This window comes from Coturnix japonica, chromosome 5 (assembly GCF_001577835.2).
Source record: "Coturnix japonica isolate 7356 chromosome 5, Coturnix japonica 2.1, whole genome shotgun sequence".
NCBI lineage: Eukaryota > Metazoa > Chordata > Aves > Galliformes > Phasianidae > Coturnix > Coturnix japonica.
This window is the reverse complement of record NC_029520.1, coordinates 2169897-2234142: the sequence shown is the minus strand read 5'-3', so window position 1 is coordinate 2234142 and position 64246 is coordinate 2169897. Positions and strand designations below refer to the sequence as shown.

Below are 64246 nucleotides of genomic sequence, written 5' to 3'. Positions count from 1 at the left end.
AAGGGCTTCGTGCAGAACATGCCATCACGGTCTGTATGGGCATCTTTCCTTCGCTTGTTTCTTGTATCATGTTTTCCAAAAGGCTTTGTGAATTGATTGCTTTTTCACTAAAAGGATGGATGACTAATCACGCAGCCTGAAGGAAATAGGGAAAGGGGGGGGTAGGGGTAGGGGAGGGAGAGCAGGTTTCCCTTCGTATAATCCTGGGTGGAGTACAGGACAGGTCAGACAGTATAACAAAACTACTCAAGTTTCTCTACTGAAAGTCCCTCTCGAGGAATAGGATTCTAAATACAGTAGGAATTTCTCATGAGTTCCAGCCTTTTTATAAGAAATATCTACAATGATGCACATTCTGGAACTGTTTTCCCACACCACTGACAGGTTGTCAGCCTGAAAACAGACCAGAACTAGACCTTTCCTGGGGTGGTAAAAGCTGTTTCTATTTCACATATCTATCCCCCTTTTTTCCCCAAAAATTCTTAATGCCTCATCTTTGTCTCTAGTCCCTGTTTCCCTGTAGTAGGGTGATGGAAAAGATACAGATCCAGTGGTTCTTGTATATGCATAAGTGTTATCAGTAGAAGTGTGATGGACGGTGTATGGGATATCTGAATCAACCTCTTTCTCCAAGCTTTTTATCAGTCTCTTTTTCCCTCAAGGATTAGAGGGACACAAATAGAAAGAGATCATCTTCAAAACTAAAATAACTGCAAACAGTTGATCACGTTGCCAGACATTTAGGCCCAACTCCAATACACTTGATGCTTAAATATCATTTTTCTTGCTATTTGCTACTTCAAGATAAATTAGGCTCAGAAATTCATTGTTATTTATGTATCAGGAAAGAGGTCTGAGGAAAATGAACACATGCAACTCAAGTTCTGGAAACGACGACTCAGTCTGGCAGAACAAGGTGGGAGACTGAGGATGTCAAGAACCACAAAACTTCTCATCTTTGATGATAACAAAATATAATGAAAACTTGCATTCTTAGTATTTTAAACCTTTCCCCAAAGCGTATTTAATTGCCTATTTAGAAATCTCAGCTTTTATGTGCTGACAGTGTTAAAACTGAAAGACCTCTGTTTCATGAAAGTCCTATTTAATATTTCTTTTTAATTGAGTAACAAATCAGGATATGGTGTTGCCCCATCTCAGAAAACAGATGGGGTTTTGCTGCTGGCTTTTTGGCAGGGAAGGTTTCATCTCTAACACTGTGGGAGAATGGATTTATAGTGGATCATAGAATCATAGAATCACAAGGTTGGAAGGGACCTACAAGATCATCTAGTCCAACCATACTCCCTTTACCATACCTACAGATACATACATGTCTTCAGCTTCTGACTTCTCCAAATTGTGCTGTTACATAAAGAGGAAGCCAGTCTGAGAGCAACCTGTTCTCTAAAATCCCCCCAGACAAGGAGCAGAAGAAAGGATTGATGTTGGCATTTAGGCTGTGTGCTGCTATCCTCAAAACATCCACCCACTCAGATGGGTTTTCTGGCAGTGGATCTGTGCTCTCAAAAAGAAGCAAGTCATCCTGCACAAATGTTACAGGAAATAAAGGGAAGCAAAATTAATCAGGGTGGAGAATCCAAGCTTGGTGGGTTCATTCCTAAGAAAATGAGAGGACGGCTCCACTTATCCTGCTGCAGTTACACCCAGGGAGAGAGGGAGGACTAGTGAGCTGTAGCTGGAAATCAAGCAGATGGAACAAACAGTTTTGTTGTCTGGAGATGTCTGAACAACTGGCACACCTCTCAGTGGTTAGTTATTGCCCAGATGGAGAGGCAAGCTCTATGGACAGGAGTCCTATGAGCAGTGTCCAAAAGGGCATCTGCAGCTCCATTAAATCTGACTCCGTTTCCTGTCCAAATGCAGAAACACAAAGCACGATGTGCCCACTTTACCTGACAGCAGTCTGCTCTCCGCACTGCAGCTAACATGAACATCCTGCAGTTGATTGGGTTGCTATTGCCAGTTTTGAGAAGAGATTTTTGGTGTATTTTTTAGGTGTTTGAAATTTTACTTTCCAATCTACTGTCTATATAATTATAGGATACATATATCTTCCCTCTTTCTGCTTAAAAGCATTTCTCCTTGTCCCTCTATTATCTACCCTTTCAAAGAGTTGGCTCCCCTCCTTTTTATATATAGACTCCCTTTAAGTACTGGAAGGCTGCAATGAGGTCACCTCACAGCCTTCTCTACTTGAGAATGACAAGCCCTTGTGTATGGGAACTGTGGCCTGAACCACTGACCCATTCAGCCCTGGGAGCACAGGTGAAGGCAATTCAGCTGAGTGTGAGCAGAAGGGGTGGAGCCTGGCTGCACCTCTCTTAGACCCCATTCAAAGGCTGATTGCCACTGAGGAAGGATCTCTTCCTGGATGTCCCTCCCTTAGTAAGAGACTAAAGGCACAGTTCCTTAAATAGTTCCTATTCCTATTAACTACAATATTTTACAACCTTTGGACTGTATGCAATCAGATCAGAGCCTGATACTGGGGAAAGAAGGATCATTTTAAAAAGAATAGTTTAATATCGTTTTTTTTTACCACCTACAACGAATGGTTCTGATTAAGTTACACAGTATATTGGAAAGCCAGCTGAGTTTATCTCACTATTTTTATTCCTACTAAGGCTAGATAGATATGCAACATTTGACCACAGATTTGCTGGGGTTTCTATTCATTTCTGGCAGTAACTGTAGATCTACCAGGCAGTGTTGCTAAGTAATAGCTGCGGGCCTTCAGGCCACCAGACAAAAAGGCTCAGGCAGCCAGCACTTGGAACACAAAACGTGCTTCTGCCTGCTTAACAGCACTGTTTTGCTGAGGAGTTAAAGAGGGATTACAAGGAGTCAGACACGTACTAAATGTTTTAGATTGACTCATTTGTGACAGAAAGCACAGTCACTGGTTGTAAGGGAATGTGCATATGTGCCTTCCAAAAATCGACATGGAGGCTGAACTTCACATCCTACTCATCTCCCAGCACATTGCTCAGTACACATGCTTATGTAAAAAATACTTCCTGGGCTGCATCTGAATGATGTAAGTGTGGAGAAGAGAGAAATGATTATTTAAAACCAGAACAAGATTTAATGCAGCTATTCCCTCTCAAGGACTCTGCTGTGCTGCAAAGTGATGACCCTGGGCATGTGGGCAGACAGACAAGAAAAAGTAGCTGTGGCTCAGTGACATTACAAATTAATTACCAAATAATTTCTTGATTACTTGAAGCATCAATACAGTAATGCCCACATATCTTTTTCCTTTACTTTTTTCCATCTGTTAAGGGAAGGAAGCATTTCACATCTAACTAAACCCTCCGGTTGGGTTGCATTTGATGTCCCTTTATCCAGACTCTGCCAAACCACAGGTTGGTCCACACACACACACACACACACACACACATACATATACTCATTCTATCACAGTTGATGTGCATTGCTTAAAATACATGTAGAATTTAGCATGTTTCCCTTACTAAGCAGCTTCTTAAGGAAATGTAAGGCAACAAAATTACCCAGTATGGCCATCATTTCAGATGGTGACCAGATGTAGCTTTTCTTACCGAGTATCTCACTCAGATTACTGAAATTACTGCTGTAGGAAACCTGAATGCAGCACCCAAGTATCCCACACGTTGAACTGCAGAAATCTATACATATATTTTTCTCTGTGAGGCTCTCTGGGCATTTAACCTGAAGATTTCTCAGCATCTTCACAAACAAGTTGACAGCGTATTAAAAATAAACACTGCTTTATTTGCCAGGTTATTAAATGTATATATATATATATATATATAAGTTAGCCAAATGCAACGTTTAAAAAACATTAGTGTATCATATAGACCAGCAACATACATAGCAGACAGAAATGCCACTCTGATTACATGACAGTATGATTCAGGACAAGCAGTACACACACAACAGTACAGAAGTCCATGGATTTCCACTCTTTCCCATTGTCTCCAACTGATATTACATAAAAAAAAACCAACCAAAAAACAATAACATATTATAGAAAAAAAACAGCATAGTGTTTTATAGTAGCACTCATTTTGCAGTCATTTGCTCATCTCATCTCAATCTAATATATAAATACTAGATTTCATCTGGAAACACGATAATCCCTGATTGTATGACACTTGAAAAGCCAATTTGATTATTTTTTGCTAATTCTAATGAAGCAATCTGCTGTAGCTTTACCTGTTGCAGTTCCAATGTGGAAATAACTTCGCTTTGGTCAAAGGACACTTTTAGATGCCTGTTTTGAACATATCAAACCCCGGCCCATTAACAATAACTGCATCCTCTAACCCACCAGGCCATTTTTGCTGGTTTTATCACTTTTCAGGAGCACTTCAGGAAGCACGCTCTTGGATCATCATAATCCTTCTAAGTGTGCCAGTGATCTCTTGCTGTAATACTACTGAATGACAAGCAAAGGCAAACTCTTACACAAACAGGCACTGAATTTCTTTGTGACATTTGCTCTTAATGCAAGAATCATTCACAAAAGACAGTTATTTTGCTGACAACCTTTCAAGTACAGCAAATTAGGACACTTTATTTATTATAGGGCCTAAATAAAGTTCCATATGCAGGAATCTAAAGCTGAATCTTCCAATATTTTTTTTCAATTTCAATGCATGTTTTGCACTGAAGTATCACTTTGCACCTCATCGCTTCACTATTTGAAACAACAGTTTGCTTTGCTAACAGGAGAAAAAAGAACCATGAAATCTAAATTAAGCAGCTTAATTAACAGTACAGATGTACGAAGCAGCAAAGTGCTTGCAGTATATAAGTTCTGGTGTCACATACATAATTATGGTGGCTGATATTTTTCTTTGGCTTACACATTAAGCAGCAGAGCTAGCTTATTCACACACACGTTCCTGCAATAAATCCATTATTTCAAACCGATCCGAATAGATAAGAACACAGTCAGTTCATCATGAACATGAACTGCCAATATGCTCGATCTGCTAAGCAAACTGACAGAATAAGCTGAATAACTTACAGAAATGGAGAGAAATGTACACCTGCTTCAACTCCTTGACTGGCAGCCAAACCATGTTTGCTTGAGGTAGGCACTTCCGTGATAGAACTTTTGCTAGTAATTACAGTTCCACCCAAGACACTGATTTAGAACTCTGTTACAACATTAAGATTATTAGTCAAAAATTGGCTTCGTCTGTTGAAACAAAATCTGGAAAGCATTGGTTGTGGATCTTGTAAACAGTACATTATTGGCTGATATGGCATTGAAATACACTATTTTTATTTGTATATACTTGCAGGGAAGTATAACTTTCAAAGTGCAAATATGTTAAAATCTCTCATCTCTCCAGCCAGTGTACTTGTACATGAGAGAACTCAACAGCCTGGTGCCAGCTGATCCAAGCATTCTGGGTATGGACAGTTGGGCATGAATGGTTTGCATAGCACTAACAAAGACATGTGTGCCGAGGCAGGCATTGCGTGGCTAACACTACACTTACGTGTGCAGGTTCACAGTATCATGATGCCTGCAAGCACACTTTGGAAATGCTCGTTTCCACATAGCGATTGTTTTCACATCTTTTGCCAAACGCAGATAAACAAGGCACTAAGTGTGCAAGTGTCGGTATGTTTTAAATATACAGCAAAATCATTAAAAAAATGCATAACTGCTTAAAAATATAAAACAAGGGCACATCTGTAAACAGCTGGTAGCTACTTTACACAAGTAGTTACTTACCTACTTACACACTCTATAACCAGAAAGGCCCTGTGACAGAACAAAAGAAATACCTTCTTGAAGATTAAAAAGAAAACATGATAATAGAAAGGCTCCTATGTATAAGGACTGTAACAACGTAAACATGGAGTACTTGGCATTCCTAAAATCATCTGAATGTGAATCCTACTCTCTATACAAGCACATGGTTTGATCAATTAACGTGGCAGTCCAACTCCCAACCTGCTGTGCTCTGGAGTCACACTCCACAGCACACGGTATGAGCATGTGATTTTAAGGCCTCAGTTGGCAAAGATGGGAAGAATCCAACCAAAGGAGCAGCTTGGCCCAAAACTTACGTCAAGCACGTTCTTCCAATGGCAAGTTTTGCAATGGAGAAATAAATCAGCTGTATCTCTCCAAATCATATACAGCCTTTAGAAAATTAATTCAATGATTCCACAGTATCTGCATTTAAAGAGCAAACTCTATGGCAGGCATAACTTAATGAAAATAAATTACAGTGGGTATTTTTCCTTCATTAGTATGTATTAACTGAATTCTGTGCCTTAAAATAATTCCAAACGGAATTAAACTGGTATATCTTTAAAAACCTATTCCTTCTATAAAGAGTATAGACATTATAAGCCAGGAAGAAACATTTCAGAAGACACAGTAGATAGAAAAACACCCCAAACCCTAACCCAGCTCTTCTACCAGCAGTGCTTTCTGCTTTTAATGATTCACATTGTAAGGTAATGCTCAGCATTTCCACGGCAGAAGTCCTCTGGGATATCTTTCTCATTCAGCTGGGATACAGGGTAAGGGCTTGGTGATAATGACTGTATGATACCTTCTGAATCCTTGTACTGAGGATCCAAATTACAGGATTGCAAGATTACATTAATTATTTGAAGTGATGCATACATAGAGAATGGTGCCAAAGTCATGTCTTTAAATAGTTTCCACTAAACCTAAAATGCTCAGTATGACTCTCAAAGAGAAGTCTAAAATCTTTGGACCGAAAGCAAAGGGTTGAAGCCGTCCTACAGCCTTCAAGATGATGCATACTGAGCAACCAAAGAAGCTAAAATGAGCTGAATCCCACATAGTTGTTTCTTCAACTACATTGCTCTGGATAACTCCATCCTCCCTTCTGTGGCAATGAACTCCTTTTCCGTAGCTCGTTTATCACCATGGCATAGTCTCTCCTTCAGTTTTTCAAGTTCATACTCATGTAGGATTTTCTGTGTCAAGTATTTTTCACGTTTTATCTTGGCTTTAACATCTGCAGGGACATCAGGGATCATCCACGCTACGAAGAATTTGACGATGAATACAACATGCTGCAAAGTAAATAAATACATAAATAAGGAAGCCAGAGGAAATGATCTGAAGGTAGAAGTGTGACGTAAAATAAACCACTTCTCCTTTAAAACGTTTCCCACTATATAAAAGCCTTAATCCCAAACCATTTATGAACTACCTAGAAAATGTATCAGACGCTAACATCAGAGGGGAATAAACACAGGCAACATACCTCCATAATAATTATAAATGCCAGCTTTGCAGCAAGAATGTGCCAAAACTGCATTGTGTGTAAATATTTCCTCTCATGATCTGGAGGGTACCGATAGTCTCTGTACCTGTTGAATAGACAAATGTGAAGGTGAAATGTCACGTTCAGCCTGAGACAGGCTACAAGCTCAGTGACGCTTACAAGCACATACATCTGTCACTTAAGGAACCTTTTCATCTTGATTTAAACGCTCTGTTTCCTTTCCCAGGAAAAGGTTGCCTTGCAATTTGTTTCAATCTTATGTTTGTTTAAACATTCCCACTCGCAGCACCAGCTTACAAACGAGGATGTGTGAGAAAAATTTTAGATACAGCTTACTTTTTTCTTCCAGGCAACAATCAAATAATATGGGAGTGATGGAACTTACCATGCAATAATTGACAAATATAGAGTGAATGCAACAGATGCTGACAGATTGTGTACTGAACAGATGCAGGGCTTAATGGAAACACATTCTCGATCAGGTGTTCTGCACTCACATGTATAAGTAGGACGGATACCTGGGGCTTTAAAGCATCACAAAGCTCCAGCTTGATTTTGCTTTGTTTTTTCCCTTCACCAAAACAAATATAAACACTAATCTTTTACCAAGGACTTCTCTGAACTTCTCTCCTTCTAGAAGCCTCTAATACTTTCACTTTAAAGGCCATATCTCATTTCCACCTTTGAAGTCTAAACTGCCCCTTTATTGTAGATCCATGGTCATCAAGGCACTGCAGCCTGGAATCCTTTGAAAATATTGGCCAAAGTTGCAACTTAATGGACATACATTTCAGTATGATGAAAATGATATTTAATTTCTAGCAAACTACACAGAACCATACTGGCTTTTTATGTTATATACAAAGGCACAAAACATTTATTATCATACCAACACCAACCTGCATTGTTCAAAACCTTCTGGATTCTGCTTAGGCTTGTTTCTGTCAGGAAAATCTGCGATTTCAAACACTGACAAACTATTGTTTATGTATCCAGACATCGGTGAGTCTTCGCTTTCAGAATAAGCGTAGTAATAAACTAAACGAGGAATCATATCCGATGTGAACGCAACAATAAAAGCCTGGAAATAAAATAGGGAAAAGAAACTGAGCAAGAAAATTTTTGAGGGGATTCATAAAGGGTTTCTGGTACTGAAGCTGTTATATAACCCAGAGTCCACTAAATAGGGGTAAGCACATCTTGGAAAAGATCCTGCCTTTATCCTCTGCTATAAGGACCAGCTGATTTTAAACACTTGGTGAACAAAACATTTTGCAGGTTTGAATTCATGTGAGAAAGGCTGAATGTGAATTCAGTGAGGAAACCAGCCAGGTAATTTGATGAAAGAAAGGGAGTCTTTTTCTCCAGCTGTATTTAAGAAGTCAACTGTGGCTTCTGGCACACTTTGCCTATAAACCTGAGATACTTGAAATGCTCAGGTATCCTACTAGTTTAGCAATAGCTGCGAGTAGTCTTGTTGCCTAGGACATCTACAGATACAATACTGTTGAGTATTCTGCATTAAAAAGATACTGCTTTACATTATACCTAATATCAAATTCTGACATATCATTGTATTTTCAGTGTATAAAAAGTACTCTAAGGTTCAGACTGGCTTCTGCCATTTCAAAGTGATAGAATATGAAGATGTGTGAAGGAAAGATTACAGTCCAATGAAATATGGATTGAGAGCTCCACATATCTTCTGTGTTGCACATGGACAACACAGAAGACTCAGATGGACCATATCTCCATAGGATAATGTGATAAAGTGAATGGTATCAATGAAGGAGATAAAGCATTAACTGGCTTTTAAATCTGCACATTCTGAGCCCATAAAAGAGCGGAAGAGTTGGTTTGGCAGGGTTAGCTTACTTACATTAGTCACAACAGACAAGATGGCCATTCCATTCAGGATTTCTTGCCACACTCCTATGCTATGTGCTTTTGCAGCCACGGGTCTTCTGTACTGAGTAGTTAACTTCCAGGAGTCTACTCGAATCTCCAGGATATTATTCATCAGAGCAAGAAGAGGAGCCAGGGGAAAGGATGCCACAAAGAGAGTAATGAATCCAAACTGAATGACTGTAAGCAGAAAACAGAAAACTGTCAAGGTCTATCCCTAGGAAAGTGTAACATGCCACCTGCAGACAGACAGCAAACGTCCATTGGGCTGCACTTCTCCATCACTAAAATGAAGCGTCTCTTGAAGAATGTGACAGTCCTCACCGCAGATCCAATACTGCCGCTTTATTTTCAAGACAAGAAATGAAACTGAACCTCTTGTCTGACTTAAGCAGCAGATAGTAATAAATCCCAATGCACCAACACGCCCAGGTTTTGTAAAACGTATTTCATATGCGCATCCTGTTTACAGAACCTCTGGAAAAACTCTTTGTTACTCGTGCTCCCCCTGCTGGTCTGCTGGGTTCAGTGCACACCTAAAACGAAATGGATTCCCTCTGATCTGGTTCACAGAGCTCACATCTGCAGCACACACCCTCACAGCAGATCTGGCACTCATCCATCGCTTTGGATTTCCACTGACATCAGCTTGGAAACAGGAATGGGATACGGACTGAGACAGCTGGTTGCAATGAGAAAAATGCTCAGCATTTGAATGAGGGAAACAGTGTTTACAATTTCTATGACATCCCTCCCATTCAGAGATGCACAAGGCACCTTTTCATTTATTTATGATTGGGATTACCTATTTAATCCTTCAGACCCATGAACCCTTTCCTGTTTATTAGATTAAAGTGGTGCAATGAACCCTCAACAATTAGTTGAGATACAGTCTTCTTGGGTCAGTGCAAAGTACCGTATCCTCATTCCAAATCTGTACTGTTAAAACTTACCCATTTCCAGATATTCATAGAAGAGGCCCAGGGCTCCAAACGTCTGCAGATCATGGTCCTGCTCCCAGCGACTATACAAGTTCTCTGGATTACTTCTGGCTTTGCGGCGTCCCCACCAGTTACAAATCCAGCTGCATTTAGAAAGGAAAAGTTCAGAATGAGAAAAGCAGACCAAGCATTCCTTTCTCTAAGCGAACCTCTTGTTTCAATATGCTTTTACAAACACACCTTTCACAAAGAAAAGCAAAAAATCCAAAACTAATTCCTATGCAGTTAATTTGCACGCACTGTTCTTAGCTTTGTCACATGCCAACGTTTGCTTGCACTCCCTTCCTTATAACACAGGAATCACAGTGTAAAAGAACTTACGGTACAATGGCCTCTTGGATATTTCCCCAGATCTGTTTGCCAGCCATGACTATGGTGAGCTGTGTCGTCAATTCAATCAAGCAGCCTGCAGGATCACACTGACAGAGACAGATTGGGGGATTAACAGACATGAATAATGGACATTACCCAGATAAAATACATTCTACTGTTGCATAATTTAAAGAAAGGAGAGAAGGAAAAATCTTAAAATCTCTTAGGATGATAATTAATTCTCACCTGGCCTGCCAGCTAAGATACAGCTTTCAACAAGGCCACTATAGAAAGGCACTAAATGCTCAGCGTGCTTGATAAAGCACATGCTCAAACATAATGATCATAATGAAAGAAAGAGTAACTCAGAGATCCTTCAGACTGGACGCTATGAGGAGGGAGCAGCAGGATCTGGGTGCAGCAGGAGCCCCATTGTCCCAGCCAAGGGAATCTATGGTGCCTGAGCAGCTCTGAGCACCAGGCCAACCCTGACCTAGCAAGCACCTACATTTTCTGTTCATTTCCCACATGCAGAAATTTAAATAACTGCCAGTATTTAGTCTCTGTTGTTTGCCAAGAGCACTATCTTCAAAATTTCAGCTCTTTAGTGTGGCCTTCTTAAGAGATTAGTAGTCAAGTTGCACTAAGAGATGCTCTATCACTAATCATACTCTATTACTTCTTTGTATTTTGCTTGAAGTTTTTCCTTTACTATTGAGTTCCATGTAACACTTCATTAAACACCATGTTTCATCTCCATACAGACAGCATAATCAGCAATGATGCATGAAAGAAGCAAAGCCTTACAGAGGTGCCTCTTACTAGATAATTTCTGTGAAAATGCAGCTATAAGTTAGCAGGGACACATAAAAACCAGCAGCCATTTCTATTTCTCTTAGCTTTCCCCAGTGTAGAGGTTTACCTTTAAAACATACAGTGAGATCCACTGATATTCCAGGAGAAGTGGGGCCAGGAATAGCACTCAGATTTCTCACCCTTATGGCTGAGAGTCACAACTTTCCACTACCAGGTTTTCCCTGACTACCAACAACAGGAAAAGTACTTGGAACCCCTCTCTACTCCAACCCAAGGTTCCTCTCACTGCAGACCAGACTTGCAGCTGGATATTTGTAACTCCAAAGACCGAAAGGGATGAAGAGTTTAATTACTTTATTATAAATACCACCTTAATCAAGAAATCCTACCTCTTCATTTCGCCAGCGATTAAACATGTATGTGTATGCACCTGGGTAACCCACAAACTTTCCTTTGAAGAAGGCCACATAGAAGCAGGATGAGTAGTAGTTGACAAACTGGAACAGAAACATTTTCATAGTGAGCCTATTCTCATACTCCATGTGAGTTCTGGGAATCTCTGTGAAATGAGAAAACAGTAACTTGATTTTCCTTCATTCTCTTGAGAGGATTCAGTTTCCATAAATACTCATTGCCCACAATGCTCTTATATCCCAAAGGAAATGAACACAAAATCAAAAATACCCTCCAAATTCATTTCAGCAGTTGGAGCTCCTGTTCTGAAGCACCCTGCTCTTAATTTACAAGGCACTGTTCTAAGTAGGCAAACAAGTGGGAATTCATTCTTGAAATGTTTATAGCCTTCTTCATAGCATCTAATATCGTTTATTTTACCTCCAAATCTCTTATCTCAGAAATATCACACCTCAACCAGCATCTAATGGAGTCTTCTAGAGTGTGACAATTCTAATGTTGACGATGGGCAGGATAAGCAACATTTTTGCTTTGCTGCAGTGCTATTTTTGCATGTTCTGCATACATGCAGCTTAAATTGACATCAGCTGAAACCAGACAGGCCCAGTGCCTCTCAAATGAGAAATTCAGAGTGGGGAAGAATGGGGTAGGATACAGGCTGCATGGGGAAGTGTACTTCATAGATGTGTGGACATAGAGCACTAAAGGACATGGTGTAGTGATAGAACTCCATATAGCAGGGGCTGATGGCTGGACTTGATGACTTTGAAGGTCTTTTCCAACCTGATCTTTGTGACAGTTGACATCACTAAGCCTTTGCTTAAAGTTTGCCTATCTCCATAATCACATTTTCATCACGTTTACCTTCTTTTTTTATCACAAAAATTCAAGTTCCTCTTCAGGAACTTGAATGTGAAAAATATGTTGACCTCACCAGCCCTACACTAAAGCCATTTCACATCTGAGTACTTTCAGGGATACAACGTTTATCCAAAAGTAAGATCTGGCTTAGCACTTTTTGAAGAATATAGGAGTGAAGGGAGCTAGAACAGACACTAAACCACACCGCTAAGCCTATGCTGGCTGCATTTCATAGTGCTGCCATGGGAGGGCAGCAGTCCCACAGAAGTAAATGAATTCCCTTAACTGACAACCACAGGCAGTGCTGGCTCGTAAGAAATTAATGCCCCACACTTCTAAGCAGAAAAATAATATAACTGAGCCTTCATGATCGTAATTCATGACTTTTGAGAAAGAAAGACCAACATTTATTGCTTCTTCTGTCTTTTCTTGGTCTAATTGGATGATCTTTTAGGTCTTTTCCAACCGTGGTGATTCTATGATTCTATTGCTCTCTATAACTTCCTGAAGGGAGGTTGCAGTGAGCTGGGGGTCAGTCTCTTCTCGTGTCATTAGTGACAGGACCAGAGGGAATGGTTTCAAGCTATGGCAGAGGAGATTCAGGCTGGACATTAGGAAATATTATTTCTCAGAAAGGGTGGTCAGGCACTGGAATGGGCTGCCCAGTGAGGTGGTGGAGTCACTGACAATGGGGGTGTTCAAGGAACGACTGGATGTTGTGTTGAGGGACATGGTTTAGTGGGAGCTATTGGTAATAGGTGAATGGTTGGACTGGATGATCTTTTAGGTCTTTTCCAACCTTGGCGGTTCTATGATTCTAACTCAATTCACAATGATTTTTAACTATTGTAATTATGTTCTAATTATGAACTGTGACTGACTCTGTCAGGCTAGTTTTAGTACATGCAAATGCAGCACTATGAGAAAGGAGCTTACAGTAGCTACTGAAATGCAGGGAAAATGTTTAGCATGGCCATGGATACCAAGTGAAGCTGCAAACAATAAACAACTCTATTTCAGCTTCTACTTCCAGCCGTTCCTTCTGAGTTCTGTCTTCATTTATGCTGCTTACCCATATCAGTGATCCAGATAGCTATTTTCTCATATATGAAATTCAGTATCATGATGATGACAAAATTGAGGCAAGAGGCTGTGACTGAAGTTGCCAGCTGAGGGGTCAGTAATCCACTGATGGGCTGCAGAGTCTGAGTGTTTTCCATGAGGCTTGCGAAGGCAGCATAGACTGCAAGGCGATAGACGATCACAGCTATCATGCTAGCTATGATCAGAGACACCTAAAGAAAGGAGAGATTTCAGACACACAGCTCAGCATAACTATAACACGTGCATCTTTTGAAGTAAGGTCAGCATCATGCTTCATACTTCAATTCTTTATGAGTTCAGCAGCACCGAAATGCAAAGTACACAAATAATTTGTTATACTAGATACATTAAAACCACTAAAATTACTTTGTTAACAAAAGACAAGCTGAATTGTGCAGAAAGATACAGATTCAGGAATGGAAATGGGTAAGACAAGTTAGGTTATATTGTCCACCCTGAAATTCACTCTACGGATATTTCTATACTTCACAGTAGTGAATAATAATACTTAGTTTATTTACCTTTGCTGCACAATTTTTTAGTATAGCATGTAAGTCAGAGAAGTTACCTCTAATGCTGTAACATCTCTTTAAATAACTAGCTATTGATGGATTTCCAGTCTCTTTGCCCTCTGAATTGAAATGCATTTTGCATGACAGTAGGAAATCAGCAGGACAGTAACATGTACCAAGCTACCACACTAGTACGTGTTAATACCATAATCAGTGGTGATCAGCAGCTGTGATAGATGTTAACATGATGATTCAAAAAGAGATGCTCACCCAGAACAACACTGTAGTTCCTGAGATGCAGAACCGCACAGCCTGGCTTGTTAGAGGCAAATAAGGCTCCATTTCCTGAAACAGTCAAGCAAGCACAGCATAGTTCACAAATCTATCATTTTATTCTAACTTCAAGCAGCAAACAGAGCTCTCAGCAGCTGTGTGAAAGTAACCACATCCGAGGCAAACTGCTCAGAACTACTCTCTCTCTCTAATGGAGTAGACAGGATAGGATTTTGGATGTGCAGAAAAATAACAATAAAAAACAGGACAGAAGTGGCCACAGCAATTCTAAGAGTAAAGATAGTACCTGGAAATAATGGTTAAACCTTTGCAAAGCATCAACCAGTAGCTGAAGGAAAAAGACCAACATGTCCATTGCAGGAAGAGGACAGAACCATTATAGTAATGCTAGGTAAGCTGTTGTAGAGTGCTGAGTTCAGACCGGACTGAATTTTAGGGAATTGATGTCAAGATATCCTAAATCAATCATTGACTTGGATGTACCATGCTTTTCCACACAGCCAGAAAGCATTGTCCCCCACTCCTTCAATTTTGGAATTGAAGAAATGGCTACATTCATTAGTTGCCCATCTCTGCCGCAGCATCAGGCAGCTGGATCTTACCCAAAAGAGTATTCCCACATAGCACAAGAACAGCTTCCCATGTTGGTGTAAAGGTCTCTCTTTCTCAACCAATTCTAATTCCTAAAATACCACATTGCATGTATTAAGAAATGCTCATTTAGAAATGAATGACGGTGGAAAACAATTTAGTAGCAAGTAATCTGAACTTGATAAATCCTCAGGCCAGGCCACTGTGGCATATTTCTACTGCTCTTGGACAAAGAAACCCCAGTTACTACAGGCCAGCACAATATTAAGCATGCCATCAGTGACTATATACTGAACCAACCAGCACCACTATCAATACTCCCATCTCCAATGATTATGAGCTCTTTAATTATGGTAACAGAGGATCTATTAATGGAACTATAAAACCAGAAAAGGTACAACAATAGATATCAGGGTGATATCTATCAATGATCCTTGGGGTCCCTTCCAACGCAAGCCATTCTATGATTCTATGATCTGGTGACTTTACATAGGCTCATAACCTTTCTATACCTATTCATAAACAACATCTATATTCTGTACAAGGGAACGAATGTCTCACACATTCTAGGCAAGTTAAGCAATTTTCTACCTGGGAACAAAATACCGACAATAATGTGGCGCAATGACTGGAAGCCTTCATTATTTATGTAAATAATTATTCTGCTATAATCAGCAAAAGCAGACTTCACTTACGTTCTAGTTAAATTGTTTAGCACTGTGAGGATGATGCCAATACTATTTTAATAGCAAATGAGGTATTAATTAAAGCCAGAAGATGGCTAATTTCTATTTCAGTGCACCTAGTACTTGGCATCATGGCCAGGAATAATGAAGAAATGGTTTTGTAGCTGAAGCAAATCTAGTCTTGAGATGCAAGAAACTCAGTGACCTGTATCTATATCATCTTACCCAGTCTGCAGAATTAATTTATTTGAAGCCACTGCTCAGTATTGCACATAATCTAATATAGTGAAATTATACTACAGTGTGGCCAACCTGCTCAGTTTGCTGTAACTGGGGATTGATAAGGATCACTGCTAAACCCAGCCACACAAAAGCTTCTGAAAATCCACCAAGGTAATAAATTTATGTGTCATAAAATAAAGGATTATGCAGTCATTGAATTTTTATGGCAAATTTTAATGCATAGTTATAAAGCATAGAATAGTGCAGTATCTTGGTCACAGATAAAAACATATCAAGGTCCAATTTCTATCTCTTGAATGAATTCCAAATAAGTTGCCTGACTTATGAGAGCTGTATGGATGTAGAGAGAACAGCCTTTTCCCTCAGACAGCTACATTAACCCGTGCCATATTTGAGTGCTGCAAGGTGCTTTGTTTCACCAGACCACAGCTTTTGGTCCACACTGTAGATAAGCGCTGCCCACAAGCCAGGCCACTACTTCCCTTTCCTCACACGATTGTGCTTTCCTGCAGCACAGGACCTCAGAGCACACCAAGGCAATGAACTACTTCTGATCTCCCCCTCTCTTTCCATGGCAGCAGAACCACAGTTGTTCCGCTGGTTTTTGCTACTGCAGAGCTATGGAAGGAAGTGGAGGTTTTGAATTGAAGTGTATACAGGCAGGCAAACTAGCACATAGCACGCAACAGGTAGGCACCTGTTTGCAATGAGCTTAACTAACTTGGCAAAAATTATCATTTGCTTGAAACTCTTTTCCTGAGCACGCAGAAAGCAATACTTTGGCAGAACTATGCTCAAAATAATAGCTCCTGTCTTCAAAGGTCTCTGTATGAATTCAGTATGCAAGATGCTGGTGTGACAGCAAGAATGTTAACACTGAATGTGTGGAGGGGAAAGGAGAGACAGAAAAACTCACAAGAAATAGATTTAGCATGTGTATTTCCACATAACATTGGAGGTACACCTGAAAAACAAGGCTACTGTTGATGTAACAATGATGTTTCCCAAGCTCTGGCTAAGTTCTGTTGTTCCCTTACTGTACTCATATCTAGGGGAAGTAAGTTACTCATATGCAATTCCAGAATAAAGAAGACTGATTTAAATACACTTCAAATTAAGGTGATGGATGTTGTACTGGAATGCAACTATCTAAGCCTTAAATGTGTGAAATAATTCCTACCTAAATGTAAATGATGATTAACTTCCAGTAGGTATTCAGACTATTCAGCATAGTCAAAAAGCATGGTTAAATATATCTCTATTAGATTTCATAGCATGGTCTTCAGCAACCTTTATCTCTGGTGTTCCCCAGCAATGTGTTTGTATATCTGAGGGAAAACCACAGCTGGTTGCACCAGTCTGTCTTTAGGTGAAGACATGTGTGTCTGTATGGGAAACATACAATCCATAAGTGTCTGTATAGGAAACTGTTGATTACAGCCTGAACCTCTGATTAACCATATGAGGCAAGTGACAGGTCAGCTGCGGCAGCATAGGTGAAGTTAATTCAGCTGTACTCCTGGAACGGGTGGAGCTTGACTCCATCTCTCCTAGATCCCATTTAAGGGCTGACCACCACTAAGGCAGCATCTCTTTCTGGAGATTGCTCCTGTGTGGAGTTTCTACAGCAAGCCTTAACTTTGATGAGCATCTCAACTGTGAATCCTTCCTATATAACCTCTGGCTATCCATCTACTTTACCTTTGTATTATTACAACTCTACAGTGTTTTACTGATCTTGACCTAGTGATTAAACACAGAACTCACGCACCAAACTATCTTGCAGCACGCAACTGAATGTGCAATTGTGTCCACCCAGTCTGTATGTTACCTGAGTCACAGGATTCTTCTTCTTTTGGGTACATTTGGCCTCATACTCTGGCCTCAGCTGGAGTTGTTGCTGTTCCTCTTCAAAATCAACCAAATCCCACTCGTATTTCAATCTTGCTTGCCTCCTCTTCCAGAACTCCAAGAAAAGCGTAACTGTTGAATGTGTTTTAAACAGAGATGTGAACAACCTTCTAAACCAATTAAGCTTGTTTCTGTACTGGCTCCTATTCTTCAGGCTGTTATTTTCTCTCACAATATGACTCATCTATTTTTATTGGCTACCTTTTGAATTTCAGAGCTAAGACTTAAACACAGATTAAGTGCATTTGTTAGTTAATTTAATTAAGAGGATGAAATGAGAAATGCCAGGAAATGGCTATTGGCATGCTTATAATAACCATGCTCAATTACAGCTGTCATTCTTTCTCACATACAAATAATAATACAGAATTAGAAAAAAAAAATAACAACCCTGTGATAATTCAATTAATTGCTTGTGTATAACTGTGTAACACGTGAACAACTATTACAAGTAAGCAGAGCTGTTTTCAAAGATTACATTCAAGGTCTTTTGTTGCTTTTGGATGGTTATTTGATATGATGGTTATTCAAGAGATAGGGGACGTCCGATGCTTTGTGTGGTGAAAAGGGAGCTTAGCTTTAAGTCTGCTGTTTAATAACATTATATATATAGAGAGAGAGAGATTAGAAGGAACTCCTTTCATATGTTAACAGCTATAAAATTATATTACCATAAAATGTTTTAAAAGCCTTCTGTAAACTAATTTAAAATGTAAACCTTTGGTCATCTGATTGCTCTTATTTGAGGTAGAGAGACTCCATAGCTTATACAGCCACAGAAAGGCTTATCTTTTGCAGTTCTAAAGTCTTTCCCTGCTATTTCCTGTATGAGTGATCTATGTTACTCAAAGGCTAGAGCTTAAAACCATAGCAAGTTTAGGAAAACAGCAATACAAAATAACCTCATTCAAAATTAGTTTTTTGAGAAATCTAGATCCTTTGATTACAAATGCATTAGAGCACAGACCTGTGTCTGTTAATGGAAGATTTGCAACCAAATTGAAAACTTAGTTATATCTCATATAACGTTCCGCCCAGCGGACATTGTATTTAGGGAATGAGAAATAACAACATTGATATCCTGCATCTGTAAGGATGTACAGACTTCAGGAAAAGGACTTATGTGCAAAATGATCTAATCTTAGAGTCTGAGCTGGTTTCAGTTAGTGTGAGCCCATGCTTACAGGCAGACTCAGAAGATGCATCTATTTCCACATCATCAAAACTCTGTCATACTGTAATGTATAAACTTCACTGGAACAGAATCCAAGTGATTTTCATCCTAACAATGCTGTTAATAATCACTTTTGCACTGGAGGCAGGATATTAAAGACATCAACCCTCTTTCTTCACACCTCTCTCAGTTTGGTCAAGATTTCTCTACTGCTTGACCTAAAACTTATTAGCAAAAATACTCACCCCATATGCCCATGAAAATGGCAAAAAAAAGAGTTGCCACGTTGTCAAACAAATGGGAATACTGCGACAGAACACAGAGAAAACATTTAGTAACAAACCAGTTTTCAGTGTGAACAAACATGAGAAGGGGCTGAAGAAGCATGTACTGACCTCTGAGGACTCACAGGTGGTGTTTAGTCTCCAGTATTCACAGTCTCGGTCACAAAGAGGACACATGATGATCTCTCCTCCAATTGCAGGATCACAGATCTCTTTGCTGAGAAGAGAAACATTGTACAGTATATGTTTTTATAGCATATTAAGAGCTGCTACATGAACTGTGTTTCCTCAAAAGCAAAGATGTTGAAGCTTCTTTTGTTCAGAAACTCAGCATCTGCAGCTTAACAGAGAAGCCAAGGGCAAGTGAATTTTATAATCCTGTGAATACCTCTCCTCTCCAGAGAAAAACTGAACGTATATAGCACTATTCCCCAGTGAATTCTGAACGTAACTAGTGCAAGTCTCACAGTGACAGAACAGATGAGAGCAATTGTATTCTGTGTAGAGATAAATGTAGGCAAAAAGCTAGTTCCTGAGTTCTGATTTGCTACCTTTGGCAGTTTAAACTTAACTTTTTATCAAAGACTTATTTATAAAGCTGAACCCTGAGTTTATAAGCTGAGTTTATAAGCTCATTACCTGTCTTTCTACATGAACAATGCTTTTGCTTTAGTTAGCTTATAACATTGCAAGCTCAGGAGATTTTTAACATTACACTCACCTGCTCATATTTTCATCCATTGTAAACAAGCCATAAAGAAAACAGATTACGCCAACGACTGCAGCAAGGAATAGCATCTCAGTGTAAAATCCTAGCCAGGCAAAATAGATTCCAATCTTTTCACCATAGTACTTCCTGTGTACAAAAACAAACAGAAAACCCAACAAATCAATGAAGCAATTTGAATGAATAAAACACACAGCCTCTTTTGACCCCCCTTTCTCCACTCCTGCATCCTTCCCCAAGAGCTCCAGCTTCAACCATTCTCTTCCCCAGAGGACAATGTAAATGAAGATACACTTTTTAATTCTCTATAGAGGCATATGAACAGGCACAATGGTTCTGATCACACAGTTGGAATGTAAAGGTAGTTTATCACAGGAATAGAACTGGTTATGTAGTAGAAGGGCAGCTGCAACCCATGAATTCAGTAATACAGCCATTCTTAAGCTGATATGAGCTGAATCAAAGAAATCTTGGCTAAGGTTAGTTTAACTTCAGGTTTAACACTGAGTAATGACTCAAGCTTCAGAAAATGATTTCATCAACATTTTGAAAGTTTCAAATAATTCTTTAAGAACTGTGGCAGATACTGATTATAAATTGAAAGATACTCTTTACATGCATTCACATCTATCAATCCCAGGAGTGCTGGCTAGACTGGATAAGGCTTTATTTACAGAACAGCATTTTCTCAGTTGCTACTTAAAATGCTACTATGTTCTCCAAGGACTCAGGGCCCTCTGATTCTCTGTCTGATTCTCACCAGGTCTTCATCCAATAAAAATATCCCAGCAAGAAAAAAATACAAATCTTTAAGTATATTATATTCAACTGGCTTTCACTGTAATATCAAGGAGACAGTATTTTACCTGATGAGATCCAATGGCTGCTCTTTGTAGAACCGCAAGAAACGGGCCCACTCCATGTATAGCGTGTATCTCTCGTTGTCACAGTTTGGATCACTTGCTTTTTTCCAGTACTGGCACTGTGAGCAAATCAGAGGAAAGGCAAAACAGCTCATCGACAGACTCAAACACTAAATTGAAAGAATTGAGCATTAATAATGACACACATGTCTTAATAGGCAGTTAAAATAACTTGCAAATCACTCAACCACGCTCTCCATCAGCACTTTAAGTACAGACTTCTTCATATATGCATGTTCTAAACACCATTTCACTCCCAACTTAAGTCCTTTCCTCTGTGCTCAGAAGCAGTCTCATTATAAATCCCACAGCTGCAAGCATTTCACTGAGAGCTGTATAGCCAAAGAATCTAAGCCAGAGCTGCCCCCTGCCCCTTGTCATTGCACTGGCATGTACTCAGTGCTGCAGTTTATTGAAGTTGAATGGCACAAAATGAAGTTCTGACTAATTTACTCTAGTAACGTTCATCACATATAAAAAAGATATTCGTAGCACTGCTCCTTAATGTTTTTTGGTGTTCCCAACAGCAGGAGGTACTTTATAGCAGCAGTACAGCCTAGAGTCTCATCAGCTACACCCCCCCCTGTATAAACTTACATTTATCTTTCTAACATATTACCACAATCTGTATCATAAACATTACAGGAATATACTGTGGAATAAATTTCCTTGAAATTATGTGACTGACTTTTTAAAGTAGACCCCAGAAACTCATCAGTGGGAAGAAACCTCTCAAAACATAAAAGGCCAGCAATAAGACTGGCAGATATTTCTTGTGTACTGCAAAACAGAATCAATTACTGGGACTAACTGAAAGGGTCTGGGCACATTCTCGTTTCTGCTGCAAACAGCAGTGTCACAGTAGGTGAAAGATAAAGCACTGACAAATACTCAAGAGAATAGAATGCTAAAATACTTACATCGTGAAGAGGGTAAGCAGCTGAATAGGTGCCATTATTCAGCAGTCTTTTAATCCCAAACTTCTTCTTCCCTTCTTCTGTTCCATATGGACAACGTGTAAGTATATAATTAACCTGAGATTCAAACACATGAATTTCATTCTTTTCCCACTTTAAGGCCGCTTAACAGAATTCTATTGGCTGTGCACTGTGTGTCATCTGCAAGATTACATCTGTAACATGTGAAGGAAAAAGTAGTTCTTTGGAAGGCCCTACCCTGCATGACCTGCCTGGAGAAGTACAGAAGAGCCACTCTTAAATACATTAATCCAGCATTCTAAGAAAGTTGTGCAGACATGTAGCCTTCCTTGTATTTACCCACAGGCACAACAGGTCACATTCTCCTTCCTTGAACATGTATTCCTACAGTCAGTGTAAATTAACATGTAAATGACAGTGGACAGAAGTCGTATACGTACTATTCTGTTTCTCATAGACGGCGAGAAGAAAGTGCTTTCATCATTAATGAGGTACAGCTCCTGCTTGTCCTTGCTGAATGGTGCAGTGAAATAATCCGGCTCTGGATGCATCACTTTCTCAGGCAGCCTGAACGGTGTAAGCATGCAGTCCAGGGGGTTCTCCACCGTTGAGGGAATGTCATTTTCCCTGATGGGAACTTTAATGTTCAGCACTTCCGCATATGTGATCAGAACCTCCCACGGGGCATGGATCTTCACAAAGTAAATTTTGCCATCTTCAGATTCCTGTCCCATAGAAGTTAAAGCTGACATCAGAATTACTGCGTTTTACTGTGAATGGCTGACTGTTACTGCAGTTAATCTTTGCACCATTAAATGCTTTTCAGACTACATTCACCTTGCACTGCAAGGCCTAGTCATGCTCACTGCATGCTGAGGGCATTGGAAATGTGAGGGTTCACTGTTCAGTGTTGCCACTTGGCAGCCCAGCTGCCCTGCAGGGTGCTTTGCTTCCTGGAGGAGCAGTACTTATACAGCAAAGCAAATCAACACTATCAAGAGCTGCAACATCCATTACAGCCCTGCAGCTATGATAAGGAATAATCTCATTGTGAGGCGTCACGTGAGTCCTTGCAGCACGTCACGTATGTGCACATAGAAGAAAGCAGCCACTGGATAATATAACATATTGCTCCATCAATCTCCATCTAAGGCCATAGAGCCTGGATTTCATCACGGGTTATTTTGCCTCACTCAGTCTCTTGGCAGAAAGAAAAATCCAAAAACATGCTGACTGTAGAATTGGCATCTTCTGCTCTTCAAACTTAAAACCTAAACAGTAACACTGATCAAATATCCTGGAGTCTGTCCTCATTGGAACTGCCACACCCAGTGAGCAGATGTTAATCTATTCACTGTGTCCCAGGTATGTTGCTAACTGGTGAGATTACATCTATTTGTGAGCATACTTCCCCTACACACAGTTTTAGGCTAGTTTGGAACCCATTTCTTTTTGTTATGAATTCAAAAACAATCACTTCTTCCTGAAACATAATGACTTTCTTTGCACAATCCTTAGGAACATGCCTGGAAAAATAATTCCACTAGACAAATATAACAAGGCAACAAAGTGCTATATGCTAAGGACTTATCTGTAGGTCTATTTGTTTAGTACCAGTTTTTCTCAAGTTGCTTTTTCTCCTTCTCCTACCTTCTTGTCTTCTGTTTCTAGTTCCAAACCGGCCTTCTGCAGATTGCTCTCAAATTCTTTTCTTCTTTCCTGAAGAGAAATAAACATGTTTTATTTGCTGGCCTCACAATGGCTCCTAACCCACTGGCTAGGAACAGGCTTGTACACCATGCTGTCCTGTTAAGAGGACAAGCGAGCCAAGTCGTGAGCATTTCTGAGTTGGTGCAAGTGGAAAAACTAGATAAGGAAAATTTTGGAAGCATTCAGGTTAGGGTTAATGTTATCTGTTAATGTTCACAGTGTCCCCAGCTTAATAACCCTGCCTGATCTAAATGTTCAGGTACAAACTGCAGACAATTCCACATGTTTCATAAAACAGCTTAGCTATACAGACAGATAAAGCTACAAAATCATCGTGTGAGAGCCCAGAAGTGCTTTGCCTGTGTCAAGTCAGCATGGACTTCAGGTAGAGATAAGTAGCTGTGCCTGTGGCAGTATGAGACAGGCAGGGAGGTATCCTGCTTGAGCCTTGTACTTCTGCCAGTAATTGGAGGCAGTGTCTTCAGGCAAAAACATTTTCCTCCTCTCCTTCTCCGCTGTTTTTGCTCCTATGGAGAGACTGAATTAATTTCCCTTTAATTGCATAAAATCTCCTGAAGAAGTGCCAGAATAACCATAAGCTACACTAAATATCGAGCCCTGGCCTCATTAGAAAGCACCAGATGGACAACCAGTTGATTTCTTGCTAAAACTTGCAATGATGGGTCACGAGTTCTCTACCGGAGAGAAATATCTCTTACGTGATGTTTTTTAAACACACACATAATGAAGGAGAAAAAAATAGCTAGCACAGTTTCCAGCCAATTCCCTATTACTGTTTCTGTGAGGAGTAGGCTGCCCTATTTACATTTGAGTTTGCATAAAGTACTCACATCTGTGAAAGCAGACAGAAGAACAGCTCTCAGATCTATGCTAATACGCATTGATACATTTAATATGTTACTAGCAAGGCTCTACCATATCTCTAACATCTCATTTTGCCAAATATATTTAGTCATTAAATTAGACACTAGATAACCTAGCAAATAGGGTGAGCTTCATATCCAAAGAGATGCGCTGTTCTGGATGCCATTTTCCCCCAACAAAGCACACTGCCTGTGTTCTTTCCTTGGCAAACCCTAGAGGAGATCCAAGTGAGCCAGCTTAAGGCCTCTGCCACCAGAGATGCTCTCACACAGCTCCTCCTTAATCTGTGCAGCTTAATCACTGGCAGAGCTAAAGGACACAGCCCTGTCTGACTTTCCTTCTCTTACTCTAGATGCAGCAGGATAAATTGAAATGCCCTAATAGAAATTTTACCACCTTGCTCTCCTCTCATGTGCCACCTTCCCTGAAACACTTGTGAATGTACTCCCCAGCCACCTGAAACAACCATCTTTCAAAGGAAATCAATCAGCTGGAAAAACAAACAAAACAGAACATTCTCCTCCTTTCTAGCCAAACACTCTATTTCCTCTTATTGTTAGCAGAGGCTTAAACTGTACTAAAAGTGCCCTTGTCTCAGTGCCATTTTTGTGTGTGTGTTCTAATATATACATATAATAATCTCATGTTCACTACCTTAACCATAAAAAGTTACACTTTTGGAGCACACATTTGGGTTTCCACTTCAGATCCTGCCCTGCTATTCCAGAGGGACACAAACAGCCCTGTGGGATTAACAGTGATGGCGGTACAATCCCCTTCCTCACATTTGGTTTAAGCACAGTTCTTAGACGTCTCAGTAGCATCAGTAAAAGACAGAAACCCTATTTTCTGAGACAACTGTGGCCTATATAGGGTAGAGAGCAATCTAGCACTCACCTCTCCAAGCACAGCAGTGGCTTGGGCTTGTGCAGGGTAATCTTACCTCCTACGTGTCTGAGCTCAACAAACTGTCCTGATAAGATTAACAAAGCAAGAGCCGAAGTCCAACAGCACTAAAATACCCAATGCAGATGCTGCACTGTATGATTATCTACCCAAGGTGCATAGAAAAACTTATTACAGATCTGTTCCTTGGCAACAGAAGAATAAAACCATTCAGTTTTCCAACATATTCCTTAATCAAACCCTTGCCTTCCTCACTCTCTTCACTTTTCCCTTTCTATCAGGCAGGGAGCACCAACCTTACAAATAACCATCATGCCCAGGTCCTACGTGAATCATTGGTTAGATGAGTTTTTGGAACATTATTTATTTTTCCCATATTCCCATACACTGTATAGATTGCTAAAATACTTCTAACTCTGCTAGAGGCTTTAAGGCAAATTTAAAATAGATTTCAAGCTGGACAGTTTCTGAAAACACCAAACTATGGTGTTTGTTCTGCAGGAAACTAAGGGGGAAGATGAACTTGCATCTGTACCAGGGCCATGTTGAAACACACAAAGAAGTAATTCATCCCCCTCTTAGAAATGCAGAATAAAGCTGTTTCCTTCAGACAATGAAAGAGAAAAACAGTTCTGACAAAGCGTTCTGTTTCAGACCCTTCTGATGAACACTTGTATTCTTAGCTGTTGCATTCTGATGCATCACTGTGCTGCAGTAAGATAAACTGTGCCACTGCCAGCACAGGATCTCAACCAAATTCCACAACCTGTGCTACATCAATGTTTAAACAACGACAGCACAGTACACCTGAGCACAAAAGTCTGCATTCTTTTAATGGCATGTTCATTGTATAAAGGTCTTTGCTGGATGTAAATATAGAATCATAGAATCACAAGGTTGGAAAGGACCTACAAGATCATCTAGTCCAACCGTCCTCCCTTTACCATACCTACAGCAAACCAGTAAGCCATATCTCCTAGCTCCTCATCCAGACACCTCTTGAACACTGCCAGGGATGGCAACTCCACCACTTTCCTCGGCAGCCATTCCAGTGCCTGACCACTCTCTGAGCGAAAAAGTTCCTTCTTATGTCCAGTCTAAACCTCATCTGATACAACTTGATGCCATTTCCTTGGGTCCTGTTTGTTGCCTGGGAGAAGAGGCCAAGCCCCCCTTCATTACAACCTCCCTTGGGTACATTTGTTTTCTCCACAGATTCCTAAGGACCATATGGAAGCCAATGTGCCCTACCAGTGACACGTGCAGAGCTGACCTGCACAGATACAAACCACAGGCCTTCTTTTAAGGCGTTTCGAACTCTTGTGGCAAGAGACATACAAAATTAAATCCCACAAAACTTGAAGTTGTTCTGCAATTTTGCAAGACAGAGGCTTCTTCCTATCAATTGCATCTTTACCTCAAAGAGGAACTATAAAATTAGCTGCTAGTTTTCATGTGTTTGGTTTTTTTTCCTTTCCATGTGAATCCTTCAGTAAATAATGACACATTGGCTAAGATTCCTGCCACCTGCTAACGAGCAATAAGAGGGAAAATGCTGCAGCAATAAGGAGTAACTAGTCTGAATGACTGGCTCATTTTCCTTCCAGCTTTAGGTATTCCCTATATAGTCCTCGCTTCTTCCCTCATGCTATTTGAACATGACTAATGGAAAAGGTTTATTTTAAGGGTTGCTTTCACTTATTTTACACTGATATGTATTTCCCCTTTCTACACTGACTGGTCTTCTCTTCAGTTTTTTAAACATGCATTTTACTTTATGGTAGAGAAAGGAATCTAGCTAGGATTATGGCCTGACAAAGAAGCAAGGTAGGTTTGATAAAGCATGCCTTTGTAAGAACCTACAGTGCCACAGGAAATGTTGCCATTCAGGCAATTAGATCTTGCTGGGAAGCCCAAGGATGATCACCGATTCACATTTCAGAGGGAGCCCCTGTTTGCTTGTTCCAGTTATAGCATACTTTGTTCCACAGGAGGTTCCTTAGCAAAGTCACATTAAGTGTTTTACTAGAACAGCGAGAACATTAATGTAGAGAGCAAATCAAATCTAAGCAAAAGCTCAGAGGGGAAATGCTGTGCTTGTTCAGTAACAAAAAAGTCCTAAGCAAGTCTTAAAAGGAGAATTGCATTGATTCTTGCATGGATTCTAACCTAGCTCTCTTACTGCTAAATCAAGATGACAAATCAAAACACTGCCCACTTATATAAAAGAATATACGTTATTCCTACAACTAACTTGGATAATACCTTATTTAGAAGAAAATTCCTTCATTAACACTATACAGACATAGGCTCAGTAAGGCCTCACCTACTTCTAAGATTATTAAAAGAAGAAAGCAAAAGTCATTTGGCATTAAACTGACTGTGTAATATATTGAATGACTCAAACAGCTAAGTGATCAATACAGTAAATGAAGTCCCCCGAAATCCAATAAGATTGATTCTTAGCACACAACAGTACATCACACAAATTTCTGTACACGGAATGGCATTTTACACATTTAAGAGATCTTTTTACGAAGTTCAGTTCCAGCTGAATGCAGTGATTTGAAAGGCTTAGCAACTGATATTCAGGTTACTATAGATAATCGATGAAACCTCAAGAAAGCAAACTTACCAACTTCTTTTCCCATTCTTTATTAAGATCATCCACATAGGAGAGAACAAAATCAATCCTCCTGACACCATCCCTGAAGAATATTGAATCTTTGCTTTCATGCCTTTTATCGATCTGTGGAAGATATGGGCACATGATTAAGAATCAAGTATTTCTGTTGCTCTAAAATAACAGAAGGCAGAGCAGATTCCTTAAAGTTGCCAGGGTTTTTCAGTCTCTTCATAGCTGAAGGCAAGTTTTAACAAGGCTTATATGCAGCTGCAATCATTTTTACATTAACTGACTATAACCACAAACGTCACGTGTAAACAACTGGTATATAAAGATTAAATATAATACATGCTAGTGTAGCAATGCCTGTGAACAATGATATCATTTCTTCTTACACGCTTTTTAGAACGTGTCACAAATGATCAGGACAAGCAGTATGAGTTTTTCTGCAGTTAGTAGGAACACCACTCTGCACCAAAGCATTGGAGGACACAGCTCATCAACTCGAAGCAGGCAGCAAGAAGTAAAACTCATACATCTCTTCCTATGCAACAAGAGTCACTAGGGCCAGCCACCACAGAGAAGTATGTCTCAGGAATGATCATGTACAAACTGGTACACGAATATTACTGTGAATCAGTGGTAGTATTTCAAAATTGTACATTTACTTCCCTGAAGAAAAAAGCTATATATATATATATATATATATATAAATATATATATATATATATATATATAAAATGAATAAAACATTAATACAAGAGGGAAATTAATACTCTGATTGTACTACCGAGGCTCATGTTTTCATTTATCAGCATATACAATACAATTGATCTTATCCACTAATAGGCTAGAACAATTCATGTTCATAAAATTAAGATAATTATCTCCTCCCGTTATCAAAGTTAATATTAGGTAATATTATTTATTATTGCATCAACATCCGGGTCTACCAAATTGCCTAAAGGACTCCCTGTTCATATGGCAAGGGGCTCTTTATATCAGATGAACTCAGGCCTAAATTTAATTCCTTGCTAAGTTGGTTTGCTTTGGTTACTTTTATTTAATGACACAATCGACACATTGGCATGCAGTTATACAGAACCCAGGTGGATTTTCATTTTAGTAGAGCAGGAACAAAAAAGAGTAACTCAGAGGGATACGTCTCTCTCCTTATACCGTACAGAGATGCATGTGAAAAAAGGCTCTGAAAAAGCACAAAATATTTGCAGTGGTGAACCTCACTCCCAGTTAACAGAAGACATCACACAGTGAAGCATGTTATTATTGCAGCCATCCAAGGCACTTGCAATATCATTCATCACTGTTTTACCCTTAGTCGTCGCTTCAGGAACAGATTATATCTCCTTCCACTCTGCTGGAATAACCAACAAGTAGTTAGTTAGCGTGCCATCCCTTCTCTAAGTACCAAAGGGAGATGCTTCCAGCAGCACCCCACTCAGTGTAAGTGAGCAGTGCTTAACAAAGCCAAAAAACATCAGCAAAAGCAATGACCATCCACAGACAGCATGACTGTGCTTTTTATTAAAGGGAAAAGCGTCCTGGCATTCTGATAATAAACCTGGGTTTTCAATCAGCTCTGAGAACGCTAATTACCATTATTTGGATACTTCACTGTAGTTTAGAAGAACAGCAGAAAGGCTCCTTTGAATGTAATGCAAAGATGACAACATGAAATCAGAAACAAGCACTAGGTAATGAATTGGGCGTGCACAGTACCATTACACCCATGTTATGCTGGATCAGCTGAAATGTAAAAAGGAAAATAGCTGCCACATCATCCCAGAGCTGAAAAGGTTATGAGCATAACATCCGTGTATTCCAGGAAACATGATTATGTTCAAATATGCTCAGGTTTGAAAAATAAATGCAATCCCTGTGTTTCATGCTGTACATCCTTACGCCCCTTCACCACCTACACTGGTGCTTCCAAATGTAGCACGCAATCAGGTAAAATTCAGATGTCTGAATCAATAATCATGGAATCCAACAAGAGGAAGGAAACAGGATTCTCTCTTTTGTTCAGCTCTTACAGTTCTGTTTGTAAAAAAAACAAAACAAAAAACCTGCATAATTTGCAACTGTTAAGTGTTAACCTGATTAACACATAAAACCACACTGAAATCTACACAGTACTGTAATTATTCAGTGTTACAGTTAGCTGAACCCTGAGCTGCACTCTAGCAACATCTAATCTTAGGAATTAAACTATGAACCAGGCTACCTCGATCACCAATCTAAAAAGGTGTGGCATCAATCTGCCTGAGGCTAACGAGGCCCTTCAGAGGGCTCTAGATAAGCTGGATCACTGGCCTGAGGTGAATGAGATGAGGCTCAACAAGGCCAAATGCCTGGTCCTGCACTTTAGCCACAATAGCTCCATGCAGCGTTATAGGCTTGGGAAAGAATGGCTGGATGACTGTGAAGAGGAAAGGGATCTGGGGGTGTTGGTCAATGCTCAGCTGAACACAAGCCCACAGTGTGCCCAGGTGGTTAAGAAGGCCAATGGCATCCTGGTCTGCATTAGAAATAGTGTGGCCAGCAGGAGCAGAGAAGTGATCATCCCTCTGTATTCAGCTCTGGTGAGGCTGCACCTCTAGTACCGTGTTCAGATTTGGGCTCCTCACTACAAGAAAGACATGGAGGCCATGGAGTGTGTTCAGAGAAGGGCAACAAGACTGGGAAGGGTTCTGGAGCACAAGTCTTATGAGGAGCAGCTGAGGGAGCTGGGATTGTTCAGCCTACTACTAGATCATTCCACACAACTGAGGTACTATTTTATCTTCAGTGCCATCCCAGTCTGCTTATTCTCCATGATGTGTCAAAATCTTGCTCAGTCACTAACAGTCTCAAGCAGCAATTTAAGAAGATGCAATAGTCACTCTTGGATCCACTTTGCAAAGAACACTTCTCAACATTCTCCTGTGCATAAATTTATTCATCATGAATAATGACAGGTGTACTCACAAAACCCATAAATTATTCCTTCGCCAATGTGCTACATTTGAATTTCACAGGAAGAACAAGATGGGTCTTGCATATTCATGCTTTTCTGCACCTAAATGTACACTTATGGGGCTAAAACACCTGAAATGGCAATCACTTGCATTGGTTGTATTTGTGAACTGTACAAAGCTATGGATTACATTTTACTTCTTCAGGGGTCTTCTCAGAACTGCATTCAAAATAACTCATCACGGATAAGCTACAGTTATTAAATTATACCTCGCAGCATAGCAGATGGTCTTTGATGGGCTTCTCCTGTAATACAAGTAACCAAATTAAAACTTCCCAGCACAGTACTGACAGGCTGCAAGCAGAAGCTTCTGAATAACTAAATGATACCCAATGAGGAATTACAGAGGACATGGAGCCAAGCCATGGTGAAAGTATGGTGAAAGCCACAAGTTGCAACAAGGATAATTCCTGCTGGATTTGAGGGAGTGGCTGAGCAGAAACAGGTCCAACAGGCTGCCCAAACAGACTGCGTCATCTCCATCCTTTGGATCCACAGCTTTTCTGACTGAGCAACCACAGCTGGGGGTTGGAGCTACATACCTTTATAGTCTGTTCCAACCCAAGCCGTTCTATGGTTCTAACCTTATCCATGTCTGAAGATAGTCTGGCCTTGAGGAGGAGACCTCCAGTGCTCATCTCCAACCCAAGTCACCACACAACTCCATGAAGCAATGTGACAGTGCTCAGCATGCACCAGTGCTTCCAGAAGATGAATAAAGCAGATTTACAAGGACTACTCATTGTCCTGAAGTCATTTCTCAATTTTCCCAGCCTCACCATCTCTCTAAAAGCAAAATGACTTAATAGCATCTGGGCAGATTAGCTGAACACACTAACATCCTGCCTAAATTTTCTTTTCATCTAACTACAAGATAACTGGGCACATATGAACTATACCAATCATCATACTTGATCTTGTGATTGTTAGTTTGTCTAGACACCTGCCTGGTGTCAGAGCACACAACTTTGCTTAACCACCCAGTAATCTCAGTAAACAGACTGCCACCCTGTATGAGATGAACTGCAGCACTGCAACAGGAGCTCCTGACTCACAGGGGAGACTGAAACGCCAGCGTGGAAATAAACAAATCTCAGCTCAATGCAAAGCAAAGCTGTCAAATAGCAGAATGACTCCTGCCCCAACAGATTTAGATGAAGTGTGTAAATGCCAGCCAGCGGTCGTACTCTAAACTGAGCTCCCTTCTAACTTTCTCACATACTAACCACTCTCCAAGCACTCCAGGAGCAGGCCAGGCCTCCTCCTCCTGCAGGGGTTCAGATACACTCTGCCAAGTCCAAAGCAAACAAGACAGTCACCACTAAAAGCAGGGGAGAGCAGGCGGCTGGAAGTGCTGGCAACCACTGGGAGCCTTAATAAAGTACCTCAGAGAACCAGCTCTGGGCTGAAGCTGAGTGACACAAGGCTGTAGTAAACATTTCCTTAGCCTCACTGACTCACCTGAACAGGCATTCAGCATTGCTTAATGCAGTCTGCATTTCCTCAGTGCTCCATTACAGTAGCGGAAAAGCAAATCTATTCTTCAGGTGCCGTTATACCAGGCACAGATGATTCAGTCCTGTTTATTTTCTTTTGATTCAGAGGGATTTCTATTTCTGGTTACTCACAAAACAAAGTCAAGTTGTTACATGCTGCTAGGGACAACTCTCTATTATGTCATGAAGTTTCCTCCAAACACACCTTGCTACTCAGTGTTTTAGCCCTCTCCATGTCTGGACTTGACAAATAGAAAAACTCTGCCTAGAGCAATGCTTTTCAGAGTAAAATATAGACAGAAAATTTGAGCTATCTCAGAGGCCCATGCTATTAAATACAGCTCCCAAATACAGCTCTTCCTCCCTCCAGAGCTTCACATGTCACAAAGGTCTCTCTCTGCAGCACTAGGACTTGGAGGTTCAGAGGTCAGTGTCCTTCATCGCCTTCTAGTTTGTGTATCTCAAAGACTGCTTAGAGCTGTCATTTCAGTAATTAAAGTGGTAACGAGCACTAATCCAAGATGCAGAATCTCAATATTATCTACAGCAGTTACACTACAATGAAGAATCCCCAGCTATGAGTAATGCTAAATTGCATCAGTAACAGCATCCCCATCAGCACAGCTAAGAATTGCATAACCATAGTCCTACATTATCAGGTAGGAAAAGTTCTGAGATTACAAGGAAAAAAAATGCAGTACTTCATTTTATTTCTTGCAAGATAGTTTATAAAGCAAATATTTGTCTATTGCGTACTTCAGATAGTCATGCACCAATCAGTTTTTATTGTACACACAGTAACAAACCAGAATGACTGCATTATAAAGCAATTAATCCATTTATACACTAACAATCCATTGCAGAAAAACAACCAAACAACACCACAACAGAATATAAAAAACCCAACAAAATTAGGGGTTGAAAAATGAACCACAGTGCAAGAAAAACCTCGAGATGTGAATGAGCAAGAAAAACCCAGCAGCTTATAAGCAGAATGAATACTCTCACTCTGATTGCAAATTTGAATGCAATGTGTGTTTAACTTCCCCTCTTCATGGAACGAGACCCGTTGACAGGTGATGTGCTGACTGAAGTTCTGCTGAGTCAAATGTAATCACTCAATGAAACGCAATTTTGAAAAGCAAAAAGCCTATGTAAATGCATTTACATAACAATTGCAAATCCACAGTGCAAGGAAAAAGCAAAAAAGCAAACTCCTCCATAGTTCATGCACACTAAACTCAGCCACTGTTACACCAGAGACCACTTTGTATGAGGTTCACTTCAATATTCTTCCTTAGAGCAACCCAGGTAACTGAAGCACTTACCTACTTCCAGAGAGTGCATTTACAACTCTCTGCAGCCCCATTTCGAGTTACGCTTCATGCAAAGCACAAAGCTGCATCAGAAGCTATAACCTTTGCCATCATAAGAAACAAAGAGAAGCCCCACATCTTTGTGGGAGCTATTTCTGCACTTTCCAACACAATTTCAATTCCAAACACCCAAAAGCTTAAAAACATGCATTTCAGAGCAGTTTAAGACACTCAGGATGTTCACGCTACAAAGTTGAACGCGCAGAAAAAAAACACTCTCTGGATGAAAGAAACTATTGAGCAGGAACAGAACAAAGAAAACTAAAAAGTATGCTAACAGAGCGTATGTGTTAATGGAAGACACCAGAGCCCCATGTAAGCAAGCAACTTGAAATACATTCAGCATGTACTTCTCCACTTACGTTGAACAAGTTTTTATACTTTTTTCCCCTCCGTAAAACAACGGAGATTGTTTTCTAACATTATTAATTACTACCAACGTGTAGTAATTAAACCATGTTAAAGTATCATGCTGATTCAGAATCCTGCATGTTATGATAAAAAGGAATCCCAAGTTAATCACACCATAGTCAGAATGCCCTACATCCCATCAACCCAAAAGAATAACAAAAAAAGCAAACTTTCCAGTTTTCTTCACCAACAGTTAACTTCTCGATTTTGACAATTTTTCCACCATTTGAACCCTTTTGATTACCCTGAATTCATCATTTAAGCCATCACATGATGTGGTCGTGAGGCCAATAGACTCAAAAGCCACATCCATTTTTACATGCTAAGGAAAGCAATTTTTTGGAAGGATGGCTTCCTCGAAACTGGAAAATTTTTTAGTGAGGGACTTTTCAGCATATGGTAACAGAAGACGTCACACGAATTCATGCAAAGAAGCATGAATGTTGCTTACTGCTTACCACTTGATGATCGGGGATGAGTAAAGTAGTCTCAGTGCTGCTTAGACCCTGCCAGGGGCACCATGGGAAAAACATAACATTGTTAGCAATGATGCAAAGGATGCTTCAAAAAGAAAAATCCTACTTGAGGAGAAACAGCGTAGCTTCTGGTTTAAGTCACTAGAAAGTTATTCTGAGTGATGGTTGACTTTTCAGTTCGGATAGTCCAAGTTGAAGCAGAACTCTACTTCCCCATGTAACTGGGTTCCTAGCCTACAGAGATTACATGTTCACTGACTTCTTCATTTTTATTCTCAACTACAGCTTTACTTGAGAGAAACCACACAGGTCTATTCATATAGCTCTGTGAAACAAACGCTACTTTTGATCCTGTTCACGTTGAACTAACGTGAATACGCCTTTTTCTTTATTAATGATAACATCCCTGAGCATTTGCTCATCTAAGCAAAAAAATCCACATGAGAAGCAGTGCCAATACAATGGCTCTATTGTTCTTTTATCTTAAGACAGTCTGAACAGGATTTACAAATCTAACCCTCATGTTACTGATGCTACTGGAAAAACCCAGCTGAATGTGAGCCACCAGTATGCCCAGGTAGTCAAGAAAGACAGCAGTATCCTGGTGGAGAAACCACCTCTACAGGTTTACAAGAAACATGGAGATGTGGCACTGAGGAACATGGTTAGTGGGCATGGTGGGGATGGGTTGGATCAGATGATCTTTGAGGTTCTGTCCAACCATAACGATTTATGGAGCATTGCACGCCGAGATACTTAATAGGAAAGTTTTCTCCAACTATGTTCTACAAATATCAACCATGTACTGTACAAACTGGAAACCAGAGGAGGCACACAGCCTTGCCCGTCAGTGATGTCCTGAGGCTCCTGGCTTGCCCACATCCATGGCAGAAGCTATCTGTCAACTCTTCTTCCACCTCTCCTTCCTGTACTGCTTCCACTCACAGCTTGCCTTCTCAGCCATGATAAGATGTCAACATGGGCCTTAGCCATCCTTGAAGAGCTGCTCACACAGCTTTACTCAAAGTTAGAGCTCAAATATACCCAGTGAAAGAGTACGCTGTGAAATGAGAGCATACACCAGGCAAAGTCTAGTCCTTTGGTGAACTGCTTTCCTGCTAATCTAGAGAACTCATTTCACTCTCGGTACAATTGTCTGAAATTAATAAGTCATGGGAGCTAGATGTTTCGAAGCTACTGATAGTCAGCTTACATTCTTTTTTAGTACATTCAAATTCCTGTAGAGAGAGACCACTTTTTCCACTACATGCTGAAGTCTGTGTACTGCACAGCAGGGCTTTTATCTTTAAAGAGTATAATCTCCAGAACAAGCACTAAATAGCGCTTTCAGAAACACTCAACCCAACTCCTTCAAATAAAAGCCAAAAATCTAACACTTTGATACTGGAGTTAGCAGTGCTCACCTTGTCCTTCATACTTCAAAATCTTTCTTCCTAAGTCTACCATATTCCTCCACATATTCTTCTTACAGATGTAAATGAACTACAAATGAGTTGATGTTTTCATCTCCCACAAAACATGCTATCAAACAGAATGGACTCATGGTATATTTTTTCTTCTCTCACCACACAAGCATTAAGCAGAGGGAGAACAGATACTCAGTTTTTATTTCATTCATTTTCCCATTTGCCTGAAACCTTTCAGACTCATTTATGTATTTCTTGAAGCAGGAACTCTGTAAAGACTAATTTAGTAGATCCTACTTCAAGACTGAATTAGGACAGTTGTCTATCTCTAGTGGGAGTAGCTGCCTGTGAATTGACTTCAGGAAGACATAACTAGAAACAGATTCCTTTGCAGCACCTATCTGAAGACATTCCTACCATGTCCCTTTTTCCCCCTCTTTCTGTCTGCTATCTGCTGAAAAGATCTCCTTGCCTCCAGGCGTGGCAAAGCATCTAGAAATGATTCATGCTGTAAAGCTTCTAATATCCAAGTCCATTGAACTTTAAGTGCCCTTTGTTTCTTTTGGCCCTGGGGATGAAGAAATAAGACGACTAATAAGAAGCAGATGAGGGGGAAAAAAATTGTCTCTCTGCTTCTAAAGTAGCCAGGAGACCATAGTTCTATTACTGCTAAGTAGAAGTATGACATTATCCTTAGTTATGTGTTTTTTTGGAGGGGAAGAGCAAAAAAGACAGTACAAGCACACTGTAATTGTGACTTGATGGAAATTCATGTAACTTTCTTCTGATAATATTTTATGAATGAATTCCGTTTCTGTTTAAAACATAGTGGCTGCCAAAACAACAGTGCGGGCTGAGCTGAGTTCAAACGGGTCTTTGCACAAAGAGACAATGGGTTTTCTCACATGCCAGGATTGATGGCCCTACTCAATTGCTACAGGAATGCATTAAGGACGACAAAGGCAAACTAGCAAAGAACTGAAGGAAAGTAATGTATTTCAGTTTATAAAGAAGAATCTGAAGCTGTGAAAACATATCAAGATAAAGGATTGGTATTATATAAAAAAAAAATTAAATAAAATGAAGGCTATGTTACTGTTGGAATCAATTCATGGGAAAACTTCACCTGGATATAAAGGACATTAATCATTACAAACTAAGGCTGTCATGGCTGGTTACAGCACTGGACAAGAAGATTAGAAACAACTTTAGAACTTTATGCCAAGTTTATGTATAGAAAGCAAAAATCTGAAGAATGACTTTGTGTTAAAGGATACAAAGTAGGGCACAGGATACAAAGCAGTGCATAGGATATAATGTATCGATTTAAATGTAACAAGTGTCAGATGACCAGGTGACCTGAAAAAAAAAACCCATATCCTGTCCCCTGTTAGAGAAAGTAATTAAGTCAACTATGGACATGTTAGTATGACATTTCTCCACGATTCTTAAGATCAAATTGAGAAGAATTACTAGGTAAGGAACACATTTACGTAGGGAAAAAAAGAGAAAATACAGCATGAATCGACCATGGAGAGTATCTGCAAGGAAAGTATCTGTTTTTCACAAGCAGACTGCCTCCCAGACAAGAAAATGCTGAAGATGAAAGCCTCCTTTTCTATAACATAATAACACACCAAAGCAAGTTTAAATCCCATGTCTCCAAATATTAAATACATCACACAACCTTTCTCCCATGTCTCCTGCACTTTCCCCACATGAAACTGAATTCTTTCAGGTCTTGGTGAAATGGGCCATCTTCATCTAAATGCAGGCACTCAAAAGGAGCTTGGAAACAGCTTTAGACTCTGCTGCCTATCAGCATGCAATGATTCATACACTGTAATTTGAGATCATGTCTGCCTGGGTTCAGTGAAGTATTTGCTATGTCTGTTCAACAGTGTTTTTCCAGGAGATGATGATTACTACGGGACTCATATGATAGATGGGGAGGGAGCAGAGTGAATGCAATAACAGATGAAACAAAGTAGATTCATAAAATATGCGAGTGATACGGTGCACGTGCTGCCAAAACAAAAATCTGTGTGATCTAAGAAGGATGTGGTGCTCTGCCTTCACAGGGTCAGCTTTAAATTTACCTCTAGAAAGCAGATGAGGAAAGGTACTTCAAACACTTTGTCAGTTCTCAGTTCCATGATATCATTTCTGATAAGGGCTAATAGGCAACTTAAGACTGTAGTTCAGCAAAGCAGCTACTGCTATGCTTATCTAAATCTTTTCCTATCCTCCTCTAAACATACCATAACAAATAAGAAATTAGACAACAGAAATTAAAACATTGATTTCAGAAAATACTTCAAAATTCTTTTTAATTTCTTCCTTAACTGAACAGTACCTATGTACCTCTATTTATTTACTGTGTACTCTGTATTAAGCATTGATGCACTGAGACAAGTGAGTAAATGGTGATGCATTTCAGTTTGCATATCTTGCAAGATCTCTCCCTTGTATTCTTATAACTCGCCTTCATTTGGCTTTTTCATAAGGAGCTGTTAAAAAAAAAAGTATAGGAATGGAAGAGTGTGTTGATTCCCTAGTAGTGTGACACAGCATAAAACCAAATATTGCCTTTGTGGAGGAGCATGATGTTTTTCCCATTAACACTGAAGCAACCATGTGATTCTTCTTTGAAGACCGATACTGAAAGTGCTGTAAAGCCCCACTGTTTTTCACTACTGTTACAGCTATTGTGTTGTGAAGTTCCTCAGTGAGTAGCAGCATTACTTTCATAGCTTTGTTCCTTCAAAACACTATAGGAAGAAAAAACATTTACATGGCTAAAGATATACATAAGAGAATCTAATAGCAGTGTTCTTAAAGTTAATTTTCTCTTTCATGGCACTGTTTCTCTCTCAATTTACAGCAGTATGTTGATTCTGTCTGTGCTGTACCTTACCTCAGAGCCACTTGGGACCTCAGATCCTGCAGTTGAAATGGTTTCACATAAAGGTCCGTTGCTTTCTTCCCCTAAAGAATGTCAAGAGAGCTGTATAAGTGCAGGCCTTTAAAACCTTTTTGTGTTTGAAAACGAAGTAAAACCAGAAGGGATGGTACTATAAGGAAGCAAAAACAACATCTAGAAAAATACTTAGCTACATGTAATCTACACAAATGGTTCTTTGAAGGGAGAAAACACCACGAGACATCACATTCAGCATGTACTAACTTGGCAGTCACATAAACATTTCTAACAGCAACAAAACTCATCATCTTGTATTTGAGAAGATAAAATTATGCCTTGCATCAAATGTGCTATAAATTACCATCTAATGAGGGTCCAACGCCCAGACCTTGGCTGCTTTGGCAATCAAAGTTCAATTATTCTGGTGGTTGTGTGTTAACTATTAAATTGGGATTGATGGCATATAACGGCACATTTACAGAAGCCCACATAATGGAGATAGGACAGCAGAATCAAGAATATTATCTTAATTTGACTTATCCCACAAATAAAGTTGGTCTGCCAAGGAGATTACCACTTAAATATTAACACAATGAGGGAAATTACACTGAATACCTTTAAATCACTGTAAGAGATTGGCTGGATCTGTGGATCTGAACCTGCTCTGTCAGCAGATTCCTCAGGAGAGCAATCCTGAGCCCATAAGCTGGGCTCTTGCTGTAAGAAGATTTTGCAAGCAACCTTGTCCCTGCTAATCAGGCAGACAGACCAGTGTCCCAGATCAGATATCTAAATAACTCCCGCACCAATGGAAAAGGGTAATCAGCTTTGTATACAACTCATCACAACCCAGAGCCTCTTCATTGCAGCGGGGGAATTATCATGCTCCTCCCTCTGTCAGACAATAAGGAAGCATCAATGGGTACAGCTCAGGCAAGACAGAGCTTTGCAGCTTAGACTGGTGCACTTTCCAACAACTAGTTAGTTTAACTCCTACTATCAACATAAACCTAACATTTTTCCTCTCTTTTTTTTTCTCTTTTTTTTATGACCTGAAATGCCTCCAGTCAGATGCTCTCAAGCTCTATCTAAGCTTAATTACAAATAATGGTCTTCCTCAGTTTTAATTGCTATGATGAGAAACTGGGCAATGGTAGATTATGATACAGCATCCCAAAAATACTTGAATATAAGAAACTGTTGTGGGAACAATTTCTTCTCAGAAAGAGCAGTGATGCAGTGGCACAGCTGCCCAGGGAGGTGGGGAAGTCACCAAGACAGAACACCAACAACAGAAAACATTTAACACAACATCTTCAGAACAGAACAGAACCCAAGTCACCTCCCCAGCCACACAAACATTCAAACAAGAGAAACAAGCGGCACAAAATGGGAAAAAAAACCATAAGAACCTAGAAGTCTTTACTCAAAGAAGCAGCAACTATCAAAATATTCCGAATAATTTCCTTGAGATACATTTTCTACAGGAATGTTCCTGGAGAGAAGCTCTACCATGATACAAGGCTGGCTCTCAGCCCAAGCCGACCAGGCAGCTGCCCAGGACAGCCAAAAAGAAGGGGACCATCACCATCACCCCACTGCCTGCTTTGCCCATCACACTGGGAAGCAGTTGGCTACTGCAACTTTGGTTGAAGGAATCATGCCCAGAAACAGAAAGCCCCACCATCATACAGCTCTCCATGGCAGAAGCAGCCAGGCACCTCGGCCCTGAAGCAGTGACCTGTGCTGCTGAGATGACTTGAACCAACTCCATAGCCTACGACAGCCTAAATGGCTGTCTTTTCTGGATTATGAATTCTGTTGTTGGGAAATCTTAATCCCAGGAATGAGTGCGATTAAGAGTTTTACTATTAAATGCTTTTATTTGGTTATTATCTCAGCTAATAACACACAAATTTTGAGAAGAAATCCTCTTGGTATTCCTAATCTAGGGGAATAAAACTGAATTAAGGCAGAAAGAGAATGCAGAACCTAAAGTAGCTGAGAAATACTACGTTATTAAATGTTCACTCCTTGACAAACACATAAGCAAATTCCTAGGCAGCAAGACAAGAAAATGCATGTCTGTGTCACCTAGGTGTAAAGAAGCCACAACCCAGAACCGCATCAGGTACCATGAATGGAGATGCCTGGTCAGTTCTTTGCAAAGAGGTTTCTAGAATTAAAAACTACAGCAATAAGGAATGAAGAAATAAGGAGAGTAACAATAAAGGACACACACAGAAGGGAGGAAGGTGTAATGCTGCTTAGTATGATACCTTCTGACCACAACCGCTTGAACCTGGTGAGAACTGCAACGTCATCTTTAAAAGGAAAAAATGCTTCAGTTAAAACCAAAAATCTCAAGTCAAATCCACTTCTAACATTAACAGATTTAATAAGCCTCAATAACTAAAAAGACTGGCCTGCAGTAGGAACAACAGTCTAGGCAGAAGGCACAGAGCCGGCTTCTTCTGAACCCTCAGCATTCTTCTTTCAGTCCAGGCCCTTCATTCAGCAACATAAAGTGAGCTTTTGCTTTCCCATACCAGCCAACAGGGAGGACAAGAGTAGTTTCCACTAGCCAAGAAAATATCTTGAAAACATCTCTGCTGTAAGAAGGTATGAAACCATTCACAGGCCTAAAAGAACGGTCTCCAACAGCCTTACAACTCCATGCACAGCTATTTCTAATGCCTTAAACACATGTATCCTGGGAGCTGTGCATTACTGGAAAAGAACAAGTTTTCCATGACCCGTAATTTTAATTTCCACTATCATTAACATACACTGTCGTAAACTGTACCCAACTGCAAGGCAATCTACTTATAAACTTTCAATGTGTCATCATGAAAAATTACAGTTCACTTCTGTTTCAATTACAGACCTAGATGAACAACGGTAATCCAAAACAGTTCACAGAAATTAGCATCCAGGACTGAAGACTGCAGAACATAAAAGCAACTGATACAGCTTGTCAGAAGTTATGTAGCTTACCCCACAAACAAACAGTACAGTACATCTATTAAGTCAATCTTATTTTCATAGCAAGCACACAGAATGTCTTCTTGTGCATTGAAATGGCGAGTTATTCTATACAAGTCTAAATTTGTTTACAGTGCCCAAATCATTTCCTTTTTTCCTACATGGCAAAACTGGTGTTCTAAGATAAGGAAATGAAAGTACTGCAATTCCACTTTTGAACCTATTTGGTTAAATAAAGTCCTTTAATATGATCAGCAAGTTGTCCTTCAAAACTTATCTATGCATTTCATGTTGAAGGACCAAAAACCCTTAATGTCCTAAGTACCAAAGACTACTTAAAGACACTACTGTAGCTGCAGTTTAGAGAAGGAAGCAATACATGGAGACATTTAAAATGAGATAAATGGACGGAAAGCCACATGAATGACTGACCTCCCCCTCATGCAACAATATGACAGGAAGTGGAAAAATACACATTAATCTGTATTAACAGCGTAGTCAAGAATTAAAATAACTTGCAAGAAAACAACACAGTGCAAAACAAATTGTTTGTTTTGAGAAGTTAACCCATAAAAATCTCATAATGCAAGTCAGTTTCTTCAGTGTTGTCACAAAAATGTAATGGCACTATTAGAGATCAAGGCCTCCTGTGGCCACCTGATAGGTGGGACAAGTCAAGCAGCACAGGTGCCCAAGGATGAACACTAAAACGGAGCTGGGTGGTCCCAGAGTGAAGCAAAACCCAGTTCTAGACATGTTAATAGCAACTTTCTTATTCAGCAAAAAACAGTAGGTAAAAGGGACTCTGATATCCATTACACCATTCAGCAAACCTCTTGACACCTCAGTTCACACCTATGCACGTTCCTAGGGTGAAGTCTTGATGCTTCAGGTGAACTAAAACTAACAAACTTATATGAGGTGGCTACTCTGTGTTATGAACACAATTCCTAATATTCACCCTAACCAAGGAGTCACAGAAAATTTTATTCCTGACATCTTACAGATACCATCTCAGTGAACTCCTCCATTATTCAACAGCCTGTCTTTCTGAGGGGAAGAATCAATTTAAGAACATGACTACTCATAGCTAAATCAATACATGATTTACAGTATTGTGTCTTGTGCTCCCAAAAGTTCAGTATGCAATCACTGCACAACTTGCCAGTTGGGACCTATTCTGACAGATTTCTACTCAGGAAGCCTGATTCAGCAATGAGTCACTAACAAAAATGCACACTGAAGAAATACTGCTCCAGAATAAGGTCACTCATTCCACACAATGACTATTTTATGTGCTTCCATATCTCAGAAAAACACAGCTTTAAAATTACTTAAGTGAACTTCCAAGTATATTGACCAACCACTCCCAGTTAACACAAGCCACATCCCTGCCCTGCAATAAAGCAAGACTTGCTGCACCCCAGTCCCCTGGGCTCCCTGGAAGGATCCATGGCTCAGCCAGATTCCCAAGCTGGATGACAACATTGCGCAGGGAAACCGGGACCTACCCAGACTGCTCACCAGCAAGTTCAGTAAGCATTAATTACTTCACCTGGTATCATCTGAAGAGCAACAGCTGCACTCCTGAACCAAAGATTCCATCTCTAGGTTATGCTTGAAGTGGTTTATACACATTCAAGAGCTGCTCCTGAAAATTTAAAGCTATTCCTAAGCAGTTAATTCTCTTACAGATCCAAGATAATATACTAGGTATATAGGAAAAGAACTTTATGATTCCCTTAAAAAACAAACACAAACCACCTTCAATTATTATCTACTTCATGGCCATGATGTGTTTAATTATTAAATGGGCACAGAACAGGTGTTTATCAACACATAGGTAGTAAAAGAAAAAAAAAAGCCAGTATTTTTAATAGACAAAAATACAGGAGAAAAAACTAATTAACAAAATCTAGTAGTCTGGAGGAAATATAGACTGTAGTGCTAACCTCTAGTATAATAAATGGGTATTCTGAATTAGAACTCAGAGTTTACTCCTAGTTGCTTTCCTTTTCTAAAACCCATAGAACCTCCCATCTTGATTAGAAAGCACCAAGCTTAATTCATTAGTCTTAAATACATCTGTTTTAAGTGAAAAACCACAAGCTGTGTTGTAACACAGAACTTGAATGACATTTTTATGTGGTTAAGGCAATAACTACTGCCACATTGCAAGTCCTGTCTGTGCCACTGCATTAAATGTGCTGCGAGCACAGAGCGTGGCATTTATACCTCCCAGGTACCATCATTCTGCAGAATGGCACGTGTCAACCAATTAACAGCTTTCAAATGCAATTAAAACAGAAGAAAGCCCAGACCAGAAGAAGCTGGATAAAGTGTAAATTTTACATGTGTAAGGGGTGTATGCAAGAAAGACCAAGATGGCAAATAAGCCTCAGAAGAGCAGGGTGGTAGAACAGCAGCCTGCATTTGACCCGGCAGTTTGTGAAGGACTATGGCAGTGTTTGTTTGCATTTAGACTATTTATACGGCAAAGGCCATTTTTCATCAGCACTGACTGCAGAAGCAGACAAGCAGCTCAAGCAATAGCTGTGCACATATATGGAAATGCCAGGTGCACGCTGATCGCACTCCAGTACAGAGGAAGAACGGGCAACTGTGCTATCACAGCTCAAGGGAATTACAAGCACTTAAAAGTGTTAAGTACAGGCTTGCTTTCCTACAGGCCCATTTAAAATATCACAGTGTTATTCATTCATGGATTACACTGAAACGTAATATGGAAGCAACACAATCTCGGACTTCTTTAAACCTATGCAGCAGTTCTCATAAGCAACGAGGGTCCCCAAGTACCATTCATTCCATGGATACACATTACACCCTAGCACGAGAAATCTCCTACAGAGACTGTATGAGAAAAGCAACACCAACAGAGGTACAGATGGGGCAACAGCAGGGAAAATCAGAGAAGGAGCAGAAAAAACCACAAAGGACATTTGACTTGTACCTTTTCTAAGAGGGTAAAAAGCACTGTGAACAACTACATCATCCATTTTCTGTCCACTGACCATATTCCTCAGCTGCTTGCTATGCTTAATTTCAGATGTACACTGAGTTTCACCTGCAATTCTTCACTCCTTCCTGTCCCCATATTCTGCTTCAGCACCCTTTTGGTCATACTTCAGTGACATGCACCACTGAGAATTTTGCTCCGCTTTCTCTTACTAAATCAAGCGCTATGCTAAAACAGATACAAAACTTAATATGGGCTAAAGGGAGTGGACTTTTAGAAGCTTATTAAATAGCATGCAAACATAATACTGTATGAGTTCGCAACACAATGCTTTCTATTCAAATCACTCAAGATACAGTAGGCATGGAAGTCATACAGAAGACCCACAGAAACATTCCCTACCAATCAAGAAAATAAGCAGGGTGGTGGACCACAGCTCCCATCACTTATGGTTTCTGATGTAGAAACCAGCTGATTAGCAGGACCAAAATAGCACAGACACCCAACTTTTCGATGGTCTGTGAAATACATCTGCTTATCATTACTTGTCAGCGTGGTATATTTCCAGTACACTGTAAATGGGCAAAAAGAGACTCTCCAATCTCCTACCTGATACTTAAGAAAACCCCTTTGAATAACAAACCACAGGGCCTTTTCTAAGTTTGGATGGGTGCAGAAAATTAAAGACCAGCCATGTGAACCACGAGCCCTACCCTCAATGCTTGCTGGCATTCTGCTGTCTTGCTTAAGGCCTCTGATTTCACATTTACCTTTGGGAGCCTGCTAAGTGAGACACAGTATCACAGGATATTTCAGGTTATAAAACAGTACCTTACCCTAAGATACTCTCAATAGATGCTCATCTATTCCTAATTGTTTCTTTTTCCATAATATACAGATCTGTATCACAGTGCTGTATTTCAATTTCCTCCCCCCCCCCTCACCAAAGAGAAGCAAAATCCCATAACCCAATAAGCTACACAATTTGTTGAGAACACCAGATTACAACTGTGCAAATAGGATCTAAGGAAATCTCTTTCCTCATTCCTTGCACATCAATTCTAATTAAAATAAAATTCTCTGGTAGCATAAACTACTGACAAAGCAGGGACTGAAGAAAGACAGTCTGAAAGCAGCCTTACAGTGTTCCTGTTCTATCCCAGTGCAGTATGATAAGTGATCCAAGTTCACCCTTGGATGTATTCTGAACGCATATAAATAGATTCAGAAATCCTTCACTGGATTACCACAATATTGAATTGACTTTAGTACAGAGTTGAGCTCTTTTCTCAGCTCTTCATGAGAAATACACTTGAACATAGATGTTGATGTCATATCCCTCACCCTGCTCGGATGGGTAAATTAAGCATTGCATTAGGTTACATTAAGAAAGGTAATTACTGCTTACAACACACCACCACAGCTGTGCAGGGCATATATCTCCATGCTGATTCACACAGCCTGCTTTACCTTGGGCCATCTCAGCAACTGCAGCCAACTCAGCTGCCAGCACACCTTCACTTGGCACACACCAGGCTAAAGCAACCAACACTGCACATCTAACAGCCCAAAGTTCTTGCAGGAGGTTCATCAAGAAAATGCAAACATGCCTACGGTATAATACCAAGTAACTGAGGCACAACCCCACCATTCCAAGAGGAAGGTCACAAAGACCCTTCTCCCCTTTCTTGAATCTCCACATGTCAAAAGCTAATCCGAAATATAGTGAATGTGCTGCTAGACAGCAAAGTACATCCTGACAGCCACAAGGCTCTTCAGTTCAGCCCCTAAGTATCAATAAAAAACTAGCAGACTATCACTGTATCACCTCCTTGCCACATAATGTAAGGAAAACACAGCAACAGTTGCACACCAGATGATAGTACCCATACTTTTTAAACTATACATTTATGGTAGGGGACTTGCTGTTCTTATCTGTATTAACTAGATACTACACAAAGAAAATTTTTTTACTAACTATCTGGCAGCATTAACTTCACAAGTGCATTTTCAGCACAGTTGTTGCATCTTATCCTTTTTCCTTCATGTCCTAGTAATTACTGATCACTTGCATAGAGATGTTAAGATACCCTTCTAGTTTTTGATACTATTATCTATAAAGTATTATTCCTGTACTTTTTGAAAGCATCACAACAACATTATCTTAGTGAGCTCACCAACACAGAAGGTGGCATTTTGCAAATATCTGTTCCACAAAACAGATTTTCCTGGTACAAACTACAGTTTTCTGTTTAAACAGAGCTCACCTGTTGAATACTCAACATGTATTTAAACTGTGCCTGGCAGTGATATTTCTGCCAGTAAAGAAATCCCATTCAGGAACTACACACCACTTGTTGAAGCTAATGGCATGTCTTCTCACTTGCCTCTTCTATGCTGAATTATGCCTAAGCTCACTGGAGCTTTGATTTCAATATCTGGGAATACTCCTTCAAAGAGTTTTTGTGTTGGTTAACCCTCCACTTTAGTCCTATGGGTGATAACCCACTCAAGAGTTCCTACAAATAGATTAAGAATTATTATTCCCTCAGTAATTAAAGACAGCTGTAGTTTTGAACACCGACCTGTATTTTCATTTTATACCATGAGTATGAATTAATTTCAATTAAGTAACAGTCTCTTAAACAACAGCAGTAACTGGCCCTGAACAGCAACGCATTATTAGCAGTCAGTGCAAGTGTTGTTTGGAAGTCACACCATCAGCCTCTCCTGGTGTATTTCTGCCTTACTTGGGGGACTACTACAACAGAGCAGTCAGGTACTTCTTAGAAAAATGAGCCATGGTATCAGTCCAGTTCCTTACTACCAAAGGGGAATGTGAATAACCTCTTCTGCCTTGCAGAGCACAAGTTGGATTTGGGCTCTCCTTATGTGTTCCAGGCACGTAAGCTGCATTCACCTACATCTCAAAACACAGTACAGAGCCCGCTGCCAGCTTCCAGAAGGTCCACAGAAGCCACAGCATTGCTACCTTAAGCAGAAAATATAATGCTGAAAGACAGCACAAAGAAACATTCCTAACAACATACCGTGTCTTCTTCCTTTGATACTTACATCAGAATTTTACAAGTTCTTTTTTTTTTTCTTTAATATTCAGGTAGATGACACACATCTTGAATGAAAAGCAAAAACGACACACTTCAAAGCAGGAACTCATTACCTCACACTGGTCTCATTCATCAGGAAGCGAGATAACTTCCTCTGCAGTACAAGGTTTGGCACACGAGCTCCAAACACAGAGTGCACACTCAACTTTCTGCTGCTGGTAAGTAGCTTTTCACTCACATAACTTGCTTTTCAGCATTCAAGTAAACTTGAATGAAATGAAATAGCAAACTAGAATTAAATGCATTGTGTACCATTGAGATATGAATGTGTCTTTAGGGCAAAAATGCAGCATTTCCTTCTTCTTCTGCCTTTTTCCTATTTACTCTCACGCAGACGCTACTATGTGATGGCACATCTGATCTCTGTGGCTGGAAGCCTCTTTAGGAGGTTACCTTAGGAGTACAAAGCATATGATTAGATCTTGGATTAGGCTCAGTGATAATAGATGCATATTGCTAACTTTTGCAGACCACAGCTGGAAGGGTGGATTTTATTTACTGTAAATCAAGACTTTTTTTTCCTAAATAACACATTAGCAAGCTTTAAAAGTCCACTCCCTTTAGCCCATATTAAGTTCTCTATCTGTTTTAGCAAAGTGCTTGACTAAAAAGTGAATTGACTCGGTGCATGACTATGCACAGTTAAGTTCCAATATACAGTGCATGCTGCTATATCATCCTCACCCACTGAAACCCCTCCCAACTTCAGAAGTTCAAAGTTTATGACTTAAAAAAAGCCCAACGCACGGCACTCGTGGGAAAACAGAGCACTGTGAAACTAAGTTTACATACCTGACTTCCAGCATCACTCCCTGCGTGGTTACCACATATTGACTAAACACATTCCCGTTTCCAGCTCCTTGAGGAAAGCAGGCTGGCTCAGAGTAGCAGCCCATTGAAAGCCCTGCTCCGTGCTGGTGGTCAGCAGGCTGGGCTGTGACTCAGGGCTCCCCTTAGAGCTTGGGAAGAGCCCTGCATGCTGTAATGCCAGAGATGGCAAACGGGGAGCTCCCACTTGGCTGTTCCTGTTGGGTAGCACCTACAGGCACTGCTTTCTGAAACAACTCTGTCGAGGGTTTTGGAAACCACACTGTTATTGGAGGCGTTCAAAACATGTTTTCCCAAAAAGAAGTGATGTCATGGAGCTTGTGAGGAAGAAACAGCTCCCAAGATCGAGCACCAGCACACGGGCGGTGGTTGTTCCGTGCTAAGGGGGGGGTCTTCGCTTCTGGGACCGGTGGAAAAGCAGGGCTCCCATCATACTTTCCACGGCAAAGTACCATCTCACACCCAACCCCCGCCCAGGGCGCAGCCGACACCCACATCCTCACATCCCCTCCGAGCGCTTCAACCCACACACCCCTCGCTGGATGACGGAGGAGCGGCGGTGGGGCCGCCCCACAACAACGCCGTACCGAAGCCCCCACCCCTGTCGAGCCCCTCACGGTGCCGGTACCGCCGCCGCGCCCCTAATCAGCCCCAGCCCCTCCACGAGGCCCCTCTCCTACCGTCGGCCGACAGGGCCATCTCAATCAGAGTCTCATTCGCTTTCTTGCCCAGGCGGTTCATGGTGGCTGTCCCCACCGCCTCTCTCGCCCCGCACCCAGCTCGTCCGCCTCCCGCAGCCCAGCGGGGTGAGTCAGGGGTGGTGATGCATGCGCAGTGCCGCGGGGCGGAGCGGGGAAAGCCTGGGCTCCCCCCGGGGAGCTCGCTTTAGTACCGCCGCTTCCTTTCTCCTTTCTTCCCTCCCACGGCCGCTATGGTAGCGGTGGGAGGCTGCTCCTCCCGTTGTGGCGGCCCGACGGGGGACTGCACTTAGGGCGCAGACATTTTGGCTGGGGCGGTGCCCCATTGGCAGAGCTGATTTTGGTTTTTCTTTTTCCTATCTTATTTTATTTATTTATTTATTTATTTTCCGGAAGAATAAGGATATGACTAAAAAAGGACCCACAGGTTGAGAAACCTCGGTTGTGAGAAGGCTGTTTTGTACCATTTAGGTACAGAGTTACCTCCTCCTCCCCACCCATCATCCCCTCAGCCAACTCCCACCTGCATCCCTCAGGGTATCACCTCCATTTTCTCATCTCTTCAGACACCAGGTGTACTTTCGGTTGGCGCAGTGCATTTGTTTCACTTCAGGGCAGATCTTGAGGCCTTCCTTCGGATTAGTTTTCTGTACATTCAGATTTCCCTGACTTATGTAACAGTTTTTTGTGCAACAAACCAGTGCAGAGCTGTGTTCCTTGAGCAACCAGCAAGCAACAGCAGTTTCAGGGCAGGATTTCTTAATCGCAAAGCTCATCAAGTCAGGCGAGTCCAACCACTCAGTTACGACAGCTGTGCTCTGCTCTCCATACAGCATTAGGCCTTTGTGGCATTGCTGAAGTGTATTACTGAAGTATATTTTTAGATGGGAGCAAGGCCTAAAAATACATCTGGTGGCTCTCCAGTGTCTGCGATGCTCGGTTTGGATTTTGATTTCAAGATGGAAGGAAAGGAATACATCCTTAGGGACCTGGACAGCACCTCTCCTATGATAAAGATTGAGAGAACTGGGCTTGTTTAGCTTGGAGAAGAAAAGGCTCTGGGGAGACCTCATTGCAGTCTTCTAGTAGTTGAAGGGAGCATATAAACAGGAGGGGGAACACCTGTTTATGAGGGTGAATAGTGATAGGATAAGGGGGAATGGTTTGAAACTGAGACAGGGGAGGTTTAGGTGTGATGTTAGGAGGAATTTTTTTACTCAGAGGGTGGTGATGCGCTGGAACAGGTTGCCCAAGGAGGCTGTGGATGCCCCGTCCCTGGAGGCATTGAAGGCCAGGCTGACTGTGGCTCTGGACAGCCTGGTCTGGTGGTTGGCAACCCTGCACTAAGCATAATGGATGATCATTGTGGTCCTTTTCAACTCAGGCCATTCTATGATTCTATGCAGGGTGTGGGTACAAAGCATACCACAGAGGAGTGCTGCCAGGAGCATTTGGACAAATCACAATGTTCAACTCGAAGGCTGTATTTTCCAAGGCTTTAATTTTATTGGAACTTTAAGTACAGGAGAAATGCTGTTATGCCCCATAGCAGATGAAATTAGGACGCTGTATTTAGCAAACAAGTCTGTCGGTGGCTATTGCTGGTTTGTGCCTGTTAATGGCACACTCCACCCAGCATGTGCGGCAGTGAAGCTGTCAGTATCCAAACCTTTGTGAGTGCTCCAGGGATGCTTTGCAGGTCTCTGTAATTGGACAAGTGCATGGTTTCTGGGAGCACCACATTTGTGTTAATTACACAGTAGCTCATGTCAGGGACAGACATCTGAGCTATGGAAGACCTTGTGTCTGTGTCAGGCATGCAGGAGGTACATGCAATACCCAGCATTTAGGTTTCTTGTCTATTCTGAGTTTAAAGAGCCATTGTCTTACTTGGTTTCAGAGCATGCATAAGTGATGCAGGATTGTTCTTCCTTCAGAAGGCACAATGCTTTTCTCTCTCTCCCTCTGTTTCCACTGATGATCATAAAGCTATATGTGCAATGAGTGAGGACAAACTGTTTAGCTGAGCGACCCTTTTTTATCATCTTCTGGCTTTTCAGGTCTCTGACTCAGTTTTTGACACCAAAGCATATTAGAATGTATGGCCTCAAGTCTTAAATCATATAGAAAATAGAGCTCTTTCTGCATATCAGTTAGATGCTTTGAAAACTTTTGTTGACTATTTTCTACCCACTGGGAATAAATATAATACATACAGCTTTTGGTTTTTACCACCGTGAGACCCAGGTTGCACATGCTTTCAGGATTCCATATGCTGCACATGGCAGCGTCCCCATCACAATCACAGAGGGTGTAGCAATTTTCTGCTGCTGAAAAAATATGTGTATTGTACATTGCATTGTTTTGCTTAGGAAAGTTTTATTGATGTTTAGAGTTTGAGTAAGATTTCACATCAGACTGTGAGCATGGAATTTTGGAACAGATGAAATAAGAAAGTGTGAGTTTGAAATGCATACAGTAGAAAAGGAAAGCAGGGTGTCGTGTCTCCTTCCCACTCTCTGTGACCTACTGGAAGAAGCACCGTGAACTCTCCTGTTAATGCACTCTCCTGTTACAGTTGGCACAGTAAAGAAAGGAATGTAATAGGCACCAGTCAGAGCAAAACGCATGGGAGCTTTTAGCTTAGTCCAGCCTTCCTCAGCTATCTCTGCTTTTTACTCTGCCTGTTTGACATCAGACTCTCTTCTTGTACAGCTTTTAAGGGTGCTGCATGAATGCCACACACTCCAGGAGCCCAGGAAATGTGCTTACAGAAGCAAAAGGCATTTGAATTTGGACACAAGGCTGGCATGGTTCTATTTGCATCCTGCCAGGCAGCCCAGAAGAACATCAGGAAATGGTAATGATAAGAGGATGCTGTCAGCAGCTCTGGTATGAGATGGCAGAATGTTAGCTGTTCTCAAAGGAAGGAAGTTATACATGGTATGCAAAAGTATATCATTGCTCACTGAATTTTTTCCTACTTTATTGCTTTACAGTTTGTCAGCTGTGTGTAGTAGGTGGTGCAGGTAAGAATGGTACCTATGATACCTAACCAAACAGATGCTTTTGCATACTGTGGTCTGCATTATTTATTTATTTATTTATTTATTTATTTGGCTTGAGCTCCCACTGATGTGCAACAGCAGTGCTAAAATTAACCTTTTTTGCCCAGCCCCAGTGCAAGGAAATTACATGGGTGTAGTCCCAGCTAAGCCCAGCCTCATCTCAGCTGGGTACTGACTGCTCCAGGAGGAGGGAAGTGTGAGACAGCACTCACTCTATGCCCACTGTGCAACTGTCTAGGACAGTGTAACTGTTGATCATACCCTGAACCTCTGATTAACTATCTGAGGCAGGCAACAAGTCAGCTGTGGGAGCACAGGTGAAGGTAATTCAGCTGTGCTCCCAGAAGGGGTGGAGCTTGACTCCATCTCTCCTAGATCCCATTTAAGGGCTGACCACCACTAAGGTAGTATCTCTTTCTGAAAATTGCTCTTGTGTGCAGTTTTTGTGGTGAGCCTCAACACTGGTGTGCATTCGTCTTGATTGAAAGTCTCAGAGTTGGTGAGTCTTTTCTTAGTTACTTTCTGGCTATTGACTCTGTAATTACAGTTATATGCTTGTATTATTCCTACTATACAGACAGGTTTCAAAAGAGCAGTGGGAGGTCAAGGTAGTCTTAACAGAAACATGTGTGCTGTCATCTTAACAGAGGCCTCTATCCCATTTTCACATAAAAACACATATTTTAGATGTGCAATTATGCAGTTGCACTCCAATAATTAGATTCTCTAGTTTACAGATAATATCAAACTCCTTAAAATAACCCAAGGAAACCACAAGAAAAACTACAACAGGAAAGCTATATTGCAGCTTACTGAGGTGTAGAGGGAACCCATCTCTCTCATGCTACTGGAGACATTATAAAGATACCTTGATGTCTAAGGAGTCCACTCATTAACTACATCCGAGGCATGATTCTTCACTCTTGTCAGTTCTTGATGAATACAGTTCCACTAGTTTTGCTGAACTGCAAACTATGGGTTCTGCACTGATAGTTACATTCTTAAAAATAACAGTAATAAGAATAATATTGAATGCACTAGGGATGAGAAAGGCTACTTCATCATTTCTGGCCCTTAAATAACAGCGTTAAGATAAGAAGCTGCACCATTTTAATGAATACCAGTGTTCTTTCTCATCCATTTTCTCTCTTCCTGTTACATAGTTTCTCAGAGTTTAGTGCCCTCTTGTGGTACTAGTGATTTCTCCTGTGAAATTAGATATTCTGAGACCTCGTGATACTTTTCTTATTTTTTTGTATCTGTTAATTATGGTATGGCTAAAATGAAGTCAAATTATATATACACTTTTTAAATTTTTTCTTCTTTTTGAATAAATAAGGCTGGTGTATGAAGGCAGATCACTGGACTGTTGCAGAGAGCTAAGTAGCTCTAGCAAAATCATTTGGAAACTCAGTTCAGTTCAGTGTGCATTAATCAGTTTAGACGGTAAAGCAGGATGGAATTATAAAGGTACAAGGAGAGTGTTTCCCCTCTGGTGAAAGGAAGCGGGGAGCCAGCTTCTGGAGACATAGGAAAAAACTGAGGTACTCAATGAGTTCTTTGACTCAGTCTTCACAGGCTTCCCATGTCTGCCAGAACCATGAGCCTTTGTGTGAGGGTATGGAGAGTGGTTTCTGTCCCTGTAATAGTGGAACAAGTCCACGCTCTCCTCATGTAATTGAATGTATATAGGCCCATGGGGCTGGATAAAATACATCCTAGGGTTCTGAAACAGATGGCTGGTGTAGATGCTGAGCTGCTCTCCATCATATTTGAAAAACCATGGCTGTCTGGTGAAGTCCCCAATGACTGGAAAAAGGGAAATATTACTCCTATTCCTAAAAAAGAGAGAAAGGAAAATAAGCCTTGCCTTTGTGCCTGGGAAGATCATGTGCAGGTCCTCCTAGAAACTATACTAAGGCACATATGAGACGAAGAGGTGATTCAAGACAGCCAGAAGGGGCAAATCTTGCCTGACTGATCTGGTGGCCTTCTATGATAGAGTGATGGCTTCGGTGGGTGGGGGAAGGGCAGTAGATGTCATCTACCAGGACTTCTGCAAAGCCTTTGACATGGTCTCTCACCACATCCTTCTCTCTAAATTGGAGAGGTATGGAGATGAAGGATGGACTGTTTGGTGGATTAAGAGTTGGTTTGCTGAATGCAGCCAAAGGGCTGTGATCAATGGTGTCAGGGTAGAGGCCAGTCACAAATGGCGTCCCTCAGGGGCAATTGTGTAATTGTTTTACATTTGCTGTTATAAATTATTGCTCAATTCTGCATAATTGATAGACTTACAGCAAGTTTTCCAAGCCTTCATCGGCGTAGCGCACACGCATGGCACCCTAAACACAACTTAAACAATGGAAGCATCTTCTGATGTGGGCTTCTCTGACATCAAATGATCAAGTTGTGTATTCTCTTTTCAGCCTGTCTCCTTGAGAATGCTCCACAGTCTATCTCCGGTCCCTTGGCTGATGATTTCCATTTTTCTTTCTTCACAGCCGCATGCATCGTAGTACTTCCCTGTTCTTTGCCAGCATTCCCATTTTCTTCCCCTTTAAGAGCAGATAATAGAAGCTGCAAAGGCCTGCTGCCTAGTGGTGGTCTAGTTTCGGGGCTGCAAAAAAAGCAGTTTTATGCAGAGATGACTGAAGACAGACAGGCCAGAGAAGAAAGTAATATGTAGTTTTCTATGGAGGCAGAAAAGATAGGAGAGAAAAAAAGCAAAATGAGGGTGTGTAGAGCTGTCTGCGTTAGGGAAAACTGTGATGGTTACAGACAGGAAGGAAGGTGACTGTTGTGCTTCTGCCCTGCCCAAACACTCAGGTTTTCCCAGATTCTTAGGGCTGTGCACTGGCTGATGCTATTTCACAACCCAGCTGGATGTTTGGAGGTGCTGCTGGTTGGAGGTGTTGATGTTTGTGCTGGCCTGTACCTTGATGGATGTAGCAATAGAGGGGCTGTTTCTTGTAGTAGCATGATATCAACCTTGATCTGGAATGACTTAATACAGACTAGTTATTAATCCTAATAAAACTGAGCAGTGAGGTTATAATTCTTGTTTGCTGCTCCCTTTCCAATTTGTTTTGTACTTATCTCACACAGCTGCAAGGAAAAACTGAAGATACAGTAACCAGATAATAAAATGTTTTCAGCCTTTCCCCAGGCTCTAGCAAGTCCTCACACCAAATCCTGTCAGAAAAATGCAGTGCTTATCTCCCCATCCAGGGGAACCCTACTGGAGGGGTGTGAGGGCTGCCCCACACAGTCCTTCCAGTCCTTCCCAGCCACAGCTCATGCTGAGCACATAGATTAGTTATGTGCACTCTGTGAACCTGATAAGCGTCTGGGAGCAGCAGGAGTGGAAACACACAGGCACCTTCAACCACCTCAGATGCAATTGGAAGGATTTGGCAGAAAGAGACCAAGTGAAGTAGAAAAATGTATCCAAAAGTCAGTACTTCATAAGTCCAACAGTTTAATTTCTTATGCTGTTTACCACAGGCTTCAAGTAGGACATCCAAAGTATAAAACAAATTGAATAACTATGCAGGTATTTAATATATTTGGAAGAGTCTCATTTGTGATTTCTTGTTCTTATTAGTTCTACTGCTTCATACTCCTGTTTAAACATGAAAAGAGGCAAGAAGATAGTCTGGGAGTTACTTATCCAGTAATCACTGACTGGGTCATTTCTGAAATCTTGAGTTTTACTATCCTATTTGTGAAGATTTTCCCTGATTGTTGAACTAATTACTTCTATTAATGAGCAACAAATAAATACTTTTGGATGATTCTCTTTAAGTTAGATCTTCGGGTAAGTCTTTTGAGTGCTGGTAGTATACGAAAGGCTTGAAAACTCAGGGTTTATCCTTATCATCCCTACTGCCCTAGATATATTTCTTCCCAACTTGTAATTCAGCCTTGCTTACCAAGGGCTCTGAAGAGTACTTTTCTCTTTTCACAGCGCTCACTTACTTTACTTGAATCAATGGAAAACCCTTGGACAAAAAGGCACTGTCTCATCAGCCATAACACATAAACATGCTAATGCTTATTGATAGCCCTCTGTATTGTAGAGTTAAGGACAAGAAGTGCTACACGTGTCATCTGGTACATAAGCTCTGGTACTTCAAATATTTAGCATTTTACTAAAATAGTCTGTTTTGCTGATTTAAACTGAGTGTGATTGAGAACTGAACTAGTATAAAACATATGGCATTTTTTGGCCTGGCTTTTAAAACCAGTTAGTTGCAGAAGAACTTGGTGATCATATTTTCTTTTGTGCCTTTCTGTGTGTTACTGAAGAAGTTCCACTATCAGGATATGCAAATACTCTTTCTTTGAATTGCTTCATACTGTGCCCCATCAGTTCTAACATGTGCATTACAGGAGTGAACATGACTTTAAATAGGAGATTAGCACTGGCTTTTCCTTACATCAATCACAAATGATGTTCCATTTTTGCTTGGCATTCACTAAAACCATGTTAAGATAATTGAATGGGCTTTAGTTACACAGAATCACAGAATAACAGTATGGTAGGGATGGCATGGGACCTCTGAAGATTGCTAAGATCTCCTCTTAGTCTTCTCTAGGCTAACAGTCCCTGAGCTCAGCTTTTCCTTGTGATGGGAGTACTCTAGGCCCCTTGTCATCTCTGCTGGGCTCTCTCTTTGTCTTTCTTGAATTGAGGAGCCCAGAACAGGATGTGATACACTGTTAAAATGCTTGTGTTTCTTAAGAAATTGGACTACTAGTAGTATGCCTGTGGTTTCTGATCTGATTTAATTTTCCTGAGTCTGAAATCCTGAGTACTGAAACAGAATGATAGTTTTAAAACCAATGAGTAATCACTGCACTATCAATCATTAGCCATGGTCTGAAGCAGCTCTTTTCTTCATTTTCTTTGTATTTTCACAAGGTGAGGATGTTGTTAAGCTGCATTTCTCCATCCTCGCTTGTGAAATTGATATCCTTCTCACATTCTCCCTGTTATACTTAAACGAACGCTGAAACAAGTGGAGCATTTCTCTTACTCTTTGCACATAAGAGCAGCCATGCTATTTTTGAAAGTTCCTTCTGACCATTTATCATTCAGTATTTCACACCATAGCCCTTTGGAAATGCTAATAGATAAGAACATTTTCCTATCGAAGCACTCCAAGATTCATGTTTAAATTCATACAAGAGAACTGCCTATTCCAAAGGCCAACAAGTTTTACACAGTTCTTTCCTGAAATTTACTTCAGCCTTCAATAGAGTCAGCACACCATGCTGCTTCAAGAGCATTTCTCTAATGTTTTAAGAAACTCATTTCATGTATTTCCCATCAACATATTCATTTTCTTCCTTGTGGCTGTCTGTGGCAACTGGGATGGGAGGACTGGCATTATAGAAAGGTGCTATAAGGGACATGAAAAAGGTTGCTTATATGTATTAGAAGATCTCAGATTCACAGGGGAAAGCTTTACCAAAGAGGGTTCTTTTTCTCCTCATATATCGCCTCCTTCATTTTTAATTCTCTAATATAATTTTGAAGTTCCTTCCTTGTGGTCCATAGACCCGTATTTATTGGAACAACTCTTTTGTTGGGCCATGTGATTCTACACACCATTGTTATCCACTGTATTATAGAATGGTTTTCATCATTATGTGTCACAGCAGCATATAGCCTCTGTCTGAGAGCCAGATGTGCTGGGGCACAAAATGCTGTGATACCTTCTATTGCTTTTCTCTCATAAGGAACTCTGGAACACACCGATGTTGCCTTGCATGATTATGTGGTACACTGAATGAAATCACCACTTGAGAGATGAGATTTAAAGCTTTCCCTGTGTGGATTCTTAACACTGACTGTTTCACCACTGATTTTAATTGGAACAAAAAAGTGGCCTCAGTCAGTGATAAGAAGTGTAATCCACTGCTATTCCCGAACAGTTCCCTTTGTCACTACTGATGGTTATATTTCATATAAACAGTTCAGTGATCATCTATCAATTGCAATGTGAGTGATAAAATCATGAACAGCAGGAGCATTGCTCCATGTTTTTATACTGAGCATCTCAGAAGTTACCCAGCTAGCAGTTAGGGGGTATGTCAGGAAATAGGGTCCTGCATGAGTTATATGGAAAATGTGATAGATTTTCCTCAGGTTTATTACACCTGTTGTGAACCTGGCCAGCAGAACTCAGCCTTGTGCAGCAAATAATTCCCCATGATATGTTTCAAGCTACTATCAATTTGCCAGTGGAATCAGCTGGATCAGTGGGGCATAAATAAATCCGTGCCAAATCCAAACAAATGGCTTGGCTGGAGCCCCATTTTGCTGTTTCAAAAAGCAAAGTAACCAGCAGGAGTTGCAAGGAGGTAGTGGATTCGCAATTTCTTTAGTGTTATGGTCTGTAATAGTGTTGTGTTTAACTCCTGGTAGAGTAACCTAATGATAGTTTAGTTCTTCAGTCCTACCTAAGTTTATACATCAGTCTCTTCCAGCTCATACCTATGTAGGTTACCCTAAAACCTGAACCAGTTCACGAACAATTTAGTGGATTCCAAGTGAAAACAAAAGAAAGGAAGAAAAAAATCTATTACCCTGCTATTTTTTTAAACTTGTTCTAATTCACAAAGATGAATTTACAGCTTTGATGCTGCCTAGTCAGCTCTGCCCTATAGTAACTTCACTTCCAGACTGCCCTCAATAATTCTTACATGCCCCATATACTCATCAATAGTTGGGGATCATTCAGCATATGCATATAACAGATGGGTAGGGAGAAGGAAAATAACAGGCAAAACAAATCACAAAGCAAGACAAATATGCAACCAACTCTAGATGGATAACTCTGGAAAAGCATGAATCCAAGCTGAAGTTGTGTACAGACCTGCAATAACTGTGTTACTTTAAAAGAAATGTATTTTCTTACTTGTATACAAAGTGGAAAACCATAAGAGCTAAGCTAACATCCAATACACAATTCCGCATCAAATTCAAGACATAAAACTCACTTTCCATAGCACAGATAAACCAAATTTATTTTGCAATTTTCCCCTCAAATTTTCAAGCTTCTGTAACTGTGTGGGAAGTATAGTATATACTCTTATTTGCCTGTACATTTCTTCCTGCAAAGTCAAAAATCAATCGATAGGATTAATTCATCATTTATGAGTAGCTGTGAACAGAATAAATGGAAGTTTTTTGTATGTTTAATTATTTTCTATTTTATTTTTCAATACAGATTCCTCTGGCTTGTAACTAAGCTCCCCAGAGTCTTTCATTCCCTACCTCAGTTCTCTCTTCCCATCCCTTGGGTACTACCTGTCTCCTCTTACCCATATCTGGATCCCTCCTCTTTCCACCTGCTCCTGATACCCCTCATTCTTTCATTCCTTCTTTAATCAGCCTATCCTCATATGCTCAGGTTCATTCACCATTCTCTTCCCAGCCAACTCAGAATATCTCAGACTTACAATATTTTCCCTTAAGAAGGAAATAAGGGTGTAGAAGCAGTATAGGATTTCTGCTGCTTCCATGGTTGGCCGCCTGCTTTTCCTGCACATTCTCCTTTCCTGCCTAGCAGACTAGGTTTCCTGCACTCTGAAAGAGAGTTGTGATTCAAGGCTTAGATGCTCTCAGCTTCTATTATTTGGTGTTATCCCTGTGGAGCAGCAACCAACCAGTTTATATCACCTCTGATCTTGTCTTCTGTCTGCAAGATATTTTACATCTTTTCCTGACACTTTGTTCCCACCCAGCACAGTTAATTTGGAAGCCTCAGTCCTATTCACAGTGAATAAATGTTCACATTTGAAGTTATTGATGATATAATTCTGCGGACCTAATCCTTAAATGCTTAGTTTGTCTATCATTAGGGAAAACTTGCATTAAACTTACTGACTCAAGACTTCTATTGCGGTAATAATGTAATTGAAAAAGTGAAATAAGCCCATCAAAAGCATTCATTTTTAGATAGCAATGTATCTCTTTCTTAGATGAGGAGAATCAACCAGAAAACAAACAGAACTGAGGAAGTCTTTAGGCACTAGAGGCAGAGCAAATGGAACTGCATTTTATAATGGCATGTTAGAAATAATTTTCATTTCTTTGAAATTAGCATCTTGAATTCCCAGGGGCTTTTTTGCAGGTTTAAAAAGCACAGAGAAGAGTGCTGTCCCCAGAAAAGCTATTTAGTTTAATATTTTCCTTCTTCGCTTGCAATCAGTCACTTCTCTCAGTGAGGTTGATCTTACACGCTGCTCCTTGGTTTCAGGATGCTTCTTGCTGCATGGCATCCATGGATGTAATCTGTCATAATATGATCATTCAGTTTGCTGTGTTTAGTTATCTGCGTCTAGGATCCTGTACATGATATTTTGATTGGGTTTAATGTGAGGGAATGTGTTCTTTTGCTTCGTTGCTGAACGTTCTTTCAAGATGTATTCCTGTCTCTCCTTCACAGTGATATGACAGCATGTAATGGCTGTAAAACTGCAGCATCCCATGGAGTACCTCTGCTGGCAGACTCAACAGGGTTCTGCTATGAAGGTATGCAAAGCTCTCACTTAGGTGACACAATGCAATGTTTTTGGTCTGTTTTAGGTTTTAGAGATTCATAGTCACTTGCTGGCTTTGTTTGATATCAGACATGATACAAGAGCCATATATATTCAATCTAACATTGATTTACAAAAAATAAAATTACTATAAGGTAGTTGAGTTGCTGTCTCACTTCAGTATATAGGAGACAGAGGAGGTTCTTTGATATACGTATACTTGACATGAGATTAAGAAGCAATGGTTCAAATGTCAGTCCGACCAGTTTATTACAGATCCTTATCAATTAGAGAGATGGGGAAGGTGAGCCTGCCAGCTATTACAAATTAGGGTGATGGGAAAGGGAAAGCAGGCGATAGAAAAGAAAGAAGCAAGAATTGCGTAAAGCATGGATAGTCACCACCAGGATCCAGCAGCATCCCATTTTACGCCGTTCTGATGGTCTGATGCTCTCCTTAGGCAGACCTTAGGCAGCAAGCACATACAGATAGAGCAAGTCCAAGAGATTGCATCAGTGGACTTGTCCATCTCTGTTCCTCAGCAAGCTTTGAGACAGAAGTACAAAGAATCCCTTACAGTTGGTCAGTGTCAAGATATTAGCCTGATAAAGGACAAATGCCGGATCGCCTGAAATGGTGAGGTAGAGCTATTGCTTATGAATATCTCCTACCCCAGGAAACCTCTTGATATTCAAATGGCTTCACTTTGTAGACTTGTTGGTGACACAGTCAAGGATAAGGGAAATTACCCTAATCTACTGGGCTGGGCACACATCATATTGGGAAACCAACTTTATATTCTGGCCCCATAGGCATAAGGCTTTCCCTTAGAAAAGCAGAAGTGAATTATAGATGATTCAAACACAGTACAGAAAATTACATTAGCATACGTAACACAGAGAGGTTTAAATATAATTACAGCAGCTGCACACAAAGTATACAGTAGCAGAAAAACAGTGGGAACAAAACTATTCCTGCTGAGTAACCTTTGTGTGCTTAGAGAAACAGATTCCTGTCTGTCTTTGTTTTTGTAGAATCTGAGTACTTGCCTTGAACACTTTTTGTCCTTGCCAAAAGCCAGTATGTAGCACAGATGTTGGGTTAATGATTAGTTCTTATTAAGTTTCAGTTGAACTCCAAGAGTAGAAAATTCATAGCAGATATATCCCAGAATACCCACAGAATGAATAAACTCCTTTGCTTCGCTCACAAGGAGTTGATTTCAGCTACCTCTGAGTACATTACATCCCTCCTCTACCTGTTGGTTCTTGATGTAAAATATTCACCAATCCTTCCTTTGGAGACTGAGCGCCATTTTGATAGCGGTGGTAAAATTTATGACTGTGACGGCTAAATCTAAAATGAAAGACTTACTGATTATGGCAACTAGTGAGCAATATTGGTAGCAGGTAGACTTGATGCACGTGTGCTTTTCTGAAGGTTCTTTTCATCAGCAAGGAGGAAGAAGCCAGTGTCTTTGTATGTGTTTCTATAAACATCTGATGAATTTGTTGCACTCTTAGTCTCTCCTTCCTCCACTTTACAAGACCTTCTCTGTTTTCCTCATAATTACTCAGAAAGTATTATTCTATTTTTATCAGTGCTTTGTGTCTTGCTACACGTCCTATATTTTAATAGCAGGAACACTCCTTAGACTGCATGACTCTAATTCACCTGTATTTGTATTGTTTCAGTAGTCTGATAATACAAGTGCGTTTAATGATTTCTTAATACTTTTTCCTGGAAGAAAATCATTCCTGAGCTCTAAGGTGACAGAAATCTTCCTCTCATGTCTTTCATTCTCTCCCCACCTTACATGCACAGTAATCCATTACTGGAGCAATTCTAGGAATGCCAAATGTAGAAGTTTAGGGATTCGGCCCTTGTGCTTCCTCCCCATGATAATCCAACTCTACATAGCAATCTTATCCAAACATATTGCTTGCTAGGGGATCAAGAGCTGAGATCTATGAGACAAGAAGCTTTAGCAGCAACCCTAGACATGCTCCTCTGTGTATACACTTCATAAGGTTACTATTCATCCTATAAATTAATCTGTTGTTATATTATTTTAACAATGGAAACTAAATGCATCGTGCTAAAATCAAATCAGTACCCTCCGTATCAGTCACCAGAGGTCTCTTGATTTCTTCTGAGCAAGGATTTTGTTATTCAGACATTCCACACCAGCTGTCAAATGGTCCAACTCAATAACAGCCAATAAAGCAAGCACCCCTTAAAAATTTCCCAGGGGAATCCGTTTAAATTGAACAGGGAGTAATAAATCTTGTAGTGTCAATAATGGTGATAGTGTTAATTTAGTTGACTACTGTGTGCCTCAAGTGAAATTTCAGATGCTGTTCTGGGAAGATGGATGCTGCTTGAATTTAGACTGCTGTTCTCAGCCTGTAGCACTGGTATCTGATCAGCAGAAAGGGCTATGTGACATTGACTGTATGACAAACCAAGGTTGTGGTGATCGGATTTTCCTATAAACCTTTTAAACCTCAGCTACTGATTTTAGTAATGCCCTCAGATGAGGGTTACACGACAGGGAGAAACGTGCTGATAGGACTTGCTGTGATGGTTAACCTATGCCATCAGTAATGGGCAGCAGAAATGCATCCATTTAGCATAGCACAAGTATGACTTACTACACTGCACAAAGCTTGCTTAGCACGGCTATCTGTAACAACTTTATTATTCAGACTGGGTAGAAAAGCAGTTTAATGTTGCAAA

At 40.5% G+C, this 64246-nt stretch overlaps 1 protein-coding gene and 1 long non-coding RNA gene across 9 annotated transcripts in view; one reads left to right on the top strand and one right to left on the bottom strand.

Annotated features, from left to right (window-relative positions):
* Positions 1–3756: 3756 nt before the first annotated feature.
* ANO5 (anoctamin 5) lies at positions 3757–50053 on the bottom strand. 8 transcript variants are annotated; one of them, XM_015863396.2, is made up of 23 exons: positions 49866–50053; positions 41547–41591; positions 39262–39332; positions 34900–34947; positions 29455–29499; positions 28131–28244; positions 23645–23713; positions 22435–22719; positions 21977–22090; positions 21000–21166; positions 20128–20262; positions 19518–19623; positions 19368–19428; positions 17869–18020; positions 14494–14568; positions 13680–13902; positions 11722–11891; positions 10526–10623; positions 10157–10287; positions 9178–9383; positions 8198–8379; positions 7278–7383; positions 3757–7083 (listed from the first exon to the last, which is right to left on the bottom strand). In XM_015863396.2, exons 1-23 carry the CDS (start codon positions 49924–49926, stop codon positions 6862–6864), a joined length of 2886 nt encoding a protein of 961 aa, XP_015718882.1. In that variant the 5' UTR covers positions 49927–50053; the 3' UTR covers positions 3757–6861. The 8 variants fall into 8 exon arrangements, with proteins under 8 accessions (XP_015718882.1, XP_015718889.1, XP_015718885.1 ...); XM_015863399.2 differs by having other exon boundaries at positions 6756–7083; positions 21000–21115; positions 49866–50051; XM_015863398.2 differs by lacking the exon at positions 29455–29499 and having other exon boundaries at positions 6756–7083; positions 49866–50052.
* Positions 50054–53373: 3320 nt separating this feature from the next.
* Positions 53374–64246, top strand: part of LOC116653524 — a 25629-nt gene continuing 14756 nt past the window's right edge. Inside the window, exons 1-2 of the long non-coding RNA XR_004307557.1 lie at positions 53374–53450; positions 61414–61499. This is a non-coding gene — a long non-coding RNA (uncharacterized LOC116653524). The remainder of the gene's footprint in view (positions 53451–61413; positions 61500–64246) is intronic.

What these genes read in the sequence shown, in the direction of transcription:
- ANO5 (XM_015863396.2), bottom strand. Translation starts at nt 49,926, where the DNA reads ATGAACCGCCTGGGCAAGAAAGCGAATGAGACTCTGATTGAGATGGCC. An exon ending in GAACTACAGTGTTGTTCTGG is followed by an intron (nt 13,903 to 14,493) that starts GTGAGCATCTCT and finishes TCCTTTCTTTAG; the next exon opens with GTGTCTCTGATCATAGCTAG. An exon ending in TCTTGTCTGTTGTGACTAAT is followed by an intron (nt 8,380 to 9,177) that starts GTAAGTAAGCTA and finishes TTTTATTTCCAG; the next exon opens with GCTTTTATTGTTGCGTTCAC.